The sequence below is a fragment of the Myxine glutinosa genome, chromosome 10 (genome assembly GCF_964187855.1).
Source record: "Myxine glutinosa chromosome 10, kmMyxGlut1.1, whole genome shotgun sequence".
In the NCBI taxonomy this organism is placed as follows: Eukaryota; Metazoa; Chordata; class Myxini; order Myxiniformes; family Myxinidae; genus Myxine; species Myxine glutinosa.
The window spans coordinates 59,148,036-59,219,906 of record NC_136270.1 but is presented as its reverse complement, the minus strand read 5'-3'; the positions used below and the strand labels follow the sequence as shown (position 1 = coordinate 59,219,906).

Genomic DNA, 71,871 nt, shown 5'->3' with positions numbered 1-71,871 from the left:
TGGCTGCTGGGTGGCGTTATTGGCTGTCGTGTGGAGTTGCTGGGTCGCGTTATTGGCTGCTGGGTGGCGTTATTGGCTGCTGGGTGGCGTTATTGGCTGCTGGGTGGCGTTATTGGCTGCCGCATGGAGTTGCTGGTTGCTGGATGGCGTTATTGGCTGCTGGTTGGCGTTATTGGCTGCTGGGTGGCGTTATTGGGTGCTGGGTCGAGTTATTGGCTGCTGGGTAGTGTTATTGGCTGCTGGGTGGCGTTATTGGCTGCCGGGTAGCGTTATTGGCTGCCGGGTAGCGTTATTGGCTGCTGGGTAGCGTTATTGGATGCTGGGTCGCGTTATTGGCTGCCGAGTAGCGTTATTAGCTGCTGGGAAGCGTTATTGGCTGCCGCGTGGAGTTACTGGTTGCCGGGTGGAGTTATTGCCTGCTGGGTAGCGTTATTGGCTGCTGGGTGGCGTTATTGGCTGCTGGGTGGCGTTATTGGCTGCTGGTTGGCGTTATTGGCTGCTGGGTGGCGTTATTGGCTGCTCAGTGGCGTTATTGGCTGCTGGGTGGCGTTATTGGCTGCTGCTTGGCGTTATTGGCTGCTGGGTAGCGTTATTGGCTGCTGGGTGGCGTCATTGGCTGCTGGTTGGCGTTATTGGCTGCTGGGAAACGTTATTGGCTGCTGGGTGGCGTTATTGGCTGCTGGTTGGCGTTCTTGGCTGCTGGGAAACGTTATTGGCTGCTGGGTGGCGTTATTGGCTGCTGGTTAGCGTTATTGGCTGCTGGGTGGCGTTGTTGGCAGCTGGGTAGGGTTATTGGCTGTGGGCTTGCGTTATTGGCTGCTGGGTGGCGTTATTGGCTGCTGGGTGGCGTTATTGGCTGCTGGGAAGCGTTATTGGCTGCTGGGAAGCGTTATTGGCTGCCGCGTGGAGTTACTGGTTGCTGGGTGGCGTTATTGGCTGCTGGGTGGAGTTATTGGGTGCTGGGTGGCGTTATTGCCTGGCGGGTAGCGTTATTGGCTGCTGGGTAGCGTTATTGGCTGCTGGGTGGTTATTATATTAGCTGCTAGGAAGCGTTATTGGCTGCCGCATGGAGTTACTGGTTGCGGGGTGGAGTTATTTTCTGCTGGGTGGCGTTATTGGCTGCTGGGTGGCGTTATTGGCTGCTGGGTTGCGTTATTGGCTGCTGGGTAGCGTTCTTGGCTCCCGGTAGCGTTATTGTTTGCTGGGTAGTGTTATTGCCTGCCGGGTGGAGTTATTGGCTGCTGGGTAACATTATTGGCTTCTGGGTGGCGTTATTGGCTGCTGGGAAATTTATTGGCAGCTGGGTGGCGTTATTGGTTGCTGGATGGTGTTATTGGCTGCTGGTTAGCGTTATTGGCTGATGGGTAGCGTTATTGGCTGCTGGGTGGCGTTATTGGTTGCTGGATGGCGTTATTGGCTGCTGGTTAGCGTTATTGGCTGATGGGTAGCGTTATTGGCTGCTGGGTCGCGTTATTTGATGCTAAGTAGCGTTATTGGCTGCTGGGTAGCGTTACTGGCTGCTGGGAAATTTATTGGCTGCTGGGTAGCGTTATTGGCTGCTAGGTAGCGTTATTGATTTCCGGGTAGCGTTATTCGCTGTCGTGTAGCGTCATTGGCTGTAGGGTGACGTGATTGGCTTCTGGGTGGCGTTACTGGCTGCCGGGTTGTGTTAGTTGCTGCCGGGTAGCGTTATTGGTTGCTGTGTAGTGTTATTGGCTGCCGGGTCGTGATATTGGCTGCCGGGTAGGGTTATTGGCTGCCGGGTGGCGTTATTGGCTGCCATGGGGAGTTATTGGCTGCTGAGTAGCGTTATTGGCAGCTGGGTAGCGTTATTGGCTGTGGGCTTGCGTTATTGGCTGCCATGGGGAGTTATTGGCTGCTTGGTAGCATTATTGGCTGCCGGGTAGAGTTATTGGCTGCCGGGTAGCGTTATTGGCTACCGGGTGGCGTTATTGGCTGCTGGGAAGCGTTAATGGCTGCCGCGTCGAGTTACTGGTTGCCGGGTGGCATTATAGGCTGCTGGGTGGCGTTATTGGCTGCTGGTTGGCGTTATTGGCTTCTGGGTAGCGTCATTGGCTGCTGGTTGGCGTTATTGGCTGCTGGGAAACGTCATTGGCTGCTGGTTGGCGTTATTGGCTGCTGGGAAACGTCATTGGCTGCTGGTTGGCGTTATTGGCTGCTGGGAAACGTCATTGGCTGCTGGTTGGCGTTATTGGCTGCTGGGAAACGTTATTGGCTGCTGGGTGGCGTTATTGGCTGCCATGGGGAGTTATTGGCTGCTTGGTAGCATTAATGGCTGCCGGGTAGAGTTATTGGCTGCCGGGTAGCGTTATTGGCTACCGGGTGGCGTTATTGGCTGCTGGGAAGCGTTAATGGCTGCCGCGTCGAGTTACTGGTTGCCGGGTGGCGTTATTGGCTGCTGGGTGGCGTTATTGGCTGCTGGTTGGCGTTATTGGCTTCTGGGTGGCGTTATTGGCTGCTGCTTGGCGTTATTGGCTGCTGGTTAGCGTTATTGGCTTCTGGGTAGCGTCATTGGCTGCTGGTTGGCGTTATTGGCTGCTGGGAAACGTTATTGGCTGCTGCTTGGCGTTATTGGCTGCTGGTTAGCGTTATTGGCTGCTGGGAAACGTTATTGGCTGCTGGTTGGCGTTATTGGCTGCTGGGAAACGTCATTGGCTGCTGGTTGGCGTTATTGGCTGCTGGGAAACGTTATTGGCTGCTGGGTGGCATTATTGGCTGCTGGGAAACGTTATTGGCTGCTGGTTGGCGTTATTGGCTGCTGGGAAACGTCATTGGCTGCTGGTTGGCGTTATTGGCTTCTGGGTAGCGTCATTGGCTGCTGGTTGGCGTTATTGGCTGCTGGGAAACGTCATTGGCTGCTGGTTGGCATTATTGGCTGCTGGGAAGCGTTATTGGCTGCTGGGAAACGTTATTGGCTGCTGGGTGGCATTATTGGCTGCTGGGAAGCGTTATTGGCTGCTGGTTGGCATTATTGGCTGCTGGGAAACGTCATTGGCTGCTGGGAAACGTCATTGGCTGCTGGTTGGCGTTATTGGCTTCTGGGTAGCGTCATTGGCTGCTGGTTGGCGTTATTGGCTTCTGGGTAGCGTCATTGGCTGCTGGTTGGCGTTATTGGCTGCTGGGAAACGTCATTGGCTGCTGGTTGGCGTTATTGGCTGCTGGGAAACGTCATTGGCTGCTGGTTGGCGTTATTGGCTGCTGGGAAACGTTATTGGCTGCTGGGTGGCGTTATTGGCTGCTGGTTGGCGTTATTGGCTTCTGGGTGGCGTTATTGGCTGCTGCTTGGCGTTATTGGCTGCTGGTTAGCGTTATTGGTTGCTGGGTAGCGTTATTGGCTGCCGGGTAGGGATGTTGGCTGCCGGGTAGCGTTATTGGCTGCCGGGTAGCGTTATTGGCTGTCGGGTGGAGTTATTGGCTGCTGGGTGGAGTTATTGGATGCTGGGTAGCGTTATTGGCTGCCAGGTAGCGTTATTGGCTGCCAGGTAGGGATGTTGGCTGCCGGGTAGCGTTATTGGCTGCCGGGTAGCGTTATTGGCTGTCGGGTGGAGTTATTGGCTGCTGGGTAGCGTTATTGGCTGCCGGTTAGCGTTATTGGCTGCTGGGTAGCGTTATTGGCTGCTGGGTAGCGTTATTGCCTGCCGGGTAGGGATGTTGGCTGCTGGGTAGCGTTGTTGGATGCTGGGTGGCGTTATTGGCTGTCGGGTGGAGTTATTGGCTGCCGGATCGGGATGTTGGTTGCTGGGTAGCGTTATTGGCTGCTGGGTAGCGTTATTGGCTGCCGGGTAGAGTTATAGGCTGCCGGGTAGGGATGTTGGCTGCTGGGTAGCGTTATTGGCTGCTGGGTAGCGTTATTGGCTGTGGGCTTGCGTTATTGGCTGTGGGGTAACGTTATTGGCTGCTGGGTAGCATTATTGGCTGCCGGGTAGCATTATTGACTGCCGGGTGGCGTTATTGGCTGCCATGGGGAGTTATTGGCTGCTGGGTAGCGTTATTGGCAGCTGGGTAGCGTTATTGGCTGTGGGCTTGCGTTATTGGCTGTGGGGTAACTTTATTGGCTGCTGGGAGTGGGTAGCGTTACTGCCTGCTGGGTGGTGTTATTGGATGCTGGGTAGAGCTATTGGCTGACAGGTAGCGTTATTGGTTGCCGCGTAGCGTTATTGGCTGTCGTGTAGCGTTATTGGCTGTAGGGTGAAGTTATTGGCTTCAGGGTGGCGTTACTGTCTGCCGGGTAGAGTTAGTTGCTGTCGGGTAGTGTTATTGGTTGCTGGGTAGCGTTATTGGCTGCCGGGTAGAGTTATTGGCTGCTGGGTCGCGTTATTGGCTGCTGGGAAGCGTTATTGGCTGCCGTGTGGAGTTACTGGTTGCTGGCTGGAGTTATTGGCTGCTGGGAAGCGATATTGGCTGTGTGGCGTTTTTGGCTGCTGGGTAGCGTTATTGGCTGCTGGGTGGCGTTATTGGCTGCCACGTGGAGTTGCTGGTTGCCGGGTGGCGTTATTGGCTGCTGGGTCGAGTTGTTGGCTGCTGGGTAGTGTTATTGACTGCTGGGTAGCTTTATTGGCTGCTGGGTAGCGTTATTGTCTGCTGGGTGGAGTTATTATATTAGCTGCTGGGAAGCGTTATTGGCTGCCGCATGTAGTTACTGGTTGCTGGGTGGTTATTGGCTGCTGGGAAGCGTTATTGGCAGATGGATAGCTTTATTGGCTGTGGGCTTGCGTTATTGGCTGCTATGGGGAGTTATTGGCTGCTGGGTAGCATTATTGGCTGCCGGGTAGCATTATTGGCTGCCGGGTAGAGTTATTGGCTGCCGTGTAGCGTTATTGGCTGCCGGTTGGCGTTATTGGCTGCTGGGAAGTGTTATTGGCTGCCGCATGGAGTTACTGGTTGCCGGGTGGCGTTATTGGCTGCTGGGTGGCGTTGTTGGCTGCCGCGTGGCGTTGTTTGCTGCCGCGTGGAGTTACTGGTTGCCGGGTGGCCTTATTGGCTGCTGGGAAGCGTTATTGGCTGCCGCGTGGAGTTGCTGGGTGGCGTTATTGGCTGCTGGGTGGCGTTATTGGCTGCTGCGTGGAGTTGCTGGTTGCTGCGTGGCGTTATTGGCTGCTGGGTGGCGTTATTGGCTGCTGGGTGGCGTTATTGGCTGCTGGGTCGAGTTATTGGCTGCTGGGTGGCGTTATTGGCTGCCGCGTGGAGTTACTGGTTGCCGGGTGGCGTTATTGGCTGCTGGGAAGCGTTATTGGCTGCCGCGTGGAGTTGCTGGGTGGCGTTATTGGCTGCTGGGCAGCGTTATTGGCTGCCGCGTGGAGTTGCTGGTTGCTGGGTGGCGTTATTGGCTGCTGGTTGGCGTTATTGGCTGCTGGTAAACGTTATTGGCTGCTGGGTGGCGTTAGTGGCTGCTGGTTGGCGTTATTGGCTGCTGGGAAGCGTTATTGGCTGCTGGGTGGCGTTATTGGCTGCTGGTTAGCGTTATTGGCTGCTGGGTGGCGTTATTGGCAGATGGGTTGGGTTATTGGCTGTGGGCTTGCGTTATTGGCTGCTGGGTGGCGTTATTGGCTGCTGGGAAGCGTTATTGGCTGCTGGGAAGCATTATTGGCTGCTGGGAAGCGTTATTGGCTGCTGGGAAGCGTTATTGGCTGCTGGGTAGCGTTATTGGCTGCTGGGTAGAGTTATTGGCTGCCGGGTAGGGATGTTGGCTGCCGGGTAGGGATGTTGGCTGCCGGGTAGCGTTATTGGCTGCCGGGTAGCGTTATTGGCTGTCGGGTGGAGATATTGGCTGCTGTGTAGCGTTATTGGCTGCTGGGTAGCGTTATTGGCTGCCGGGTAGAGTTATTGGCTGCCGGGTAGGGATGTTGGCTGCCGGGTAGCGTGAATGGCTGTCGGGTGGAGTTATTGGCTACTGGGTAGCGTTATTGGCTGCTGGGTAGCGTTATTGGCTGCTGGGTAGCGTTATTGGCTGCCGGGTAGAGTTATTGGCTGCTGGGTAGGGATGTTGGATGCCAGGTAGCGTTATTGGCTGCCGGGTAGCGTTATTGGCTGTCGGGTGGAGTTATTGGCTGCTGGGTAGCGTTATTGGCTGCCGGGTAGCGTTATTGGCTGCCGGGTAGCGTTATTGGCTGCCGAGTAGCGTTATTGGCTTCCGGGTGGCGTTATTGTCTGCCGGGTAGCGTTATTGGCTGTCGGGTGGAGTTATTGGCTGCTGGGTAGCGTTATTGGATGCTGGGTAGCGTTATTGGCTGCCGGGTAGAGTTATTGGCTGCCGGGTAGGGATGTTGGCTGTCGGGTAGCGTTGTTGGCTGCCGGTTGACGTTATTGGCTGTCGGGTGGAGTTATTGGCTGCCGGGTAGTGATGTTGGTTGCTCGGTAGCGTTATTGGCTGCCGTGTGGAGTTACTGGTTGCTGGCTGGAGTTATTGGCTGCTGGGAAGCGTTTTTGGCTGTGTGGCGTTTTTGGCTGCCGGGTAGTGTTATTGGCTGCTGGGTGGCGTTATTGGCTGTGGGGTAACGTTATTGGCTGCTGGGTAGCATTATTGGCTGCCGGATAGCATTATTGACTGTTGGGTAACGTTATTGGCTGCTGGTTCACGTTATTGGCTGCTGGGTGGGGTTATTGGCTGCTGGATAGCGTTATTGGCTGCTGGGTAGCATTATTGGCTGCCGGGTAGCATTATTGGCTGTTGGTTAACGTTATTGGCTGCTGGTCCACGTTATTGGCTGCTGGGTGGGGTTATTGGCTACTTGGTTGCATTACTGGCTGTTGGGTCACGTTATTGGCTGCTGGATAACGTTATTCGCTGCTGGATAACGTCATTGGCTGCTGGGTAGCGTTAATGGTTGCTGGGTAGTATTATTGGCTGCTGGATAGCGTTATTCGCTGCTGGGTAGCATTATTGGCTGCCGGGTAGCGTTATTGGCTGTTGGGTAGCATTATTGGCTGCCGGAGTAGAGTTATTCGCTGCTGGGTAGCGTTATTGCCTGCCAGGTAGAGTTATTGGCTGCCGGTAGCGTTTTTGGCTGCCGTGTAGCGTTATTGGTTGCTTCGTAGCGTTACTGGCTGCCGGGTAGCGTTATTGGCAGCTGGGTAGAGTTATTGGCTGCTGGGTAGCGTTATTGGCTGCTGGGTAGCGTTATTGGCTGCTGGGTAGCGTTATTGGCTGTGGGGTAACGTCATTGGCTGCTGGGAGTGGGTAGCGTTACTGCCTGCTGGGTGGTGTTATTGGATGCTGTGTAGAGTTATTGGCTGACAGGTAGCGTTAATGGTTGTCGGGTAGCGTTATTGGCTGTCGTGTAGCGTTATTGGCTGTAGGGTGACGTTATTGGCTTCTGGGTGGCGTTACTGGCTGCGGGGTAGTGGTAGTTGCTGCCGGGTAGTGTTATTGGTTGCTGGGTAGCGTTATTGGCTGCCGGGTAGAGTTATTGGCTGCTGGGTGGCGTTATTGGCTGCTGGGAAGCGTTAATGGCTACCGTGTGGAGTTACTGGTTGCTGGCTGGAGTTATTGGCTGCTGGGAAGCGTTATTGGCTGTGTGGCGTTTTTGGCTGCCGGGTAGCGTTATTGGCTGCTGGGTGGCGTTATTGGCTGCCGCGTGGAGTTACTGGTTGCTGGGTGGCGTTATTGGCTGCTGGGTGGAGTTATTGGGTGCTGGGTGGCGTTATTGCCTGGCGGGTAGCGTTATTGGCTGCTGGCTAGCGTTATTGGCTGCTGGGTGGTTATTATATTAGCTGCTAGGAAGCGTTATTGGCTGCCGCATGGAGTTACTGGTTGCGGGGTGGAGTTATTTTCTGCTGGGTGGCGTTATTGGCTGCTGGGTGGCGTTATTGGCTGCTGGGTTGCGTTATTGGCTGCTGGGTAGCGTTCTTGGCTCCCGGTAGCGTTATTGTTTGCTGGGTAGTGTTATTGCCTGCCGGGTGGAGTTATTGGCTGCTGGGTAACATTATTGGCTTCTGGGTGGCGTTATTGGCTGCTGGGAAATTTATTGGCAGCTGGGTGGCGTTATTGGTTGCTGGATGGTGTTATTGGCTGCTGGTTAGCGTTATTGGCTGATGGGTAGCGTTATTGGCTGCTGGGTGGCGTTATTGGTTGCTGGATGGCGTTATTGGCTGCTGGTTAGCGTTATTGGCTGATGGGTAGCGTTATTGGCTGCTGGGTCGCGTTATTTGATGCTAAGTAGCGTTATTGGCTGCTGGGTAGCGTTACTGGCTGCTGGGAAATTTATTGGCTGCTGGGTAGCGTTATTGGCTGCTAGGTAGCGTTATTGATTTCCGGGTAGCGTTATTCGCTGTCGTGTAGCGTCATTGGCTGTAGGGTGACGTGATTGGCTTCTGGGTGGCGTTACTGGCTGCCGGGTTGTGTTAGTTGCTGCCGGGTAGCGTTATTGGTTGCTGTGTAGTGTTATTGGCTGCCGGGTCGTGATATTGGCTGCCGGGTAGGGTTATTGGCTGCCGGGTGGCGTTATTGGCTGCCATGGGGAGTTATTGGCTGCTGAGTAGCGTTATTGGCAGCTGGGTAGCGTTATTGGCTGTGGGCTTGCGTTATTGGCTGCCATGGGGAGTTATTGGCTGCTTGGTAGCATTATTGGCTGCCGGGTAGAGTTATTGGCTGCCGGGTAGCGTTATTGGCTACCGGGTGGCGTTATTGGCTGCTGGGAAGCGTTAATGGCTGCCGCGTCGAGTTACTGGTTGCCGGGTGGCATTATAGGCTGCTGGGTGGCGTTATTGGCTGCTGGTTGGCGTTATTGGCTTCTGGGTAGCGTCATTGGCTGCTGGTTGGCGTTATTGGCTGCTGGGAAACGTCATTGGCTGCTGGTTGGCGTTATTGGCTGCTGGGAAACGTCATTGGCTGCTGGTTGGCGTTATTGGCTGCTGGGAAACGTTATTGGCTGCTGGGTGGCGTTATTGGCTGCCATGGGGAGTTATTGGCTGCTTGGTAGCATTAATGGCTGCCGGGTAGAGTTATTGGCTGCCGGGTAGCGTTATTGGCTACCGGGTGGCGTTATTGGCTGCTGGGAAGCGTTAATGGCTGCCGCGTCGAGTTACTGGTTGCCGGGTGGCGTTATTGGCTGCTGGGTGGCGTTATTGGCTGCTGGTTGGCGTTATTGGCTTCTGGGTGGCGTTATTGGCTGCTGCTTGGCGTTATTGGCTGCTGGTTAGCGTTATTGGCTGCTGGGAAACGTTATTGGCTGCTGGTTGGCGTTATTGGCTGCTGGGAAACGTCATTGGCTGCTGGTTGGCGTTATTGGCTGCTGGGAAACGTTATTGGCTGCTGGGTGGCATTATTGGCTGCTGGGAAACGTTATTGGCTGCTGGTTGGCGTTATTGGCTGCTGGGAAACGTCATTGGCTGCTGGTTGGCGTTATTGGCTTCTGGGTAGCGTCATTGGCTGCTGGTTGGCGTTATTGGCTGCTGGGAAACGTCATTGGCTGCTGGTTGGCATTATTGGCTGCTGGGAAGCGTTATTGGCTGCTGGGAAACGTTATTGGCTGCTGGGTGGCATTATTGGCTGCTGGGAAGCGTTATTGGCAGCTGGTTGGCATTATTGGCTGCTGGGAAACGTCATTGGCTGCTGGGAAACGTCATTGGCTGCTGGTTGGCGTTATTGGCTTCTGGGTAGCGTCATTGGCTGCTGGTTGGCGTTATTGGCTTCTGGGTAGCGTCATTGGCTGCTGGTTGGCGTTATTGGCTGCTGGGAAACGTCATTGGCTGCTGGTTGGCGTTATTGGCTGCTGGGAAACGTCATTGGCTGCTGGTTGGCGTTATTGGCTGCTGGGAAACGTTATTGGCTGCTGGGTGGCGTTATTGGCTGCTGGTTGGCGTTATTGGCTTCTGGGTGGCGTTATTGGCTGCTGCTTGGCGTTATTGGCTGCTGGTTAGCGTTATTGGCTTCTGGGTAGCGTCATTGGCTGCTGGTTGGCGTTATTGGCTGCTGGGAAACGTTATTGGCTGCTGGGTGGCATTATTGGCTTCTGGGTAGCGTCATTGGCTGCTGGTTGGCGTTATTGGCTGCTGGGAAACGTCATTGGCTGCTGGTTGGCGTTTTGGCTGCTGGGAAACGTTATTGGCTGCTGGTTGGCGTTATTGGCTGCTGGGAAACGTCATTGGCTGCTGGGTGGCATTATTGGCTGTTGGGAAACGTTATTGGCTGCTGGTTGGCATTATTGGCTGCTGGGAAACGTCATTGGCTGCTGGGTGGCATTATTGGCTGCTGGGAAACGTTATTGGCTGCTGGTTGGCGTTATTGGCTGCTGGGAAACGTTATTGGCTGCTGGTTGGCATTATTGGCTGCTGGGAAACGTCATTGGCTGCTGGTTGGCGTTATTGGCTGCTGGGAAACGTCATTGGCTGCTGGTTGGCGTTATTGGCTTCTGGGTAGCGTCATTGGTTGCTGGTTGGCGTTATTGGCTGCTGGGAAACGTCATTGGCTGCTGGTTGGCGTTATTGGCTGCTGGGAAACGTTATTGGCTGCTGGGTGGCATTATTGGCTGCTGGGAAGCGTTATTGGCTGCTGGGAAACGTTATTGGCTGCTGGTTGGCGTTATTGGCTGCTGGGAAACGTTATTGGCTGCTGGGTGGCATTATTGGCTGCTGGGAAACGTCATTGGCTGCTGGGAAACGTCATTGGCTGCTGGTTGGCGTTATTGGCTGCTGGGAAACGTTATTGGCTGCTGGGTGGCATTATTGGCTGCTGGGAAACGTCATTGGCTGCTGGGAAACGTCATTGGCTGCTGGTTGGCGTTATTGGCTGCTGGGAAACGTTATTGGCTGCTGGCTGGCATTATTGGCTGCTGGGAAACGTCATTGGCTGCTGGGAAACGTCATTGGCTGCTGGTTGGCGTTATTGGCTTCTGGGTAGCGTCATTGGCTGCTGGTTGGCGTTATTGGCTGCTGGGAAACGTCATTGGCTGCTGGTTGGCGTTATTGGCTGCTGGGAAACGTCATTGGCTGCTGGTTGGCGTTATTGGCTGCTGGGAAACGTTATTGGCTGCTGGGTGGCATTATTGGCTGCTGGGAAGCGTTATTGGCTGCTGGGAAACGTTATTGGCTGCTGGGTGGCATTATTGGCTGCTGGGAAACGTCATTGGCTGCTGGGAAACGTCATTGGCTGCTAGTTGGCGTTATTGGCTTCTGGGTAGCGTCATTGGCTGCTGGTTGGCGTTATTGGCTGCTGTGAAACGTCATTGGCTGGTGGTTGGCGTTATTGACTGCTGGGAAACGTCATTGGCTGCTGGTTGGCGTTATTGGCTGCTGGGAAACGTTATTGGCTGCTGGTTAGCGTTATTGGCTGCTGGGTGGCGTTATTGGCTGCTGGTTGGCATTATTGGCTGCTGGGAAACGTCATTGGCTGCTGGTTGGCGTTATTGGCTGCTGGGAAACGTTATTGGCTGCTGGGTAGCGTCATTGGGTGCTGGGTGGCGTTATTGGTTGCTGGTTAGCGTTATTGGCTGCTGGGTAGCGTCATTGGCTGCTGGTTGGCATTATTGGCTGCTGGGAAACGTCATTGGCTGCTGGTTGGCGTTATTGGCTGCTGGGAAACGTCATTTCCTGCTGGTTGGCGTTATTGGCTGCTGGGAAACGTCATTGGCTGCTGGGTGGCCTTATTGGCTGCTGGGTGGCGTTATTGGCAGCTGGGTAGGGTTATTGGCTGTGGGCTTGCGTTATTGGCTGCTGGGTGGCGTTATTGGCTGCTGGGAAGCGTTATTGGCTGCTGGGTGGCCTTATTGGCTGCTGGGTGGCGTTATTGGCAGCTGGGTAGGGTTATTGGCTGTGGGCTTGCGTTATTGGCTGCTGGGTGGCGTTATTGGCTGCTGGGAAGCGTTATTGGCTGCTGGGAACCGTTAGTGGCTGCTGGGAAGCGTTATTGGCTGTGGGATAACGTTATTGGCTGCTGGGTAGCGTTACTGGCTGCTGGGTGGTGTTTCTGGCTGCTGGGTGGTGTTATTGGATGCTGGGTAGCGTTATTGGCTGCCAGGTAGCGTTATTGATTGCCGGGTAGCGTTATTGGCTGTCGTGTAGCGTCATTGGGTGTAGGGTGACGTGATTGGCTTCTGGGTGGCGTTACTGGCTGCCGGGTTGTGTTAGTTGCTGCCAGGTGGCGTTATTGGTTGCTGGGTAGCGTTATTGGCTGCCGGGTAGAGATATTGGCTGCCGGGTAGGGTTATTGGCTGCCGGGTAGAGAAATTGGCTGCCGGGTAGAGATATTGGCTGCCGGGTAGAGTTATTGGCTGCCATGGGGAGTTATTGGCTGCTGGGTAGCGTTATTGGCAGCTGGGTAGCGTTATTGGCTGTGGGCTTGCGTTATTGGCTGCCATGGGGAGTTATTGGCTGCTGGGTAGCATTATTGGCTGCCGGGTAGGGTTATTGGCTGCCAGGTAGCGTTATATTGGCTACCGGGTGGCGTTATTGGCTGCTGGGAAGGGTTAATGGCTGCCGCGTGGAGTTACTGGTTGCCGGGTGGCGTTATTGGCTGCTGGGAAGGGTTAATGGCTGCCGCGTGGAGTTACTGGTTGCCGGGTGGCGTTATTGGCTGCTGGGTGGCGTTATTGGCTGCCACGTGGAGTTACTGGTTGCCGGGTGGCGTTATTGGCTGCTGGGAAGCGTTATTGGCTGCCGCGTGGAGTTGCTGGGTGGCGTTATTGGCTGCTGGGTGGCGTTATTGGCTACTTGGTGGCGTTATTGGCTGCCGTGTAGAGTTGCTGGTTGCTGGGTGGCGTTATTGGCTGCTGCGTCGAGTTATTGGCTGCTGGGTAGTGTTATTGGCTGCTGGGTGGGGTTATTGGCTGCCAAGTAGCGTTATTGGCTGCTGGGTGGCGTTATTGGCTGCTGGGAAGCGTTTTTGGCTGCCGCGTGGAGTTACTGGTTGCCGAGTGGCGTTATTGGCTGCTGGGAAGCGTTATTGGCTGCTGGGTGGCGTTATTGGCTGTCGTGTGGAGTTGCTGGGTCGCGTTATTGGCTGCTGGGTGGCGTTATTGGCTGCTGGGTGGCGTTATTGGCTGCTGGGTGGCGTTATTGGCTGCCGCATGGAGTTGCTGGTTGCTGGATGGCGTTATTGGCTGCTGGTTGGCGTTATTGGCTGCTGGGTGGCGTTATTGGGTGCTGGGTCGAGTTATTGGCTGCTGGGTAGTGTTATTGGCTGCTGGGTGGCGTTATTGGCTGCCGGGTAGCGTTATTGGCTGCCGGGTAGCGTTATTGGCTGCTGGGTAGCGTTATTGGATGCTGGGTCGCGTTATTGGCTGCCGAGTAGCGTTATTAGCTGCTGGGAAGCGTTATTGGCTGCCGCGTGGAGTTACTGGTTGCCGGGTGGAGTTATTGCCTGCTGGGTAGCGTTATTGGCTGCTGGGTGGCGTTATTGGCTGCTGGGTGGCGTTATTGGCTGCTGGTTGGCGTTATTGGCTGCTGGGTGGCGTTATTGGCTGCTCAGTGGCGTTATTGGCTGCTGGGTGGCGTTATTGGCTGCTGCTTGGCGTTATTGGCTGCTGGGTAGCGTTATTGGCTGCTGGGTGGCGTCATTGGCTGCTGGTTGGCGTTATTGGCTGCTGGGAAACGTTATTGGCTGCTGGGTGGCGTTATTGGCTGCTGGTTGGCGTTCTTGGCTGCTGGGAAACGTTATTGGCTGCTGGGTGGCGTTATTGGCTGCTGGTTAGCGTTATTGGCTGCTGGGTGGCGTTGTTGGCAGCTGGGTAGGGTTATTGGCTGTGGGCTTGCGTTATTGGCTGCTGGGTGGCGTTATTGGCTGCTGGGTGGCGTTATTGGCTGCTGGGAAGCGTTATTGGCTGCTGGGAAGCGTTATTGGCTGCCGCGTGGAGTTACTGGTTGCTGGGTGGCGTTATTGGCTGCTGGGTGGAGTTATTGGGTGCTGGGTGGCGTTATTGCCTGGCGGGTAGCGTTATTGGCTGCTGGGTAGCGTTATTGGCTGCTGGGTGGTTATTATATTAGCTGCTAGGAAGCGTTATTGGCTGCCGCATGGAGTTACTGGTTGCGGGGTGGAGTTATTTTCTGCTGGGTGGCGTTATTGGCTGCTGGGTGGCGTTATTGGCTGCTGGGTTGCGTTATTGGCTGCTGGGTAGCGTTCTTGGCTCCCGGTAGCGTTATTGTTTGCTGGGTAGTGTTATTGCCTGCCGGGTGGAGTTATTGGCTGCTGGGTAACATTATTGGCTTCTGGGTGGCGTTATTGGCTGCTGGGAAATTTATTGGCAGCTGGGTGGCGTTATTGGTTGCTGGATGGTGTTATTGGCTGCTGGTTAGCGTTATTGGCTGATGGGTAGCGTTATTGGCTGCTGGGTGGCGTTATTGGTTGCTGGATGGCGTTATTGGCTGCTGGTTAGCGTTATTGGCTGATGGGTAGCGTTATTGGCTGCTGGGTCGCGTTATTTGATGCTAAGTAGCGTTATTGGCTGCTGGGTAGCGTTACTGGCTGCTGGGAAATTTATTGGCTGCTGGGTAGCGTTATTGGCTGCTAGGTAGCGTTATTGATTTCCGGGTAGCGTTATTCGCTGTCGTGTAGCGTCATTGGCTGTAGGGTGACGTGATTGGCTTCTGGGTGGCGTTACTGGCTGCCGGGTTGTGTTAGTTGCTGCCGGGTAGCGTTATTGGTTGCTGTGTAGTGTTATTGGCTGCCGGGTCGTGATATTGGCTGCCGGGTAGGGTTATTGGCTGCCGGGTGGCGTTATTGGCTGCCATGGGGAGTTATTGGCTGCTGAGTAGCGTTATTGGCAGCTGGGTAGCGTTATTGGCTGTGGGTTTGCGTTATTGGCTGCCATGGGGAGTTATTGGCTGCTTGGTAGCATTATTGGCTGCCGGGTAGAGTTATTGGCTGCCGGGTAGCGTTATTGGCTACCGGGTGGCGTTATTGGCTGCTGGGAAGCGTTAATGGCTGCCGCGTCGAGTTACTGGTTGCCGGGTGGCATTATAGGCTGCTGGGTGGCGTTATTGGCTGCTGGTTGGCGTTATTGGCTTCTGGGTAGCGTCATTGGCTGCTGGTTGGCGTTATTGGCTGCTGGGAAACGTCATTGGCTGCTGGTTGGCGTTATTGGCTGCTGGGAAACGTCATTGGCTGCTGGTTGGCGTTATTGGCTGCTGGGAAACGTTATTGGCTGCTGGGTGGCGTTATTGGCTGCCATGGGGAGTTATTGGCTGCTTGGTAGCATTAATGGCTGCCGGGTAGAGTTATTGGCTGCCGGGTAGCGTTATTGGCTACCGGGTGGCGTTATTGGCTGCTGGGAAGCGTTAATGGCTGCCGCGTCGAGTTACTGGTTGCCGGGTGGCGTTATTGGCTGCTGGGTGGCGTTATTGGCTGCTGGTTGGCGTTATTGGCTTCTGGGTGGCGTTATTGGCTGCTGCTTGGCGTTATTGGCTGCTGGTTAGCGTTATTGGCTTCTGGGTAGCGTCATTGGCTGCTGGTTGGCGTTATTGGCTGCTGGGAAACGTTATTGGCTGCTGCTTGGCGTTATTGGCTGCTGGTTAGCGTTATTGGCTGCTGGGAAACGTTATTGGCTGCTGGTTGGCGTTATTGGCTGCTGGGAAACGTCATTGGCTGCTGGTTGGCGTTATTGGCTGCTGGGAAACGTTATTGGCTGCTGGGTGGCATTATTGGCTGCTGGGAAACGTTATTGGCTGCTGGTTGGCGTTATTGGCTGCTGGGAAACGTCATTGGCTGCTGGTTGGCGTTATTGGCTTCTGGGTAGCGTCATTGGCTGCTGGTTGGCGTTATTGGCTGCTGGGAAACGTCATTGGCTGCTGGTTGGCATTATTGGCTGCTGGGAAGCGTTATTGGCTGCTGGGAAACGTTATTGGCTGCTGGGTGGCATTATTGGCTGCTGGGAAGCGTTATTGGCTGCTGGTTGGCATTATTGGCTGCTGGGAAACGTCATTGGCTGCTGGGAAACGTCATTGGCTGCTGGTTGGCGTTATTGGCTTCTGGGTAGCGTCATTGGCTGCTGGTTGGCGTTATTGGCTTCTGGGTAGCGTCATTGGCTGCTGGTTGGCGTTATTGGCTGCTGGGAAACGTCATTGGCTGCTGGTTGGCGTTATTGGCTGCTGGGAAACGTCATTGGCTGCTGGTTGGCGTTATTGGCTGCTGGGAAACGTTATTGGCTGCTGGGTGGCGTTATTGGCTGCTGGTTGGCGTTATTGGCTTCTGGGTGGCGTTATTGGCTGCTGCTTGGCGTTATTGGCTGCTGGTTAGCGTTATTGGCTTCTGGGTAGCGTCATTGGCTGCTGGTTGGCGTTATTGGCTGCTGGGAAACGTTATTGGCTGCTGGGTGGCATTATTGGCTTCTGGGTAGCGTCATTGGCTGCTGGTTGGCGTTATTGGCTGCTGGGAAACGTCATTGGCTGCTGGTTGGCGTTTTGGCTGCTGGGAAACGTTATTGGCTGCTGGTTGGCGTTATTGGCTGCTGGGAAACGTCATTGGCTGCTGGGTGGCATTATTGGCTGTTGGGAAACGTTATTGGCTGCTGGTTGGCATTATTGGCTGCTGGGAAACGTCATTGGCTGCTGGGTGGCATTATTGGCTGCTGGGAAACGTTATTGGCTGCTGGTTGGCGTTATTGGCTGCTGGGAAACGTTATTGGCTGCTGGTTGGCATTATTGGCTGCTGGGAAACGTCATTGGCTGCTGGTTGGCGTTATTGGCTGCTGGGAAACGTTATTGGCTGCTGGGTGGCATTATTGGCTGCTGGGAAACGTTATTGGCTGCTGGTTGGCATTATTGGCTGCTGGGAAACGTCATTGGCTGCTGGTTGGCGTTATTGGCTTCTGGGTAGCGTCATTGGTTGCTGGTTGGCGTTATTGGCTGCTGGGAAACGTCATTGGCTGCTGGTTGGCGTTATTGGCTGCTGGGAAACGTTATTGGCTGCTGGGTGGCATTATTGGCTGCTGGGAAGCGTTATTGGCTGCTGGGAAACGTTATTGGCTGCTGGTTGGCGTTATTGGCTGCTGGGAAACGTTATTGGCTGCTGGGTGGCATTATTGGCTGCTGGGAAACGTCATTGGCTGCTGGGAAACGTCATTGGCTGCTGGTTGGCATTATTGGCTGCTGGGAAACGTTATTGGCTGCTGGGTGGCATTATTGGCTGCTGGGAAACGTCATTGGCTGCTGGGAAACGTCATTGGCTGCTGGTTGGCGTTATTGGCTGCTGGGAAACGTTATTGGCTGCTGGCTGGCATTATTGGCTGCTGGGAAACGTCATTGGCTGCTGGGAAACGTCATTGGCTGCTGGTTGGCGTTATTGGCTTCTGGGTAGCGTCATTGGCTGCTGGTTGGCGTTATTGGCTGCTGGGAAACGTCATTGGCTGCTGGTTGGCGTTATTGGCTGCTGGGAAACGTCATTGGCTGCTGGTTGGCGTTATTGGCTGCTGGGAAACGTTATTGGCTGCTGGGTGGCATTATTGGCTGCTGGGAAGCGTTATTGGCTGCTGGGAAACGTTATTGGCTGCTGGGTGGCATTATTGGCTGCTGGGAAACGTCATTGGCTGCTGGGAAACGTCATTGGCTGCTAGTTGGCGTTATTGGCTTCTGGGTAGCGTCATTGGCTGCTGGTTGGCGTTATTGGCTGCTGTGAAACGTCATTGGCTGGTGGATGGCGTTATTGACTGCTGGGAAACGTCATTGGCTGCTGGTTGGCGTTATTGGCTGCTGGGAAACGTTATTGGCTGCTGGTTAGCGTTATTGGCTGCTGGGTGGCGTTATTGGCTGCTGGTTGGCATTATTGGCTGCTGGGAAACGTCATTGGCTGCTGGTTGGCGTTATTGGCTGCTGGGAAACGTTATTGGCTGCTGGGTAGCGTCATTGGGTGCTGGGTGGCGTTATTGGCTGCTGGTTAGCGTTATTGGCTGCTGGGTAGCGTCATTGGCTGCTGGTTGGCATTATTGGCTGCTGGGAAACGTCATTGGCTGCTGGTTGGCGTTATTGGCTGCTGGGAAACGTCATTGGCTGCTGGTTGGCGTTATTGGCTGCTGGGAAACGTTATTGGCTGCTGGGTGGCCTTATTGGCTGCTGGGTGGCGTTATTGGCAGCTGGGTAGGGTTATTGGCTGTGGGCTTGCGTTATTGGCTGCTGGGTGGCGTTATTGGCTGCTGGGAAGCGTTATTGGCTGCTGGGAACCGTTAGTGGCTGCTGGGAAGCGTTATTGGCTGTGGGATAACGTTATTGGCTGCTGGGTAGCGTTACTGGCTGCTGGGTGGTGTTTCTGGCTGCTGGGTGGTGTTATTGGATGCTGGGTAGCGTTATTGGCTGCCAGGTAGCGTTATTGATTGCCGGGTAGCGTTATTGGCTGTCGTGTAGCGTCATTGGGTGTAGGGTGACGTGATTGGCTTCTGGGTGGCGTTACTGGCTGCCGGGTTGTGTTAGTTGCTGCCAGGTGGCGTTATTGGTTGCTGGGTAGCGTTATTGGCTGCCGGGTAGAGATATTGGCTGCCGGGTAGGGTTATTGGCTGCCGGGTAGAGATATTGGCTGCCGGGTAGAGATATTGGCTGCCGGGTAGAGTTATTGGCTGCCATGGGGAGTTATTGGCTGCTGGGTAGCGTTATTGGCAGCTGGGTAGCGTTATTGGCTGTGGGCTTGCGTTATTGGCTGCCATGGGGAGTTATTGGCTGCTGGGTAGCATTATTGGCTGCCGGGTAGGGTTATTGGCTGCCAGGTAGCGTTATATTGGCTACCGGGTGGCGTTATTGGCTGCTGGGAAGGGTTAATGGCTGCCGCGTGGAGTTACTGGTTGCCGGGTGGCGTTATTGGCTGCTGGGAAGGGTTAATGGCTGCCGCGTGGAGTTACTGGTTGCCGGGTGGCGTTATTGGCTGCTGGGTGGCGTTATTGGCTGCCACGTGGAGTTACTGGTTGCCGGGTGGCGTTATTGGCTGCTGGGAAGCGTTATTGGCTGCCGCGTGGAGTTGCTGGGTGGCGTTATTGGCTGCTGGGTGGCGTTATTGGCTACTTGGTGGTGTTATTGGCTGCCGTGTAGAGTTGCTGGTTGCTGGGTGGCGTTATTGGCTGCTGCGTCGAGTTATTGGCTGCTGGGTAGTGTTATTGGCTGCTGGGTGGGGTTATTGGCTGCCAAGTAGCGTTATTGGCTGCTGGGTGGCGTTATTGGCTGCTGGGAAGCGTTTTTGGCTGCCGCGTGGAGTTACTGGTTGCCGAGTGGCGTTATTGGCTGCTGGGAAGCGTTATTGGCTGCTGGTTGGCGTTATTGGCTGTCGTGTGGAGTTGCTGGGTCACGTTATTGGCTGCTGGGTGGCGTTATTGGCTGCTGGGTGGCGTTATTGGCTGCTGGGTGGCGTTATTGGCTGCCGCATGGAGTTGCTGGTTGCTGGATGGCGTTATTGGCTGCTGGTTGGCGTTATTGGCTGCTGGGTGGCGTTATTGGGTGCTGGGTCGAGTTATTGGCTGCTGGGTAGTGTTATTGGCTGCTGGGTGGCGTTATTGGCTGCCGGGTAGCGTTATTGGCTGCCGGGTAGCGTTATTGGCTGCTGGGTAGCGTTATTGGATGCTGGGTCGCGTTATTGGCTGCCGAGTAGCGTTATTAGCTGCTGGGAAGCGTTATTGGCTGCCGCGTGGAGTTACTGGTTGCCGGGTGGAGTTATTGCCTGCTGGGTAGCGTTATTGGCTGCTGGGTGGCGTTATTGGCTGCTGGGTGGCGTTATTGGCTGCTGGTTGGCGTTATTGGCTGCTGGGTGGCGTTATTGGCTGCTCAGTGGCGTTATTGGCTGCTGGGTGGCGTTATTGGCTGCTGCTTGGCGTTATTGGCTGCTGGTTTGCGTTATTGGCTGCTGGGTAGCGTTATTGGCTGCTGGGTGGCGTCATTGGCTGCTGGTTGGCGTTATTGGCTGCTGGGAAACGTTATTGGCTGCTGGGTGGCGTTATTGGCTGCTGGTTGGCGTTCTTGGCTGCTGGGAAACGTTATTGGCTGCTGGGTGGCGTTATTGGCTGCTGGTTAGCGTTATTGGCTGCTGGGTGGCGTTATTGGCAGCTGGGTAGGGTTATTGGCTGTGGGCTTGCGTTATTGGCTGCTGGGTGGCGTTATTGGCTGCTGGGTGGCGTTATTGGCTGCTGGGAAGCGTTATTGGCTGCTGGGAAGCGTTATTGGCTGCCACGTGGAGTTATTGGCTGCCGGGTAGCGTTATTGGCTGCCGGGTGGCGTTATTGGCTGCTGGGAAGCGTTATTGGCTGCCACGTGGAGTTATTGGCTGCCGGGTAGCGTTATTGGCTGCCGGGTGGCGTTATTGGCTGCTGGGTGGCGTTATTGGCTGCTGGGAAGCGTTATTGGCTGCTGGGTGGAGTTATTGGCTGTAATTCGTTTGCGGAACGTGAGACACATTGACGAATCACCAGGGTGACAGTTTATAGCCGGATCGGGATTTGACCCCAGGTTCGATATGTTGAAGGTGAGTGCGCATACCTGTCGGCCACCCTGCTGACCCAATAAACACATTATTTTGCCCTCTGTGTGGATTCCATACATTGATCAATTCAAAATGTCTCTACTCATGTTGGGAAAACAATTATTTTATATCGCAGCATGTGTCATATAAAAATATAAAAAGACAATTTCATTGAGGCAAATTAAATATGTAATCTATAGTATAAATGTGACACTGCTCCAGGTTGCTTTTTGGCCAGGTGCACGCACAGGCAAAAAATGCAGTTCAGAGATCAAAGTAATAAGTTAGTGACGTGCGTGACCGTGCCCTGGTCACATGACGTCCAGGTAACTCTCGTGCAGCAGGTGGAAGGACAATCGTCCGAAGAATGTCCGCGCCAGGCCGTGCAGTAGCCTTGGGTACCAGTGCACGCCGGTGGAGTTGTCCGCCATGACGGGGCGACCAGGTAGCGCGTGCCAGATGCGCACGGGCGCGAAGAGCAGGTGCGCGAGACCTTGGTCCTCCAACATTGCGTAGCACGAAACGAGCACGTCGTTCACCACGACCGTGCCCTCGGCGGAGAGCGGCGCAAACGCACCAAGGTGTTCGCGCACCGCCACCGAACGGACTCGGCTCGGCCGCATTTGGGCGCTCGCTTCGTCCCAGACGGTCACAAAGTCCCCGGGAAGGACCCGCGCTGCGAACGTGGCCACGAATCCACGTGGGAATCGCGTGGCGTTGGACGACGTGTAGAGGAGGTGCGCGGCCGAGGCGAACAGGTGATGTGGAGGATCCGCGGTCTCGATGTCGTGGAAGAGGAGCGACGCCGTGGGCTGTCGGTCGAGGAAAAGCAGCACCGGGCTGAAGACGGGTCGACCCACAGGATCCATGGCGAGAACCCGCTCTCCGGGCCGCAGGTTCTGCAAGGTGCTCATTTCGCCGCCCTGAAGGCGCACCGTGCTCGCACCTGGAAAACACCCTCCTGTGCGAGCTGCCATGGAATTCTCTGCGGGACGTGAGGGTATCGAGGGCAAGGAAGATAGAGGAGAAATGAGATGCAAAAGGTGGTCGTTGTACTCTCATTGCCATGATGGTGTGTGGCTCATAGCAATTAGTACCGCGTGTTGTGCGGGAAAACGCGTGCCGCCTTAGTACCTCGTGCCATGCGAGCTAACGCGTGCCGCCTTAGTACCGCGTGCCATGCGGGCAAACGCGTGCCACCTTAGTACCGCGTGCCGTGCGGCAAACGCGTGCCGCCTTAGTACCACGTGCCGTGCAGGCAAACGCATGCCGCCTTTGTACCGCGTGACGTGCGGGCAAACGCGTGCCGCCTTAGAACCGCGTGCCCCTTCAGTACCGCCTGTCGTGCGGGCTAACGCGTGACACCTTAGTACCACGTGTCGTGCGGGCAAACACGTGCCACCTTAGTACCGCGTGCCGTGCGGGCAAACGCGTGCCACCTTAGTACCGCGTGCCGGTCGGGCAAACGCATGCTGCCTTAGTACAGTGTGTCGTGCGGGCTAACGCGTGCCGCCTTAGTACCGTGTGCTGCCTAAGTACCGTGTGCTGCCTTAGTACCGCCTGTCATGCGGGCTAAGGCGTAACGCCTGAGTACCATGTGCCGTGCGGGCAAAGGCGTGCTGCCTTAGTACCACGTGTAGTGCGGGCTAACACGTGCCGCCTTAGTACCGCGTGCCGTGCGGGCAAACGCGTGCCACCTTAGTACCGCGTGCCGGTTGGGCAAACGCATGCTGCCTTAGTACAGTGTGTCGTGCGGGCTAACGCGTGCCGCCTTAGTACCGTGTGCTGCCTAAGTACCGTGTGCTGCCTTAGTACCGCCTGTCATGCGGGCTAAGGCGTAACGCCTGAGTACCATGTGCCGTGCGGGCAAAGGCATGCTGCCTTAGTCCCACGTGTAGTGCGGGCTAACACGTGCCGCCTTAGTATTGTGTGCCGTGTGGGCAAACGCATGCCGCCTTAGTACAGCGTGTCATGTGGGCTAACGCGTGCCGCCTTAGTACCGCATGTCGAGTGGGCTAATGCGTGCCGTCTTAGTACCGCGTGCCGTGCGGGCAAACGCATGCCACCTTAATACCACGTGCCGTGCAGGCAAACACGTGCCACCTTAGTACCGCGTGCCGGTCGGGCAAACGCATGCTGCCTTAGTACAGTGTGTCATGCGGGCTAACGCATGCCGCCTTAGTACCGCGTGCCGTGCGGGCAAATGCATGCTGCCTTAGTAGCGCGTGTCGTGAGGGCTAACGCATGCCGCCTTAGTACCGTGTGCTGCCTTAGTACCGCCTGTCATGCGGGCTAAGGCGAAACGCCTGAGTACCATGTGCCGTGCGGGCAAAGGCGTGCTGCCTTAGTACCACGTGTAGTGCGGGCTAACACGTGCCGCCTTAGTATTGTGTGCCGTGCGGGCAAACGCATGCCGCCTTAGTACAGCGTGTCATGTGGGCTAACGCGTGCTGCCTTAGTACCGCATGTCGAGCGGGCTAATGCGTGCCATCTTAGTACCGTGTGCCGTGCGGGCAAACGCATGCCACCTTAATACCACGTGCCGTGCAGGCAAACACCTGCCGCCTTAGTACAGCGTGCCATGCGTGCAAACGTGTGCCACCTTAGTACCACGTGTCATGCAGGCTAACGCGTGCCACGTTAGTACCACGTGTCATGCAGGCTAACGCATGCCACCTTAGTACCGCGTGCGATGTGGGCAAATGCATGCCGCTTTAGTACCACGTGTCGTGCCGGCTAATGCGTGCCACCTTAGTACCGCGTGCCGTGCGGGCAAACGTGTGCCACCTTAGTACCGCGTGTCATGCAGGCTAACGCGTGCCACCTTATTACCGCGTGCCGGTCGGGCAAACGCATGCTGCCTTAGTACAGTGTGTCATGCGGGCTAACGCATGCCGCCTTAGTACCGCGTGCCGTGCGGGCAAATGCATGCTGCCTTAGTAGCGCGTGTCGTGAGGGCTAACGCATGCCGCCTTAGTACCGTGTGCTGCCTTAGTACCGCCTGTCATGCGGGCTAAGGCGAAACGCCTGAGTACCATGTGCCGTGCGGGCAAAGGCGTGCTGCCTTAGTACCACGTGTAGTGCGGGCTAACACGTGCCGCCTTAGTATTGTGTGCCGTGTGGGCAAACGCATGCCGCCTTAGTACAGCGTGTCATGTGGGCTAACGCGTGCTGCCTTAGTACCGCATGTCGAGCGGGCTAATGCGTGCCATCTTAGTACCGCGTGCCGTGCGGGCAAACGCATGCCACCTTAATACCACGTGCCGTGCAGGCAAACACCTGCCGCTTTAGTACAGCGTGCCATGCGTGCAAACGTGTGCCACCTTAGTACCACGTGTCATGCAGACTAATGCGTGCCACGTTAGTACCACGTGTCATGCAGGCTAATGCATGGCACCTTAGTACCGCGTGCGATGTGGGCAAATGCGTGCCGCTTTAGTACCACGTGTCGTGCCGGCTAATGCGTGCCACCTTAGTACAGCGTGCCGTGCGGGCAAACGTGTGCCACCTTAGTACCGCGTGTCATGCAGGCTAACGCGTGCCACCTTAGTACCGCGTGTAATGCGGGCTAACGTGTGACGCCTTAGTACCACTTGCCATGTGGGCAAATGCGTGCCGCATTAATACTGCGTGCTGTGCGGGCAAACGCCTGCCGCCTTCGTATCACGTGTCGTGCGGGCAAACGCGTGCCGCCTTAATACCGTGTGCCGTGGGGGCTAACGCGTGCTGCCTTAGTACAGCATGTCATGCGGGCTAACGTGTGCCGCCTTAGTACCACATGTCATTTGGAATAAGGCGTGCTGCCTCAGTACCGTGTGACGCCTTAGTACCGTCTAAGGCCTTGGTACCACATGTCGTGTGAGCTAACTCTTGCCGCCTTAGTACAACGTGTTATGTGGGCAAACGCGTGCCGCCTTAGTATCACGTGTCGTGCGGGCAAACGTGTGCCGCCTTAATACCTTGTGCCGTGCGGGCTAACGCGTGCTGCCTTTGCACAGCATGTCATGCGGGCTAACGCATGCCACCCTAGTGCCACATGTCGTTTGGAATAAGGCGTGCTGCCTCAGTACCGTGTGACGCCTTAGTACCGTATAAGGCCTTGGTACCGCGTGTCATGTGAGCTAACTCTTACCGCCTTAGTACAACGTGTCGTGCGGGTGAACGCATGCCGCCTTAGTGCAGCGTGTTGTGTGGGCCAACGCATGCCGCCTTCGTACCACATGTTATGCAGGCTAATGCGTGCCGCCTTCGTACCACTTGACATGTGGGCTAACGTGTGCCACCTCAGTACCGCGTGTCATGCAGGCAAACGCGTGCTGCCGAAGTACCACGTGTTATGCGGGCTAACGTGTGACGCCTTAGTACCACGTGCCGTGCGGGCAAACGCGTGCCGCCTTAATACCGTGTGCCATGTGGGCTAACGCGTGCTGCCTTAGTACCACGTGTAGTGCGGGCTAACACGTACCGCCTTAGTATTGCGTGCCGTGCGGGCAAATGCATGCCGCCTTAGTACAGTGTGTCAAGTGGGCTAACGCGTGCTACCTTAGTACCGCATGTCGAGCGAGCTAATGCAGGCTAACGCATTCCACGTTAGTACCACGTGTCATGCAGGCGAACGCATGCCACCTTAGTACCACGTGCGATGTGGGCAAACGCGTGCCGCCTACGTACCACTTGACATGTGGGCTAACGCGTGCCGCCTTAGTACCGCGTGTCGTTTGGAATAAGGCGTTTTGCCTCAGTACCGTGTGATGCCTTAGTACCGTGTAAGGTCTTGGTACCGCGTGTCGTGTGAGCTAACTCTTGCCGCCTTAGTACAACGTGTTATGCGGGCAAACGCGTGCCGCCTTAGTATCATGTGTCGTGCGGGCAAACGCGTGCCGCCTTAATACCGTGTGCCATGCAGGCTAACGCATGCTGCCTTAGTACAGCATGTCATGCGGGCTAACGCGTGCCACCCTAGTGCCACGTGTCGTTTGGAATAAGGCGTGCTGCCTCAGTACCATGTGACACCTTAGTACCGTGTAAGGCCTTGGTACCGCGTGTCATGTGAGCTAACTCTTGCCACCTTAGTTCGTGTTGTGCGGGTGAACGCGTGCCGCCTTAGTACAGTGTGTTGTGTGGGCCAATGCGTGCCACCTTAGTACCGTGTGTCGCATGGGCTAACGCATGCCGCCCTCGTACCGCATGTCATGCGGGCTAACGCGTGCCGCCTATGTACCACTTGACATGTGGGCTAATGTGTGCCACCTCAGCACCGCGTGTCATGCAGGCTAACGCATGCCGCCGAAGTACCATGTGTTATGCAGGCTTTTGCATGACGCCTTCGTACCGCATGTTGTGCGGGCTAACGCGTGCCGCCTTAGTACCCCTTGTTGTTTGGGCTAACGTGTGCCACCTTTGTACCGCATGTTATGCGGGCTAACGCGTGATGCCTTAGTACCATGTGCTATGCGGGCTAATGCGTGACGCCTTAGTACCATGTGCCGTGCAGGCAAACACGTGCCGCCTTAATACCGTGTGCCATGCGGGAAAACGCATGCCGCCTTTGTATCGCGTGTCGTGCGGGCAAACGCGTGCCGCCTTAATACCGTGTGCCATGCGGGCTAATGCGTGCTGCCTTAGTACCACGTGTAGTGCGGGCTAACATGTGTCGCCTTAGTATTGCGTGCCGTGCGGGCAAACACATGCCGCCTTAGTACAGTGTGTCATGTGGGCTAACGCGTGCTACCTTAGTACCGCATGTCGAGCGGGCTAATGCGTGCCGTCTTAGTACCGTGTGCCGTGCGGGCAAACGCATGCCACCTTAATACCACATGCCGTGCGGGCAAACACGTGCCACCTTAGTACAGCGTGCCATGCGGGCAAACGTGTGCCACCTTAGTACCACGTGTCATGCAGGCTAACGCATGCCACGATAGTCCCACGTGTCATGCAGGCTAATGCATGCCACCTTAGTACCGCGTGCGATGTGGGTAAACGCATGCCGCCTTAGTACCACATGTCGTGCCGTCTAATGCGTGCCACCTTCGTACCGCGTGCCGTGCGGGCAAACGTGTGCCACCTTCGTACCGCGTGTCATGCAGGCTAACGCATGCCACCTTAGTACCACGTGTAATGCGGGCTAACGCGTGACGCCTTCGTACCACGTGCCGTGCGGGCAAACGCGCTGCCTGCCATGTGGGCAAATGCATGCCGCCTTAGTATCACGTGTCATGCGGGCAAACGCGTGCCGCCTTAATACCGTGTGCCGTGCGGGCTAACGCGTGCTGCCTTAGTACAGCATGTCATGCGGGCTAACGCGTGCCGCCTTAGTACTGCGTGCCGTTTGGAATAAGGCGTGCTGCCTCAGTACCGTGTGACGCCTTAGTACCGTGTAAGGCCTTGGTACCGCGTGTCGTGTGAGCTAACTCTTGCCGCCTTAGTACAACATGTTATGTGGGCAAACGCGTGCCGCCTTAGTATCATGTGTCGTGCAGGCAAACGTGTGCCGTGCGGGCTAACGCGTGCTGCCTTAGTACAGCATGTCATGCGGGCTACCGCGTGCCACCCTCGTGCCACGTGTCGTTTGGAATAAGGCGTGCTGCCTCAGTACCGTGTGACACCTTAGTACCGTGTAAGGCCTTGGTACCGCGTGTCATGTGAGCTAACTCTTGCCGCCTTAGTACAACGTGTCGTGCGGGTGAACGTGTGCCGCCTTATTACCACATGTCATGCGGGCTAACGCGTGCCGCCTTAGTACCGCTTGTCGTTTGGGCTAACGTGTGCCACCTTTATACCACATGTTATGCGGGCTAACGTGTGATGCCTTAGTACCACGTGCCATGCGGGCAAATGCATGCCACCTTAATACCGCATGCCAGGCGGGCAAACGCATGCCGCCTTAGTATCGCGTGTCATGCGGGCAAACGGGTGTCGCCTTAATACCGTGTGCCGTGCGGGCTAACGCATGCTGCCTTCGTACAGCGTGTCATGCGGTCTAACGCGTGCCGCCTTTGTACTACGTGCCACCCTAGTACCACGTGTCATGTGGAATAAGGCGTGCTGCCTCAGTACCACGTGCCGCCTTAGTACCACGTGCCGTGCAGGCAAACATGTGCCGCCTTAATACCACGTGCCTTGCACACAAACACGTCCCGCCTTAATACCGCGTGCCATGCGGGCAAACACGTTCCGCCTTCGTACCGCCTGTCATGCGGGCAAACGTATGCCACCTTAGTACCACGTGCCACTCTAGTACCACGTGTCGTGTGGACTAACGCGTGCTGCCGCAGTACCATGTGGCGCCTTAGTACCATGTACCGCCTTGGTACTGCGTGTTGTGTGAGCTAACTCTTGCCGCCTGAGTTCAACGTGTCGTGCAGGCGAATGTGTGCTGCCTTAGTACAGCGTGTTGTGTGGGCTAACGCATGCCGCCTCCGTACCGCATGTCATGTGAGCTAACTCTTGCCGCCTTCGTACAACGTGTCGTGCGGGCGAACGTGTGCCGCTTTAGCACCGTGTGCCGTGTGGGCTAACGCATGCCGCCTTCATACCGCATGTCGTGCAGGCAAACGTGTGCCGCCTTTGTACCGTGTGCCATGCGGGCAAACGCATGCCACCTTAGTACCGCGTGCCATGCGGAAAACGCGTGCCGCCTTAGTACTGTGTGCCTTGCGGGCTAACACGTGCCGCCTTATTACCGTGTGCCGTGCGGGCATACGCGTGCCGCCTTAGTACCACGTGCCGTGCAGGCAAACGTGTGCCATCTTTGTACCGCGTGCAGTGCGGGAAAACGCGTGCCGCCTTAGAACCGCGTGCCCCCTCAGTACCGCCTGTCATGCGGGCTAATGCATGACACCTTAGTACCGCGTGCCGTGCGGGCAAACACGTGCCGCCTTAGTACGGCGTGCCGTGCGGGCAAACGCGTGCCACCTTAGTACCGCATGCCGGGTGGGCAAACGCATGCTGCCTTAGTACAGTGTGTCGTGCGGGCTAATGCGTGCCGCCTTAGTACCGCGTGCCGTGCGGGCAAATGCATGCTGCCTTAGTAGCGCGTGTCATGGGGGCTAACACGTGCCACCTTTGTACCGTGTGCTGCCTTAGTACCGTGTGCTGCCTTCGTACCGCCTGTCATGCGGGCTAAGGTGTAATGCCTGAGTACCATGTGCCATGCGGGCAAAGGCGTGCTGCCTTAGTACCACGTGTAGTGCGGGCTAACACGTGCCGCCTTAGTATTGCGTGCCGTGTGGGCAAACGCATGCCGCCTTAGTACAGCCTGTCATGTGGGCTAACTCGTGCCGCCTTAGAACCGCATGTCGAGCGGGCTAATGCGTGCCGTCTTAGTACAGCGTGCCGTGTGGGCAAACACATGCTGCCTTAATACCACGTGCCGTGCGGGCAAACACGTGCCGCCTTAGTACAGCGTGCCATGCGTGCAAACGTGTGCCACCTTAGTACCACGTGTAATGCGGGCTAACACGTGACGCCTTAGTACCGCGTGTCATGCCGTCTAATGCGTGCCACCTTCGTACCGCGTGCCGTGTGGGCAAATGTGTGCCACCTTCGTACCGCGTGTCATGCAGGCTAACGCATGCCACCTTAGTACCACGTGTAATGCGGGCTAACGCGTGACGCCTTAGTACCACGTGCAGTGCGGGCAAACGCGCTGCCTGCCGTGTGGGCAAACGCATGCCGCCTTAGTATCACGTGTCGTGCGGGCAAACGCGTGCCGCCTTAATACCGTGTGCCGTGCGGGCTAACGCGTGCTGCCTTAGTACAGCATGTCATGCGGACTAACGCGTGCCGCCTTAGTACCGCGTGCCGTTTGGAATAAGGCGTGCTGCCTCAGTACCGTGTGACGCCTTAGTACCGTGTAAGGCCTTGGTACCGCGTGTCGTGTGAGCTAACTCTTGCCACCTTAGTAAACGTGTTATGCGGGCAAACGCGTGCCGCCTTAGTATCACGTGTCGTGCGGGCAAACGCGTGCCGCCTTAATACCGTGTGCCGTTTGGAATAAGGCGTGCTGCCTCAGTACCGTGTGACGCCTTAGTACCGTGTAAGGCCTTGGTACCGCGTGTCATGTGAGCTAACTCTTGCCGCCTTAGTACAACGTGTCGTGCGGGCTAACGCATGCCGCCTTTGTACCACTTGTCGTTTGGGCTAACGTGTGCCACCTTTGTACCGCATGTTATGCGGGCTAACGCATGATGCCTTAGTACCACGTGCCATGTGGGCAAACGCATGCCACCTTAATACCGCATGCCATGCGGGCAAACGCATGCCGCCTTAGTATCGCGTGTCGTGCGGGCAAACGGGTGCCGCCTTAATACCGTGTGCCGTGCGGGCTAACGCATGCTGCCTTAGTACAGCGTGTCATGCGGTCTAACGCGTGCCGCCTTTGTACTACGTGCCACGTGTCGTGTGGAATAAGGCGTGCTGCCTCAGTACCACGTGCTGCCTTAGTACCGCGTGCCGTGCAGGCAAACACGTGCCGCCTTCATACCACTTGCCTTGCACACAAACACGTCCCGCCTTAAAACCGCGTGCCATGCGGGCAAACACGTTCCGCCTTCGTACCGCCTGTCATGTGGGCAAACGTGTGCCACCTTAGTACCACGTGCCACTCTAGTACCACGTGTCGTGTGGACTAACGCGTGCTGCCGCAGTACTGTGTGACGCCTTAGTACCATGTACCGCCTTGGTACTGCGTGTTGTGTGAGCTAACTCTTGCCGCCTTAGTACAACGTGTCGTGCGGGCGAATGCGTGCAGCCTTAGTACAGCGTGTTGTGTGGGCTAACGCATGCCGCCTTCGTACCGCATGTCATGTGAGCTAACTCTTGCCGCCTTAGTACAACGTGTCGTGCGGGCGAACGTGTGCCTCCTTAGTACCGCGTGTCGTGTGGGCTAACGCATGCCGCCTTCATACCACATGTCATGCGGCTAACGCGTTCCGCCTTAGTACCACTTGTCGTGTGGGCTAACGTGTGCCGCCTTTGAACCGCGTGTCATGCGGGATAACGCGTGCCGCCTTGGTGACGCGTGTCGTGCGAGCTAACGGGCGCCGCCTTAATACCGCGTGTCACCTTTGTACCACGTGTCACCTTTGTACCACGTGTCACCTTAGTACTGCATGTTGTATGGACTAACGCGTGTCGCCTTAATACCGCGTGTCACCTTTGTACCACGTGTCACCTTTGTACTGCTTGTCGTGTAGACTAACACGTGCCGCCTTAATACCACGTGTCGTGCGAGCTGACGCCTTCCACATTAGTACCACGTGTCGTGCGAGATAACACGCCTTAGTACTGCGTGTCACGTTTGTACCGCGTGTCACCTTTGTACTGCGTGTCACCTTTTACTGCGTGTCACCTTTTACCGCGTGTCACCTTTGTACCACGTGTCACCTTTGTACCACGTGTCACCTTAGTACTGCATGTCGTGTGGACTAACGCGTGCCGCCTTAATACCACGTGTCGTGCGAGCTAACGCTTGCCACATTAGTACCGCGTGTCGTGCGAGCTAACGCGTGCTGCCTTAGTACCGCGTGTCACCTTAGCACCACGTGTCACCTTCGTACCACGTGCCGTGCGGGCTGACGTCGCATGTGTACAATTGAGAGAGAGAGAGAAGCTGAGATTTAGGTCCCGTGGCTCAGGGCTGATTGGCCGAGTTAAGCTTCTCTCAGCGCCGCGATAATGCGCCTGAATCATTACCACTACCAAGCCACTAAAAGGTCCCTTGTAGTGATTGGGCAAGGAGTAGCTACATGAACGCGTCATGCGAATGTTCTATGGAAGTAAAGCAAAGGATTGCAAAGATTAAGCAAAGATAACGGCATTGGATTGTGCGTCATGAGGTCTGCTCGTTATACAGTAGCGCGTCCTCCATGTCTCCCTCCTGCATAACCCCAGGTGTGCAGTGGCATGCGACGGTCCACGGGCAACCTTACCGGCCTTCACCGAGCAGTGAACGTGCGCCTTGGACTCGTAATAGACCCAATCAAATCCGGCCTCCACGGCTAGACGTGCCAGCATTCCATACTTTGCACGGTCTCGGTCCGAGGTCGTCACGTCCACCGCACGACCTTCGTAGTGCAGGGATTCGTCCGAGTGGTTTCCATCCTCGTCCCAACCTTCGGTCACACGTAGCTTGACCCCAGGCCACTGGTTCATGACTGAGATGGCGAGCGCGTTCAGACGGTCTTTGCATCGCTGTTTGCACAAATGCGCATGAACAGCCTGGTCATGTCTATACATACATACATACATACATACACATTGATACACATTGATACACACACACACACACACACACACACACACACACACACACACACACACACACACACACACACACACGGGTTCAAGAGGGTTCAGTTTATCACACTTAAAGTGCGCTCACGTTCTTACAAAAATTATGCAATGGACATTATATCAATATACCGTATATAAAATGTTACATTTATGGTGGGTAGATAAAAGAATACCGTAGGAGAGGTAGAACTGTATAGGAATTAGCATGGACCGTGTGACGTGTAGGAGCATGTTGATGTATTAAGTAGGGAGACTGTAACTTAAGGTTGTTTAATTGTGCATCATGTGAGGGTTGATGCAGTGCTAATTATCTGTAACGTTTAAGGATAATGTTCCCCAGTGGTACCTCGGTAATTTTTCCCTTATGGTTTTTGTGCACGATCCTTTAAATTACAATTACTGCCGACAAAAGCCAAGAACGAGCCGGTCAGACTAAGCCCCAATGGACCTAATAAGGCGGGGCCCCCGACCAGAAGGGGCAGATAATCGGTGGGCGGTTGGGAAGACTGGCAGGCCATGCCCCAAGGGACGCGATTGGCTCTCATGGACAGAGGAAGAAGAGCGCGCTTGCTTCTTACTCGAAGACGCTGGCTATTTTGTATGCTGAGGGAGGGGGCGGGTTTTCATGGCGGCGTGAGGAGGTTTTGGTGGTGGTGCTCTGCCAGGGAGCTGAAGGCCGTGCTGTTCATTCCGAGGACAAAGAGGTGGAGAAAACGAGAGGGCCGTCTTCATGACTTACCTCATCCCCGGGCGCCCATGGTGTCTTCGACGGGCAGCATTCGACGTGGGCATTTTGTCAGTTTCCCCGCGCGAGTGGCTCCGAGGCACCTTGCACTGCCTACCTCACCAAAAAGACCCTTTGGAGACAGCTAAGTGCTGGATAGGGAATATTTTATTTTTTATTACTTTTTCCCCTGTTGTGTTTTGTGAGTCAGTCTGTGGAGGCGTCTCAAAATAGGATTTAGTTTTACTTTAACATTTATTCCGTCCGCATTTATTTTTATTGGATAATTTGTGTACATTTTATTGTCGTGTTTATTTGTGGTGGTTTCGGGAATAAACCCTTGTGTTCGTTCAGTTAACATCTTGCATCCCTTCATTCCCGCGCGCATAAAAAATAATCGTCATCTTCGGAGGTCACCTCGGAGTTAAAGCTGGTTCGACCATCCGTCCCTGGTGGTCTTGATTACCGGGCGACGTCACAATATATATGTATGTATGTATATGTACGAGTATATACAGTGCATTCAGAAAGTATTCAGACCCCTTCACTTTTTTCACATTTTGTTATATTGCAGCCTTATGCTGAAATCATTTAAATTCATTTTTTCCTCATCAATCTACACTCAATACCCCAAAATGACAAAGAGAAAACAGGATTTTAGAAAGTTTTGCAAGTTTATTAAAAAGAAAAAACTGAAATATCACATTGACATAAGTATTCAGAACCTTTGCTATGACACTTGAAATTTAGCTCAGGTGCCTCCCACTTCTCTTGATCATCTTTGAGATGTTTCTACACCTTGATTGGAGTCCACCTGTGGTAAATTCAATTGATTGGACATGATTTGGAAAGGCACACACCTGTCTATATAAGGTCTCACAGCTGACAATGCATATCAGAGCAAAAACCAAGCCATCCCCGGGCGCCCATGGTGTCTTCGACGGGCAGCATTCGACGTGGGCATTTTGTCAGTTTCCCCGCGCGAGTGGCTCCGAGGCACCTTGCACTGCCTACCTCACCAAAATGCAGCCAAAAAACCAAGCCAAAAACCAAAAACCAAAAACCAAGCCATTCCCTTCCCTTTTCTGGTCTTCATCAATGATCTCTCTGACTCTCTCGAAAATCCTCTCTATCTCTTTGCTGATGACTCCACTCTCTGCCGCTCCATTCCTCTTCCCTCAGATCGGCAGTCTGCTGCCTCCTCACTCTCTGAAGACCTGGACAAAATCACAGACTGGTCAAACAAGTGGAACATGTCTTTCAATCCTGACAAATCTCACACTCTTACTATGTCTCTCCGAAAAGATCGACTGGACAACCCTCCCATCTACTTTCTCAACAATCCTCTCCAAGAAGTTCTGTCGCTCAAGATTTTGGGTCTCACTATCTGCCATGATCTTTCTTGGGAAAACCACATTTCCAAGCTGGCCTCCAAAGCCAGTCGCCGACTGGGCATCCTCCGTCGTGCGAAGTCCTTCCTCGGCACACCTGAGCTCCTCACCACATACAAGGCTTTCATCCGCAGCTCAATGGAATACTGTTCTCCCCTATGGGCCGGTGCTCCTGCCTCACACCTAGCTCGGCGTCACGCTGTTGAAACCAAAGCTTTCAGAATTATTGGAATCTCCCGCGATGAAGCTATCTCTGAGGGCCTTTCACTCACTCACCGCAGGCAGGTAGGTGGTCTTTCTGTCTTCTACCGACTCCTCTCCGGCCTTGCACCCCCAGCTCTCTCTGTGCTCTGTCCCCCAAATATTCCTACAGGTCGCACAAGATCTGCCAGCAACCCTCTGATGGTTAAACTGCCGAAATCTCGGCTCTCTGCTCACCTTCACTCTTTCATTCCTCTTTTCTCCCGCCTCTGGAACAAACTCCCTCACTCCCTTCAATCCCACTCCTCCCTCCAGGTCTTTAAAACAGCTGTTCACCACCATCTCTTATCTTCCCCCATCCAAAACCTTGATCTTTTCTACCCCCGCTAATTCACCCCAGATCCACCTTGTTTGAAATTCCAACTTCTTTCCTGGAAGTCCTGGCAGTGTCCATATGTTTTATACCTTTCCCACCGCCCCCTTCCCATGCCCCCCCCCCCCAAAGCCCTCGCCCTCTCTCAGATCTCTCGATGTCTCCATGTCTCTCGGTCCCTGCTCTCAAATGTTGTGTTTGTGTCCTTCCCCCTCTCTCCCCATCTTGTCTACCGCTCCCGATGTTATATGTTTTATGTGTCGGTTTGTCTTTCTGTGTGATTAATGTTCGCTCTTTCACGAGCCTCGATCTTGTATACAAAAAAAAAAAAAAAAAAAAAAAAAAAAAAACGTCGAAGGAACTGTCTGCAGAGCTCAAAGACAGGATTGTGTCGAGGCACAGATCTGGGGAAGCCTACAAAAAAATTCTACTGCATTGAAGGTTCTCAAGAGCACAGTGGCCTCCATAATTCTTAAATGGAAGAAGTTTGGAACAACCAGGACTCTTCCTAGAGCTGGCCGCCCGGCCAAACTGAGCAATCGAGGGAGAAGGGCCTTGGTAAGAGAGGTGACCAAGAACCCAATGGTCACTCTGGCTGAGCTCCAGAGATCCTGTGTGGATGCCTGCACCACATGAAAGCCCGCTTGGATTTTTCAAAAAAACACCTAAAGGACTCTCAGACTGTGAGAAACAAGATTATGTGGGCTTTCATGTGTCTTTCATTGAGGAGAGGCTTCCGTCTGGCCACTCTGCCATAAAGCCCAGATCGGTGGAGTGTTGCAGTGATGGTTGTCCTTCTGGAAGTTTCTCCCATCTCCACACAGGATCTCTGGAGCTCAGCCAGAGTGACCATCGGGTTCTTGGTCACCTCTCTTACCAAGGCCCTTCTCCCCCGATTGCTCAGTTTGACCGGGCGGCCAGCTCTAGGAAGAGTCCTGGTTGTTCCAAACTTCTTCCATTTAAGAATTATGGAGGCCACTGTGCTCTTGGGAACCTTCAATGCAGCAGAGATTATTTTGAAGGCTTCCCCAGATCTGTGCCTCGACACAATCCTGTCTCTGAGCTCTGCAGGCAGTTCCTTCGACCTCATGGCTTGGTTTTTGCTCTGATATGCATTGTCAGCTGTGAGACCTTATATAGACAGGTGTGTGCTTTTCCAAATCATGTCCAATCAATCGAATTTACCACAGGTGGACTCCAATCAAGGTGTAGAAACATCTCAAAGATGATCAAGAGAAATGGGAGGCACCTGAGCTCAATTTCAAGTGTCATAGCAAAGGGTCTGAATACTTATGTCGATGTGATATTTCAGTTTTTTCTTTTTAATAAATTTGCAAACTTTCTAAAATCCTGTTTTCTCTTTGTCATTATGGGGTATCGAGTGTAGATTGATGAGGGAAAAAATGATTTTAAACCATTTCACCATGAGGCTGCAACATAACAAAATGTGAAAAAAGTGAAGGGGTCTGAATACTTTCTGAATGCACTGTACATATGTGTATATATATATATATATATATATATATATATATATATATATATATATATATATATATATATATATATATATATATATATTATATTATATATTCTATATTTGCCAGTTGGCCTAAACAATGTTGTTTTACGGCTGCAGTTGTTCTCACCGTATTGGATTTTCTTTGGCCCAAGTCTTTCACGAACCAGCTGGCCAGGTCTGACGGTGGACTAAGTCGTTAAGGTAAGAATTTGGAATGTAGCCAAGCCTAGGTGATAGCTCGGTGCCTCGTAGTCCGATACAATGTACGTGAATGATGAATAATTTAAACTTTCTAAGAGGATGTGCACCTCTTGTGAACTTGCAGGTAATTTAAACACCTGTCCAAGTAAGACGCTTGTGTTTCGGTGCAATATGTCACGAACCGTCAAACGGACATTTGACATCGTTGATCGCGGTCCAGACTCGTTGGGTCCTTACCTGGATCATGAGACGGTCTGCGCCCGTATTCTCCTCGTCCTTGAACATGATGTCCGGGTTGTAGTTTGGCATCAACTCCTTGAAGCGTTCTGAGCTGCGGCTCATCTTACCCTCATAACGCCCGCTCGCGCCGAGGGTCTTCTCCGCGACGTTGGGCACGAACTGTTTATACACGAGGGGTGTGAGTTTATGAGGGAAGCGCCTCCGGGCACTGTATCCACGACCTGGTCCGCAAGCGAGCGCCCTCGGCCAAGGTATCGCCGCAGGTAGCACGAGGAATGCGCACAGGAACCACGCTGCCGCCATGGCTCGGTCGTGCTCCGAGGACCTCCTTCCACCCTCAGCTGTCCCTGATCGGTCCCACGAGCGGCATAGGTGCGAGGCTTTGGGTACACCTTGACAGGTTGATTTCGAACGGCTCCAGATATAAATGAATCCCAGGTGAGGACGCTCAGGTGGTGGATCACCGGGAGTTGCGGACGCCCGGTGCGCTTGTCGAGTGAGTGGGCGTCGCGAGCGCGCAGAGCGCGCTATTTATTGCCGCCCGGAGGTGAGCGCGCGACGCATTAGGCGACTGTGACGTCACGGACACCGCTCCGTCACAAAGGGCTCTCTCATGGCTCAACGTCCCTGATACTTGTGACTTATTCAGCTCAACGTCCCTGATACTTGTGACTTCTGCATCAATTTATGGGGATTCTCATTGCAAGCACATTTGTACTTTTCACCACTTTCTTTTCTCATCAAATTAAAAGTTTAAATGTCTATTAAAACTGTTAAACTACTATTTTATATAACGCTCTCGCGCACCAACTCAAATGATTACGCAACATAGGTACACGTTATCATTATAAAAAACATACATGTTATTATAAATCATTATTATAAACAACATACACATTATTATAAATCATTATTACAAACAACATACACATTATTATAAATCATTATTACAAACAACATACACATTATTATAAATCATTATTACAAACAACATACACATTATTATAAATCATTATTATAAACAACATACACATTATTATAAATCATTATGATAAACAACATAAACATTATTATAAGTCATTATTATAAACAACATATACATTATTATAAATCATTATTATAAACAACACAAACAACATACACAACATACACTTTATTATCATAAATCATTATTATAAAAAACGTACACATTATTACAAATCATTATTATAAACAACATACACATTATTATAAATCATTATTACAAACAACATACACTTTATTATAAATCATTATTATAAACAACATACACATTATTATAAATCATTATGATAAACAACATAAACATTATTATAAGTCATTATTATAAACAACATATACATTATTATAAATCATTATTATAAACAACACAAACAACATACACAACATACACTTTATTATCATAAATCATTATTATAAAAAACGTACACATTATTACAAATCATTATTATAAACAACATACACATTATTATAAATCGTTATTATAAACAACATACACATTATTATAAATCATTATTATGACAGACATACACATTATTATAAATCATTATTATAAACAACATACACATTACTATAAATCTTTATTATAAACAACATACACATTATTATAAATCATTATTATAAACAACATACACATTATTATAAATCATTATTATAAACAACATACACATTATTATAAATCATTATTATAAACAACATACACATTATTATAAATCTTTATTATAAACAACATACACATTATTATAAATCATTTATTATCAAAAACATACACATTATTATAAATCATTATTATAAACAACATACACATTATTATAAATCATTATTATAAACAACACACACAACATACACAACATACACTTTATTATCATAAATCATTATTATAAACAACATACACATTATTATAAATCTTTATTATAAACAACATACACATTATTATAAATCATTATTATCAAAAACATACACATTATTATAAATCATTATTATAAACAACATACAAATTATTATAAATCATTATTATCAAAAACATACACATTATTATAAATCATTATTTTAAAAAAACATACACATTGTTATAAATCATTATTATGAACAACATACACATTATTATTAATCATTATTATAAAAAACATGCACATTATTATAAATCATTATTATAAACAACATACACATTATTATAAATCATTATTATAAACAACATACACTTTATTATAAATCATTGTTATAAAAAACGTACACATTATTATACATCATTATTTTTACATTGTCTGAAGTTCGTGGAGAATTTCGTATCACAGTACACCTGTTCGTGTAGGACTGTCTTTTGGACAAATTGATGTCTGTGTGCGTTTGTCTCAAGAGGATAATATTAATTATTTTTTTAACGAAATCATCCATCTTCACAAGCGAGGTGCTTCTTTGATGAAGACCTCAGGTGCTTCTTCGATGAAGACCTCAGGTGCTTTTTTTATGAAGACCTCAGATGCTTCTTCGATGAAGACCTCAGGTGCTTTTTCCATGATGACCTCAGGTGCTTCTTGGATGAAGACCTCAGGTGATTTTTTGATGAAGACCTCAAGTGCGTATTCAATGAAGACCTCAGGTGCTTCTTCTTCGATGAAGACCTCATGTGCTTCTTCGATGAAGACCTCAGGTGCTTTTTTGATGAAGACCTCAGGTGCTTCTTTTTCGATGAAGACCTGAGGTACTTCTTCGATGAAGACCTCAGGTGCTTTTTTATGAAGACCACAGGTGCTTCTTCGATGAAGACCTCAGGTGCTTTTTTGATGAAGACCTCAGGTGCGTCTTCAATGAAGACCTCAGGTGCTTCTTCGATGAAGACCTCAGGTGCTTTTTTATGAGGACCTCAGGTGCTTCTTCGATGAAGACCTCAGGTGCTTCTTCGATGAAGACCTCAGGTGCTTCTTCTTCGATGAAGATCTCAGGTGCATATTCAATGAAGACCTCAGGTGCTTCTTCTTTGATGAAGACCTCAGGTGCTTCTTCTTCGTTGAAGACCTCAGGTGCTTCTTCGATGAAGACCTCAGGTGCTTTTTTATGAGGACCTCAGGTGCTTCTTCGATGAAGACCTCAGGTGCTTCTTCGATGAAGACCTCAGGTGCTTCTTCGATGAGGACCTCAGGTGCTTCTTCTTCGATGAAGATCTCAGGTGCTTATTCGATGAAGACCTCAGGTGCTTCTTCTTCGATGAAGACATCAGGTGCTTCTTTGATGAAGACCTCAGGTGCTTCTTTGATGAAGACCTCAGGTGCTTTTTTTTATGAAGACCGCAGGTGCTTCTTCGATGAAGACCTCAGGTGCTTTTTTATGAGGACCTCAGGTGCTTCTTCGATGAAGACCTCAGGTGCTTCTTCTTCCATGAAGATCTCAGGTGCTTATTCGATGAAGACCTCAGGTGCTTCTTCTTCGATGAAGACATCAGGTGCTTCTTCGATGAAGACCTCAGCTCTTTCACGAGCCTCGATTCAGTATACAAAAAAGAAGAAAAAAAAAAAAAGAAGGTGCTTCTTCGATGAAGATCTCAGGTGCTTTTTTGATGAAGACGTCAGGTGTTGAGTACCAATTGAGTCCCTCATGAGTACCAATTGTGCGTTGTGTACTTTTTAACGAGAGGCGTCCATGATCTCGGGAATCAGTAACCTCGGCGAGGTGCGAAGAGCCCATTGCAGCTGTGCTTGCGATGCTTGTCCATCGGGCTCTTGGGTCCCCCCGCAGAGTTGGCAGTTTGTCGAGAGTTTGACGCCTGCCCGACTGGACAGGTGGGGGAAACACAGTGAAGGACCGTCGAAAGGAGAGGGTGAGGGTTGTTGGGGTGCCAGGTGCTGTGGTGCAGTGATAAGGTAAACATGGCGGGTCGAGATTTTACGCATTTCCTATCATAACGAGAGAGTTCACAGAACACCTGACCCCACACAATCTTGAGAAAAAGGACATGGGACTTTGAGAAACAGTTTCCAATCCATTAGTGGTGGGGGGGGGGGGGGGCTATGTACTCAATTTCAAGTTCGTGTGCAGTTCATGTTAATTTTGGGGAACCACTATAAATGTATTCTACTGGGTCCTACAAATCGGAAAAATGATGTCGCCATTTTTTTCTGTTGACCTTTAGTGACCTTGACTCAAGGTCAAAGTTCAAACGTCATTACAGTGACCATACGTCATTCAAAGTATATCGACCTTGGTACCAAAATGTGGCAAATTTCACAAGGAACATTGATTATGACATTTGTTTTGTCATTTGCCCTCTCAGATGTTTGCAATATGCAAATTAATAAGCAAATGACCTAATTAGAGAAAAAATATGCACAATTAACATATAGTCTTCACCATGCAGGTAAATCCCATCACTTCGCATTATTATTGAATGCCAATCATCAGTTACCATGTCAAATGTGTTCTGCTGGATCCTAAACTGGAAAAAAGATGTTGCTTATTGTTTTCTGTTGACATGTTCTTGATATTAACTGACCTTTGACATGTACTTGACTTTACTTACCTTGACCCAAGGTGAAATGTCATTTTAACCATGTGATGCGATCAAGCAAAGTGATTTGGACATCTGCCGGAATCAATTTCGTGTTTTTAGGCAACAAATTAAATGTTAAAAATACCAACAATGGCTAAAAACCCAACCAACATGAGCAAATGAGCATGATGGATGAACAGTATAAAGAAAAGCATTGGGAACTTGAATCCAGAAATCGATATTCCAGACATCCGACTTATTTTGCTTGATCGCATCACATGGTTAAAATGACATTTGACATTTCACCTTGGGTCAAGGTAAGTAAAGTCAAGTACATGTCAAAGGTCAGTTAATAGCAAGAACATGTCAACAGAAAACAATAAGCAACATCTTTTTCCAGTTTAGGATCCAGCAGAACACATTTGACATGGTAACTGATGATTGGCATTCAATAATAATGCGAAGTGATGGGATTTACCTGCATGGTGAAGATTATATGTTAATTATGCATATTTTTTCTCTAATTAGGTCATTTGCTTATTAATTTGCATATTGCAAACATCTGAGAGGGCAAATGACAAAACAAATGTCATAATCAATGATCCTTGTGAAATTTGCCACATTTTGGTACCAAGGTCGATATACTTTGAATGACGTATGGTCACTGTAATGACGTTTGAACTTTGACCTTCAGTCAAGGTCACTAAAGGTCAACAGAAAAAAATGTCGACATCATTTTTCCGATTAGTAGGCCCCAGTAGAATACATTTATAGTGGTTGGCCAAAATTAACATGAACTGCACACGAACCTGAAATTGAGTACATGGGCCCCCCCCCCCCCCCCCCCCCACTACATGTTCCAATTTGCATTCCACAATGTTCAAAATATAACATGCAATTGAAATTAAGTAGTTCCTCGATGCTCGATCATACAAATAGAAAGACAAAGTAAACCAATACTGGACTTTGGAAACGCAGCAATCCTGCCCAGAATGATGGGCACACATGATGGGCACACGATGGGCACACATGCGCGGAAAGCCCTAGAAATAGCGATCTTCAGGGCATGCGACCTGCGATTGTGCATGCGACAGGGATTGTTACCTAAAATGGCTCACAGGTGACGAAGCTTCTAAAATAAGCCGACAATACTTGGAAACGTACCTGGGAGAAAGTTGTGGTGTGAGATGTTGCGTGAGGGTGTGCCTCTGCACAACAAAAGAGTTGAAGGGAGACACCGTATTTGGTGTGGGTGGACCAATGTACAGGTCATACCTGGAGTTGTGAATGCACAAGGTAAATTGAAAATCAACTTTTAAAATGATTATATTTACTATTAATCATGTTTGGAGAGAAGGGAGGACGGTGAGGGCAGGGGCAGAGTGGAGAGTGGGAGCTGTGAGGGGTGTTATAATGACAGTAATTCCCCGGTTTACGGTGCCCCATTTTATATCGTTTCTCAAATATGTCGTCACATTATTAATACCACTTTTCGATATTCGTAGTCTCAAGTCACACTACGTCATTTTAAAAGCCGTACTTTTTATTCTCGAAAGTTTTCAGAACTTACAAGACTAATAAAGACACAAGAATACATCACATGGGAGGTGGTAAATTGAGTGTGCGTACCTCGAAGGCATCCCAAATTGGAGGTGGTAAATTGAGTGTGCATACCTCTAGAGCAGCCCAAATTGGAGGTGGTAAATCGAGTATGCATACCTCTAGAGCAGCCCAAATTGGAGGTGGTAAATTGAGTGTGGGTACCACCAGGGCAATCCAAATGGGATAGGGTAAAGTGAGTGTGCATACCGCTAGGGCAGCCCAAATTGGAGATGGTAAATTGAGTGTGCATACCTCTAGGGCAATCCAAATGGGAGGGGGTAAATTAAGTGTGCATACCTCCAGAGCAGCCCAAATTGGAGGTGGTAAATTGAGTGTGCGTACCTCTGGAGCAGCGAAAATTGAAGGTAGTAAATTGAGTGTGCGTACATCTAGGGCATCCCAAATTGGAGGGGGTAAATTGTGTGTGCGTACCTCTAGGGCAATCCAAATGGGAGGGGGTAAATTAAGTGTGCATACCTCCAGAGCAGCCCAAATTGGAGGTGGTAAATTGATTGTGCATACCTCTAGAGCAGCCAAAATTGAAGATGGTAAATTGAGTGTGCATACCTCCAGGGCATCCCAAATTGAAGTTGGTAAATTGAGTGTGCGTACCTCTACGGCAATCCAAATGGGAGGAGGTAAATTGACTGTGCATACCTCGAGGGCAGCCCAAATTGGAGGGGGTAAATTGAGTGTGCATACCCTTAGGGCATCCCAAATTGGAGGGGGTAAATTGAGTGTGCATACCTCTAGGGCATCCCAAATTGGAGGTGGTAAATTGCGTGTGCACACCTCTGGGGTAGCTCAAATTGGAGGTGGTAAATTGAGTGTGCATACCTCTAGGGCATCCCAAATTGGAGGTGGTAAATTGAGTGTGCATACCTCGAGGGGAATCCAAATTGGAGGCGGTAAATCGAGTGTGCATACCTCTAAGGCAATCCAAATTGGAGGTGGTAAATTGAGTGTGCATACCCCCAGGGCATCCCAAATTGGAGGTTGTAAATTGTGTGCATACAACAACAACAACAACAACAGGCATTTTAAGGCCATTTTCCCTGCAAGAGCGGGGGTTAGCCTTGCGTTCCCCATGACAATCTCCTCAATTTTTCCCTATTTTCTGCATCTCTCCTTGTTAACCCCCTTGCCCGCATTTCTTCTTCGACCATCTTTAGCCTCGGTCTTCAGACCATTTTTAGCCTTCGTCTTTCTCGGTCTTCCCCGTCCTCTATTTCCTTCTACATTCATTTCCATCACTCTTCTCAACCAGTCACTTTCATCCTTTCTCAACACATGACCAAACCATCTCAAACTGTTTCTCTTCACAGCATCAATCACAGGCTCTATTCCCATCATCTTTCGCAATTCATCATTTGTCTTTCTCTCTCTCAACGATACTCCACACATCCACCGAACCATTCGCATTTCCACCCTTTCCAGCCTTCGTTGCTGCTCTACGTTCATTACCCATGTCTCGCTCCCATAAATCATAACACTTCTCACACATGCAGCATACACCTTTCCCTTCAGCTTCAACGACACTCCCCTCATCATCAGCACGCCACTCAGTTCCTGAAACTTCTTCCATGCACATCTCACTCTAGCAACCGTTGCCGAGTCTGATCCACCTTCTCCATTCAGCATGTCTCCGAGGTAGCAAAATGTTTTCACACCTTCCAGCTTCACGCCGTCTCCAAGATCCAACTCAACATTTCCCCCATCCGCAGCTCCCTCTGTGCACACCTTACACTTGAATGTAGCTGCCACACTGGTTAATGACCCTCTCAAACCTATATATTTTTGATGAACCCACTCAGCGCACATTGTACATTGAATGGAATTCACTCCGACACCCTTCCTGCACACAGCACACGGCCACTTCCCAGTTCTTTCCACCAAGTGTGCGTACCTCGAGGGCAATCCAAATGGCAGGGGGTAAATTGAGTGTGCGTACCTCTGGGGCAGCACAAAGGGGTGTTGTTCAGATGTGATTGAGTAAACAAGGGATGGAAGAGAAAGACCTTGTCTGAGGAATATGTGTATAGAGTGAGAAATGGTGCTCATGTGTCTGGGTGTCTCAACAATGGATGGAGTTCCTCAACGCCAAAGAGGGAATCAGAGCTGTCTCCATTGACATATCTCGTGCCTTCGATATGGTCTGGCATCCCACCCTGCTCACCAAACTCTCCTACTATGGTATCAATGGTAACCTCCATGCATGGCTTGTGGACTTCCTCTCCTGTTGTAATCATCTTGTGGCTCCAAATGTAAATCTTTCGTCTACTCTTCCTGTCCAGGCTGGAGTTCCTCAAGGCAGTGTTCTGGGCCGTGCACTTTTTCTGAGAGAGGGAGAGGGAGAGGGACAGGGACAGGGACAGAGACAGAGACAGAGACAAAGACAGAGACAGAGACAGAGACAGAGAAAGAGACCAGAGACAGAGACAGAGAATCACGTCTGGCATTCATGGCAGGTCGCCCAATGACCGGGAGTGCTGTTTGCTCTCTTGGATGTAGCTACTCCGGGAGACCCGTGTTGTTGGCACGGGCAGCGAGACAGAAGATGCGTGCTTGGAATGCGCTCCTGTGTGGCTCGTTCGCTCGCCTTGTGACATCAGCTATTCCTCGAGTTGAAACAACGCCTCAGTTGTGTTTAAAAAGCAAACAGCGACAGAAGCTCTGGTTGACCTGTCACTTCAAAAATTTGTAAAGTTTGCAGCCTTTGCTCTCGTTCACACCCAACCTTCCCCTCCACCCCCTCCATCACATGACACGTGCATTATGTACTCAACAAGCCCCCTCCTCCGCCCCTCGTTCCAAGCACCATCATACGATGCTCACATTATGTACTCCACAAGCGTTTGCCGTCTTGTTCTCTCTCTCCCTTCCTCTGTCCCTCTGTCCCTCTCCCTCTCTCTCTGTCCTCTCTCTCTTTCTCCCTCTCTCTCTCCCTCTCTCTCTCCCTCTCTCTCTCCCTCTGTCCCTCTCTGTCCCTCTCTCTGTCCCTATGTCCCTCTCTCTGTCCCTCTCTCTCTTTCTCCCTCTCTCTCTCTCTCCCTCTCTCCCTCTCCCTCTGTCTCTCTGTCACTCTGTCTCACTTTGTCTCTGTCTCTGTCTCTGTCTCTCTCTCTCTCTCTCTCTCTCTCTCTCTCTCTCTCTCTCTCTCTCTCTCTCTCTGTCTGTCTCTCTGTCTCTCTGTCTCTCTGTCTCTCTGTCTCCCTGTCTCTCTGTCTCCCTGTCTCTCTGTCTCCCTGTCTCCCTCTCCCTGCCTGACAGAGCACAATAACCCACTTGGAGCTCATGAGAGGATTATGCGGCAAGAATAGGCCAAATAAATCTGGTGGTCCTGCCTTTGCACCCACGATATTGTGCGTTCGTCATGTCTATTCACATTTGCACAATGAGTGAGTGAAGAATTCTCTGTCTTGAAAACCAGCAATGAAGATCACGCATCGGCATAGTTTGACTTCTCTACTTGGGGGGGGGGGGGGGGTTAATATTAATAATGGGTCTGACTTCCAAAATTACCGTTTGTTATTGAAGGTACAGTGAACGTGAAATCACAAATACCGTTTATGTTCATTATTTAATCATCCTCGTTTTTTGTTTCAGTCTAATTTTTAGCCCGTCCCCTGCACAGCGTGTGTGTGTGTGTGTGTGTGTGTGTGTGTGTGTGTGTGTGTGTGTGTGTGTGTGTGTGTGTGTGTGTGTGTGTGTGTGTGTGTGTGTGTGTGTGTGTGTCCGTGTCCGTGTCCGTGTCCGTGTCCCGTCCATAACTTTTTTTACCATTTGACTTTTGTCATCAATTTTTCAACAAAGCTTTATTATGAGACTAGAACGGCAATCAGTAGAGCGCATACTCCCGCCGTCGGTTTTGTTGGAATAATACATTTTGTTTAACATCCCCTCTCCCCAAAACAATAAATGAAAAAGAAAGTCAGCCCTAGTCAGAGAATTTATTTTGATATATCTCGGAATTAGAGGAGAAAAACATCATTTAAGAATAAGAATAAAAGCTTTAATGCAGTAAAACAGGAAAAAGTCTTTCCCAAAAAAATTTCCCAAAAAAAATTCCTGGATCCGGAATAATATTCTGAGCTTCACCAAAAACTAATCAATTCTTCCTTATCCCAAGGGCAATCATCCCACCAACTTTCATCCAAATCTGTTCAGAACTTTTCCGGATATCTTGGTCACAAACACACAAACACACGAACATATGAACACACACACACACACACGGACGGACACGATTGAATGCATTTCTCCCTGGCGGGAGTAATAAACCTGAAAACCGCAGAGCCAGAACCAGAATTATTTATTTGGTCTGGGAAGCCCATGCGAGGTTTCTTCTTCTTCAGCCTCTCACAACCCTGGGTGAATATGCGATCTTTTTTTTAAAAAGTTGGAATTTTGCCAAATCTGTTTTATTTGTTTGTTAATATACCTCAGCCATTGACAAATCTGGAACTAAGTCTTTATAAGTTTATCAAATACTGACACCGCGAATGACATTCGCTGAGCTAAATGTTGATATCTCTTCTGAGGTTACAAAAAAACAGTTTTAAAGCATTATACGTATCAAACGATACATTTTATGAAACGGGGAAACCTAATACACACTTTGGTAGTTTTAAAATGACAGAATATGTCTTTATTAGAAAAAAAAAATGAACATTGAAGACGACGCTGCTAAAAAAAAATACACCGCTCTAACGCATAACCACGAGTTTAAACTATATTTACAACAAATATGAAAACTATTTTCATATCACAATGTTAAATAAAGAATATATAGAAGATAATGTTTAAAAAAAATGAACCCTATCTTCCAATGGTAAAAAAATCCTTCAAAACATTCCTGGATCCGGAATAATATCCTGAGCTTCACCAAAAACTAATCAATTCTTCCTTGTCCCAAGGGCAATCATCCCACCAACTTTCATCCAAATCCGTTCAGAACCTTTCCAGATATCTTGTTCACGAACACACACACACACACACACACACACACACACACCTGGCGGGAGTAAATATGAAGAAGGGAAATTTATAATTTTGGTCAAAAGGTCAAAGGTCAGTATCACATAAAAGTGTCAATTTTCATCTTATCGACCTGAGATTTTAAGAATTTACATTTTGGGTCACAGATTTGGTTCACCAATCGAAAGCTAGAAACTGATTATTTGTTTAGATCTAAAGCTGAAAGGTCAAGGCTGCATAAAAGAATCAATTTTCATTTTGTATTTTTTTTTAACTTCATTATTTTGAGTTGGCGGAAGAAGAAGAGGACGACGTCTGAATATAAACGGATCCGGACGGGCTCTGTATTTTCAGATGCTTTCTAGTTTGACATGTTTACCAGCTCCCACCAGTTACTATTAGCATAACAACAAATTCTTGAATAAAAAATTTAATCGAGAACTTTATGAATCATGTCTCCCCGGTGATACACATACATAAACATAGTCTTAATATAAATACTGTTCTTACCTTAACGACAAAAGTAATGTAGGTACAATCGTTTTTCCCTTCGGTTAGAGTAAACGTCCACAATGTCCTCTGGAATCTTTCACAGTTAAATCGCCTTCAATGTGAAGAAGAGTCAGTGAGGACAATCTTTCTTCACCCATGGTTCAGCACAAACAGTTTCTAATCCGTGTCGGGGCAGAAAAGCTTCCTTCCGAAGTGGCTTCATTTGTGAAAATCATTAATTTGTGAAAAATCACAAAGGTCAAAGTTGTTAATCCGATTTGAAAAAGGATGCGGCCAATCACGTCACTCTATGCAAATACCGCGATATCTGCCGTGACTGTGGGAAGAAATCCATGCACTTGGGTTCTGTTTCACTTTGTTACTCACGTTTAAACACGGGATGTTTTTGGCTTCATTGTAAAGTACTGAAAAAATATTCAGGTGGGGGAATTGTCCAGCTGCCCCTCTCCCCAAAAACCGTCGGTGGATCGTGGAATAGGTTTTGGTGCAAGTGCAACTCGTCAGAAACGTGGCACAAATATTTCAGAAACGTGGGACAAATGTCAAACGTGGCACAAATATGTCAGAAACGTGGGATAAATATGTCAGAAACATGGGATTTTCAGAAACATGGGAAACGTGGCACAAATATGTCAGAAACGTGGCACAAATATTTCAGAAACGTGGCACAAATATTTCAGAAACGTGGGACAAATGTCAAACGTGGCACAAATATGTCAGAAACGTGGCACAAATATGTCAGAAACGTGGCACAAATATGTCAGAAACGTGCCACAAATATGTCAGAAACGTGGCACAAATATGTCAGAAACGTGGAACAAATATGTCAGAAACGTGCCACAAATATGTCAGAAACGTGGCACAAATATGTCAGAAACATGGCACAAATATGTCTGAAACCTGGCACAAATATTTCAGAAACATGGGATAAATTTGTCAGAAACGTGGCACAAATATGTCAGAAACGTGGCACAAATATGTCAGAAACGTGGCACAAATATGTCAGAAACGTGGAACAAATATGTCAGAAACGTGCCACAAATATGTCAGAAACGTGGCACAAATATGTCAGAAACATGGCACAAATATGTCAGAAACGTGGCACAAATATGTCAGAAACGTGGCACAAATATGTCAGAAATGTGGCACAAATATGTCAGAAACGTGGCACAAATATGTCAGAAACGTGGAACAAATATGTCAGAAACGTGCCACAAATATGTCAGAAACGTGGCACAAATATTTCAGAAACATGGCACAAATATGTCAGAAACGTGGCACAAATATGTCAGAAACGTGGCACAAATATGTCAGAAACGTGGCACAAATATGTCAGAAACATGGCACAAATATGTCAGAAACGTGGCACAAATATGTCAGAAACGTTGCACAAATATGTCAGAAACGTGGCACAAATATGTCAGAAATGTGGCACAAATATGTCAGAAACGTGGAACAAATATGTCAGAAACGTGCCACAAATATGTCAGAAACGTGGCACAAATATGTCAGAAACATGGCACAAATATGTCAGAAACGTGGCACAAATATGTCAGAAACGTGGCACAAATATGTCAGAAACGTGGCACAAATATGTCAGAAACGTGGCACAAATATGTCAGAAACGTGGCACAAATATGTCAGAAACGTGGCACAAATATGTCAGAAACGTGGCACAAATATGTCAGAAACGTGGCACAAATATGTCAGAAACGTGGAACAAATATGTCAGAAACGTGGCACAAATATGTCAGAAACGTGGCATTAAAATAATTTGTTGGATCGATAGACCCGCCATGTGCATTTTAAATATTTATGGTGGAGTTGAGGCTCGTGGAAGAGGTAATTGTTACTACTAGGGCATGCCCGTACTATATATATATCTAAAATTATATCCCCCCCCCTCTATTTACATGAAATGGTTTGGTCCATTCGCAAAGCCAAAGCGAACGGCTTGCGAGTACGGTGACAATCCCCCCCCCCCCCCTCTATTTACATGAAATGGTTTGGTCCATTCGCAAAGCCAAAGCGAACGGCAGTTAAGAATCGCAGTTACGATGAATCGCAAAGTAGTTTTAATTAGTTTTAAAACATAGTTTAACGGCAACATAGTTTGCCAACGTGAAATAAATGAATACGCTCTCAAATGTGCCGTCCGAGGCAGAGTCTGTTCGCCACGTTCGGCACACGTGATAGCTCGCTGCTCTCTGATTGGTTGAATCGTTTTTTGGACATAGCTCGGTAACTACTTCTCCGATTAATATGAAACCTTGAAAAGGCACATCCTCAGGTCCCCAGCAATATACCTGGCAAGTTTAAAGTATATCGGACCCGTGGTTGTCGAGAAACAGCGGTCACAGACATACAGACATACAGAGATTACTGGAATTATAGATAGACTAGGGCATGCCCGTACGTGGGTGCCCGTTCCTTGCCAAAAAAAAAAAAAAACGCTACCCGTACGCTCTACCCCGCCCGTACGCCCGTAAACAAAAAAAACAACGCTCTTCGCTTCCGCCCTTCGCTCTGACTGAATTGGGAGAAATAATGCGCATAAGAAATCGAGAAATTATTATTTTCTCCGGAAGAAATCGAATTACGAACCGTAATGGCGCAGGCTCTCGGGCTCGCAACAACGCGTTGTGTGATTGGCTGCCGGAAGTGCAGTCTTCACTGTCAGGAAGGTCGCAAATCGCAGTTACGATGAATCGCAAATTAGTTTTAATTAGTTTTAAAACATAGTTTAACGGCAACATAGTTTTCCAACGTGAAATAAATGAATACGCTCTCAAATGTGCCGTCCGAGGCAGAGTCTGTTCGCCACGTTCGGCACACGTGATAGCTCGCTGCTCTCTGATTGGTTGAATCGTTTTTTGGACATAGCTCGGTAACTACTTCTCCGATTAATATGAAACCTTGAAAAGGCACATCCTCGGGTCCCCAGCAATATACCTGGCAAGTTTCAAGTATATCGGACCGGTAGTTGTCGAGAAACAGCGGTCACAGACAAACATACATACATACATACATACATACATACATACATACAAACATACAAACATACAAACATACAAACATACACACAGAGATTACTGGAATTATAGATAGATGAACCCCCGTTGGACTTAGTCCGAAACATAGGCTTATGGATTGGGTCTCGTCCCTCTGTGTGTGTGTGCATGCGTCCGCAACTATATCTCAGACATGTATGGGCCGATTTTATTCATACTTAGCACAAAGACAATGCATGAGGGTGCACATAAGCACATCATTTTGTTTTGCGATGTGATCAAAGGTGGCCGCCATTTTAGTTGTAAAAAAAATCTGATGTTGAACACATCCTCAACGTTATTTTCGGGCATGTAATTACTGACCATGTTCGATCTTGGCACTCAGATAAGGAATGATAAGTTACATATGCATGGAAGTTTATTTTCGAGATCAGATCCAAGATGGCCGACCGGCGGCCATTTTAGTTGTAGAAAACAGATGTTGAACATATCCTCAGACATCTGTCATCCTGCCTCTGACATAAATTCTACCTGGGAATTCTTCCAAAGCAAACTGCTCTCTCTCATGCACATATTTATCCCATCTCGTCTTCAGTTGTCTTACCCTCCCTCCCGTCCATGGTACACGGAATCTTGTGGTGAGACAGTTGCCCTGAAACAACTTGCCTTTACCTCTTGGAAGGCAAATCCAACTGAAGGCAATCTCAGTTCCTTCCACCAAGCTCGGAACAAGTGTATGTCTACCCTCAGGAGTGCCAGGAAGCACGATCTCTCCACACTCAAGAATGAACTCTCAAACCTGTCTCCCTCCTAAAAATCCTGGTGGCGTCTGGTCAAATCCGTTTCTGGTGTTTGTTCCTCCTCCATCCCCTCCCTTACCTCAAATGGCTACACAGTTGACACCGCACGTGACAAAGCCGAATGCCTCAACTCTGTGTTTGCCTCAAAATCTTGTGCCCCAAACCGATCTCTCTCTGTTCCCACCTTACCCAGTCGAACCCAACTGCTCCTGGACTCTGTGTCCTCTCCTGACAAGGTGGAGAAGTTTTTGTCAAACCTCGACTCTGATTCTGCAACTGGACCAGACGGCGTCAGCCCACGGGTCCTAAAATCCTGCTCTGCCGCTCTATCTCACCCTCTCTCTGTACTTTTCACCCTCTCTTTTGCTCAAGGTCATCTGCCAGCATCTTGGAAATCAGCAAACATTTCTGCTTTACACAAAAAATGTGCAAAAACAGATCCTTGCAACTACAGACCAATCAGCCTGCTCCCAATTATCAGCAAAGTCATGGAATCCATGATTGCTTCGGATATCAAATCCTTCCTCTTCTCCAATGGCTTGATCTATGATCATCAATTTGGATTCAGACCAGGTCATTCTACTCTGGACATGTTGCTTCTGCTGTCTCAACAATGGATGGACATCCTCAATGCCAAACAGGATATCAGAGCTGTCTCCCTTGACATATCACGTGCCTTTGATACGGTCTGGCACCACGCTCTGCTCACAAAACTCTCCTCCTGTGGTATCCATGGAAATCTTCACGCATGGCTTGCGGACGTCCTCTCTGGTCGAAGTCAACGTGTGGTCCTGAATGGATTTCTCTCATCTCCCCTTCCTGTTCTGGCTTGAGTTCCCCAAGGTAGTGTTCTGTGTCCTGTTCTCTTTCTGGTCTTCATCAATGATCTTTCCGACTCTGGAAAATCCTTTCTATCTCTTTGCTGATGACTCCACACTCTGCCGCTCCATTCCTCGACCCTCAGATCGGCAGTTTGCAGCCTCCACACTCTATGCAGACCTGGACAAAAATCACAGACTGGTCAAACAAGTGGAACATGTCTTTCAATCCTGACAAATCTCACACTCTTACTATGTCTCTCCGAAAAGACCGACTAGAAAACCCTGCCATCTACTTTCTCAACAATCCTCTCCAAGAAGTTTTGTCACTCAATCTTTTGGGTCTCACTATCTGCCATGATCTTTCTTGGGAAAACCACATTTCCAAGCTGGCTTCCAAAGCCAGTCGCCGACTGGGCATCCTCCGTCGTGCGAAGTCCTTCCTTGGCACACCTGAGCTCCTCACCACATACAAGGCTTTCATCCGCAGCTCAATGGAATACTACTCCCCCCTCTGGGCCGGTGCTCCTGCTTCACACCTAGCTAGGCTTCACGCTGTTGAAACCAAAGCTTTCAGAATCATTGGAATCTCTCGTGATGAAGCTAACTCCAAGGGCCTTTCACTCACTCACCGGATGCAGTTTGGTGGTCTTTCTGTCTTCTACCGACTCCTCTCCGGCCTTGCTCCCCCAGCTCTCTCTGTGCTCTGTCCCCCAAATATTCCTACAGGTCGCACAAGATCTGCCAGCAACCCTCTTATGGTTAAACTGCCAAAATCTAGGCTCTCTGCTCACCTTCACTCTTTCATTCCCCTTTTCTTCCGCCTCTGGAACAAACTCCCCCACTCCCTTCAATCCCACTCCTCCCTCCAGGTCTTTAAAACAGCTGTTCACCACCATCTCTTATCTTCCCCCATTCAAAACCTTGATCTTTTCTACCCCCGCTAATTCACCCCAGATCCACTTTTTTGAAATTCCAACTTCTTTCCTGGAAGTCCTTGCAGTGTCCATGTGTTTTATACCTCTTCCACCTCCCCCCACGCCCTCTCCCTCCCACAGTTCTCGCGATGTGCCTGCTCTCAAATGTGTTTGTGTCCTTCCCCCTCTCTCCCCATCTTGTCTACCGCTCCCCTTATTTTGTGTTTTCTGTGTCTGTTTGACTTTTTGTGTGATTAATGTTAGCTCTTTCACGAGCCTCGATCTTGTATACAAAAAAACATATGGTGTCAAAAAACCCATCTCAGTGGAGCATTGGCCATCAGCGCTGGGCTGTTCCATTTGACCCAATGGCTTCGTAAGTGTAGCGCCTCTTGTTTGAGTGTGGGTACATTTACCACCGCTTGTTTGATTGTGTGTACATTTACCATGGCCTGTTTGATTGTATGTACGTTTAGGCTACCATCACTTGTTTGAGTGTGTGTACGTTTACCATCGCTTGTTTGAGTGTGTGAACATTTACCATAGCTTGTTTGAGTGTATGTTCGTTTACCATAGTTTGTTTGAGTGCATGTAGATTTACCATGGCTTGTTTGAGTGCATGTAGATTTACCATAGCTTGTTTGAGTGTATGTTCGTTTACCATAGCTTGTTTGAGTGCATGTAGATTTACCATGGCCTGTTTGAGTGCGTGTAGATTTACCATGGGTTGTTTGAGTGTGTGTACGTTTACCATAGGTTGTTTGAGTGCGTGTAGATTTACCATGGCCTGTTTGAGTGCATGTAGATTTACCATCACTTGTTTGAGTGTGTGCATGTTTACCATCGCTTGTTTGAGTGTGTGTACATTTACCATAGCTTGTTTGAGTGCGCTTAGATTTACCATGGGTTGTTTGAGTGTGTGTACGTTTACCATAGGTTGTTTGAGTGTGTGTAGATTTACCATGGGTTGTTTGAGTGTGTGTACATTTACCATCACTTGTTTGAGTGTGTGTAGATTTACCATAGCTTGTTTGAGTGTGTGTATGTTTACCATAGCTTGTTTGAGTGTGTGTAGATTTACCATGGCTTGTTTGAGTGCGTGCAGATTTACCATGGCTTGTTTGAGTGCGTGTAGATTTACCATGGGTTGTTTGAGTGTGTGTACGTTTACCATAGCTTGTTTGAGTGCGTGTAGATTTACCATGGCTTGTTTGAGTGCGTGTAGATTTACCATGGGTTGTTTGAGTGTGTGTACATTTACCATAGCTTGCTTGAGTGCGTGTAGATTTACCATGGCTTGTTTGAGTGCGTGTAGATTTACCATAGCTTGTTTGAGTGCATGTAGATTTACCATGGCTTTTTGAGTGCGTGTAGATTTACCATAGCTTGTTTGAGTGCATGTAGATTTACCATGGCTGTTTGAGTGCATGTAGATTTACCATACCTTGTTTGAGTGCATGTAGATTTACCATAGCTTGTTTGAGTGCATGTAGATTTACCATGGCTTTTTGAGTGTGTGTTCATTTACCATCACAGGACTTAAACCAGCAAATAAAGGACTTATAAATGGGAGAAATCCTCCCTCTTGTATTGATATTTCTTTAACATAGGTTTTGTTATTTTAATTTTAAGTGATCCAGCCTCATTTAGTGTTTTTACCTGCTCTCTTGTGCGTAAAACATCAATTCTTACTGCTCCTTTTCTTTGAATTGTATTAACATTAATAATACAAGGCTTTTGATTTTGAATACAAGATGTTAATTTATTAAGATTGATTTGATTAACATATACCACAGTTGGTTCTTTCCTACTCATTTATTTATGAGAAAAAACCTATGTGATATTAATCATAACACCATTATCTGTATTAATCTGTAATTCTGTTTCTTCCAAAAGCAATCAATAAGCATCAACTTCTTCACTCTCCCCTCTTTCAATGTATAGAGAAGTATCCACTCTATTAGACTTTATAGTTTCCTTTTGAGAACTCAGGTCAATTGCGTAGATCGTATAAAGTTTTTGAAACGCAGTCATATCCAAAATGGGTTCTTGATTACCGTTGCTTTCACACACCTTTTGGTAAGACTTGTAGGCTTCCGCATAATCATCTTTTTCCAAATCAATTTCCAATCTATCCCGCGGATAAAATGTGCCATTAAGAGAAACCCGAAGTTGTTTCACCTTGGCATTATCACTCAGCGCATTATTCTTATCAGTACCTTCAGCTCCATCCGGAAAAAAAAAAAAGAAGAGCCATAGGTATCGTGGCTTTCCTTCCAGAATACCCAAATTCCACGTGAAGGTAGTGTGTTCCAGTTTAACGTGTTGACATCTTCTTTTAAAGTATGATACATTTAGCGGTTCTCATGCCTTCGTCGATGATGGTGCCGGAGGCATTATGTTTTCGGGTTGTCCGTCCATCTGTCCGTCCATCCATCTGTCCGTCCATCCATCTGTGAGAGGTTTTTGTTAGTAAAACTTGGTGCAGGTATGTATAATGAGTTAGAGATGAACTGATTACATTTTGGGGGCAAGAGGTCAAAGGTCAGAGGTCATGTCAGGTAAAAATGTGATAAGTTGAGAATGGCTGAAGATATCCAAGTCAAACTTGGTACAAGTATGTATAACGATGCAGAAATGAACTGATTAGATTATGCGGTCACGAGGTCAAAGGTCAGAGGTTACCTTAAGTAAAAATTCTGTTATTGTTTTAACTTGTGAATAGTTGAATGGATTTAAATCAAACTTGGTAAAAGTATGTATAATTTGTATCCTTAAATATACCCTTAAGGGTTTGGGTATGCGGGTGTCTCTGATACCTCAGGGAGATGGATGCCCCTGTCTTTCATAACCCCAGGCCACCTGAGGGCAAGGTGTAGTACCTGTCAGCCCCCCTTACCAGGGTAACGGTCCGCAGCCATCTGGTTTAAATGGCAAATGGCCCTGCACGTGTGGTGGATGAGAGTCCAGTTTACTCAAACAGCACAGGCGGAAGAGGGTGAATGCCTCCTACCACAGAAGGACGGAGAGGAGTGGCGACCTCCCTTACCCATTCTATCACTAAACGAATATAGTGTAAATTTCATCATTTCAGATGTAACAGAGATATAATCAACCGCTTCAACCTCTTGTGTTCCAATATACAAACGGACACTATCAAACATTTTCCAGAAGAAATCATTTACGAGTGTAGCATTAGTATTATTCGCAGCCTTAGTGGATTTAAATTTACACAACAAGAAACTATCAGCTAGATTCAAGTAAGTTTGTTGATTATTTATTTCAAAACTTTTCCAGTCTGTTCCTGTTAAAGCATTTACCTGAAAATAGTCTTCCTTTTTAGTAGTAGACCATGGGCCAAGCCCCTGTTTTGTTTGCTTTCGTGACCCACCTCACATATCTACCTGCATTTATAATATGTTCTGTAAAAAATATTACAGAATTCATATCTGAAACTCGTCAAGCACCAAAATTGCACATATTTTCAAAATGTGAAAAAAACACCCAAAATGTTGACGATCTTTTCAATAAATATTGTCCAATCACAGCAGGTGTAACATAGGCCATGAGCGGCCGTGAGCGCTAATCAGCCAATCGCGTGCTTCCTTTCAGACTGTACATACAGTATTGGAGCAGCTGTCATGGTGACTTACATGTCATCAAATGCAACTATGTTTTGCATCAAATGCAAAAGAAATCACTCAGTTTGATATTAAAATTAGAATGGCCATCTTCTGTTAAAAAAAAAAAAGATTGTATCATTTCCTTACTTTATATGAGTGTGTGTGTGTGTGTGTGTGTGTGTGTGTGTGTGTATGTGTAGAACCTCGATCACCAACACTCCTGTACAGTTTTCCCATCTCTACATAGACTACATACTGTCGCGTAACCGTGATTAACACCACCGTTACGGATGACCGATTGCGAGACTTTACACTCCCGAGGCGAAAACTCAATGGCGGACTCACGTTCAACACCCACGCGCGAAATGGCGGGACGCAGCGAAGGCTCCGCAGCCTTATCTATTAAAATGAAACACCCAGGAAACTGCGTTCAAATATGTACAGAAAATAATATAAGGATTTATTATTAAAAGTAAAGCCAGTGAAAAAGCACGCGCCGGTAATACTAATAACTAAATCGGGACGTCCCCACACGACTGATATCAGACACAAACGAGGGAGATTAATACGAAAATAACAAGTCACGTCGTGTACAGTGTACGCGGATTCGGGCTTATCTGTCTTTGTCGTCCTTTGTGGCTGCCGTCCAACACCGCTCCTTTCGGCCCGATCGCACACCTCGCTCCAAGTTCCACGGCCCTCTGCCTCCGCCTCCAAGCGCCACCAGGCCTCGTCGGTCCAACGCAGGGCTGCACGAAGCAACCAAAAACCAAGTGCCAACTGCCAACTGCTGAGTGCCGAGTGCCGAGTGCCAACTGCTGAGTGCCGAGTGCCAACTGCCAACTGCAACGAGCTGTGGTCACGAACTGTAGAAAATGGCACGAACCGTCAACTGCCACGAGCTCTCACTTCTCTCAACTGGCACTCCGGTACCGAACTGGGACGACTCGAGATCAGATCGCAACTCAACTCAACTCAACTGGCGAAAATGGCGTCCGACCGTCGCATATATCTCTCCCCGATGACGTCACATTCGCGCACTCCTCAGCCAATCATATCGTCCCAACTCGCCGGTCACGCCCTCTACGGCATGCGACTCCTAACATCTCCCCCGTTACGCGACCCTGCGGTCCTGGCATAACACGTGCCGGCCCGGTTTGTAGGCCTTTGGAGGTGTACACGGTGGCGGCCAGCCGTGGCGGTGTTTTTGGCCTGGTTTCCTGTCAATTTAATACGAAGTCCTTGTCAGGGAAAGGGGATTATTTAATGTTGCGCTAAGGACCTAACTAATGTTTATGTGGTTTGCAGTGCCATAAAGGACAAAGGTTTGATTACTAGGTGATACTCACAGGGGCGTTACCTTTAACCCCTCACTATTTAACACTCGAATCTCCAGGTAGATCCACACTCATACATCTTACCCCGACAACCGCCTAAACATCAAGAACTTATTACATGTAGAGTCCCTGTCACGACAGCCGAGTACCTACCTATTCAGATCTACCTAGCTCTAGATGTTGCATTACCAAATTCATAACACAGCCCCCCCCCTGGAACCGTAGCTCCTGCAAGGTTCACCGCAGGGCTACCATTCCAGCCTTAACACTTACTGTCACACACTTAATTAACCTACGAAATAAATCAGGAAGGGCTGTGGGAAGTGAGTCGGACTACCTACCTACACTTCCTTAACATGCTGAACCCCTTAACCATCATGCAAGTATGTACATCTTCTTCCTTGTTCCTGTGGAGGGGGGAACAAACAACACACCAAAACTCCTACCTTATCCACAAACTTAACCATCTTACCAAAAACTCAAAACTCTAACCGTTGTACATACCCCGGTCTACAGACCGCGTCCCCCGGTGGATGCCACAAGACTCAACCTTACCTGCGGGGCCATCCCCAATGCATCCCCCCTAAATTTCCACGGGCCCTGTCCAGATGTTACAGGTGAGTGACACGGCTCGGTGGATTTCGCCCACATTCATGCAACACAGACCCCTTAACCACTCATTCTCATTCCATAGGTCATCAAGGCATTTCAAAAATCAACAAAGCACTTATTCCCAATACACCCCCTGCAGGACCATGGCATTGATGTCATTCACGTGTGTGTGCATTCCTCAACTAGGCAGCGGGGAGGTACCGCACAAAAGATGGTGGGGGCGCATCAGGCTGTGGTGCCCGCAGTCCCAAAAACAAGTCAACCGACTTACAAGTTCATTGCCCCCCCCCCCCCTTTACCTCTTGGCCCCATGACAGCCCAACAGCCCCTTTCCGCCGTTACCTCGCCGGTGAGGGTCTCCACACACACCAGGCTCCTTTGCCTCCTGCTTTCGCGCAGCAACACGGGTCACCGGGGGACTTCCTCACCCCGCGGCGCCCAACCAGACCCTCCACCGACGAGCTCCAATTTCCAGTTACCACCGGCTGCCAGGGGTAATTGCCGCAGAGGGGGGCCCGCAGGCATCGCTCCTCAGAGCTTGCTCTGTACCTGCGGACACACACACCTTCCCCACCCACAAGACCCCAAAACACACTTCCTCCCCCACTGCCATTCAATTCTCCACACAACTCAGCACAATTCAATAGATGGTGTAAAAGGTGTTACAAGGCTTGCCATGGCCTGCTACATGTGAAATTCCCCCAGTTCACATTTAAACCATCACACATTTCCAAAAGCACATTTCCAAAAGCACAAGTATCACCCCTCATTATTTCCAATAATCATCACTCACTCTCCAGGTTCCACTCTCACGACCACATCAAAACACCTAACCACAATACAAAAACATACGCCACCCACAAGACACTGTGGCTCCCATTCCATCCCCTCACCGGCCATGTCATCATTCTCACTCGCCTCCCAACTCCAATTTACATGTCCCCAATTTCCAAAGCAAATCCTGAAGCCTGGGACAGTACTCCTCAAAGCACTCACCTTAAGTGCAGGTAGTTGCAGGTTGGTCAGGTTCAAGGGTGTCATCCACCACACCTAATTTCCCCCTCACCCTTCCAATCCACTCCGGAGCCTCCCGACCCATGTAGGAGCTCAATCTATCCCCGTGAACTATCTGTGGAAGGGTATGTGGGCCCATCTGAATTTTGAACACCACATCAGTTACTTGCCGAAGCACCACCCCAGGGCCCTTCCAAGGTGAAGTGAGTTTTGGGCACACCCCCTTCCTTCTCCGGGGCCAGTAGAGCCAAACAAGGTCTCCGGGAAGGAAACGAGGTGTGTGAGCCCGAGCGTCATACCGCGTTTTCATCTGCGAAGAAGCCACCCCAATTTGCTTCCTCGCAAACTCATGAGCCTTTTCCATGCTCGCTTTCAAATTGGTTGCGTAGCTCTCCACAGTTGGCTCACCCGGTTCCCCTGGTGACGGTCCCATCAACAAATCTGTGGGGACTCGCATCTCCCTACCGAACATCAACAAGGCGGGGGTGCACCGAGTGGTCGCATGCTGGGCGGTCCGGTATGCCATCAATATAAAGGGAAGGTGCTCGTCCCAATCCTGTTGGTTTTCAGATGTAAAGAGGGCCAATTGTGTCAACAGCGTCCGGTTGAACCTCTCTACCATCCCATCCGATTGAGGCCTCAGGGGAGTCGTCCGGGTCTTATGAATTTGGAGGAGCTCGCACACCGACCGCAGGAGGGCAGATTCAAAGTTCCGGCCCTGGTCAGTGTGTAGCTCCCTTGGGACGCCAAATCGGGAGAAGAATCCCTCAACTAGAACTTGAGCTACCAGCCGGGCTTCCTGGTTGGGCAATGGGTAGGCCTCTGGCCACTTGGTGAAGTAATCCATTGCCACCATAATGTACCGATTCCCTCGGCGGGTGGCTGGCAGGGGCCCCACCACATCTACTGCCACCCGCTCGAGCGGTGCCCCGACATTGTACACCTGGAGCGGGGCCTTGCGCGCACGTGGGGGTCCCTTCTTACCGCGGCAGAGGTCGCAGGATCTCACCCAATTTTGAATGTCTCTGCCCGAATTCACCCAGTAGAACCTCTGTCGTAATTTGGACAAAGTCTTGGCCACGCCCAAATGTCCCATTGTCCTAGTCCCATGCACGTGCCCCATAACCACTTCCTTCAATTTGTTAGGTACAATTATCAACCAGGAAGCTACATCACCCATTGGTGTCACCCACTTTCTGAACAAATAGCCCTCTTTCAACCCCAACATCTGCCACTGTGCCCAATAGGCCTTTACCTGGGCTCCGTGTGGAGCAATCTCCTCCCAAGAGGGTCTTTTGTCCTCCTCTAGCCACTGAAAAAGGGGCCCCAAAACGGGATCCTCCCTTTGACTCTCTTGCCAATTCACATCGCCCAATTCCTGTGGGGGTTGTGGCAAAGTTCGCCTGGTCACTCTCGCTGCATATAGGCATGCATCAATTTGGCCCTGCCCAATTGGATCCTTGGCTTCTTGTCTATCACAAAATTTACACTGTGCATCCCAACAGGGGCGCCGAGAGAGAGCGTCTGCATTGGCATGTGCTTTGCCAGGCCGATGTTGCACAGTGAAATTATACTGCTGCAGCCTCTCAAGCCACCTTGCAATTTGCCCCTCCGGCTCTTTGAACCGAAGGAGCCATTGCAAGGAGGCATGATCCACTCGGATCACAAACTCCCTCCCATAAAGGTAAGGGTGAAAGTGTCCAACTGCAGACAGCAAGGCCAATAGTTCTTTGCGGGTAACGCAATAATTTCGTTCGGGCCTCGAAAGTGCCCGACTGTAATACGCAATAGCCCTCTCGACTCCCTGTTGCATTTGTGACAACACAGCTCCCAATCCCTCCTGGCTCGCATCTGTGTCCAGGATGTAATTGCCATCATCTGTCGGGTATGCCAAAACTGGGGCCTCCACCAGACGTTGTTTTAAGTGACTGAATGCCTCGATGCAGCTCTCTGACCATACAAATTTGGCTCCTTTCTCTGTCAATTTGTGCAAAGGTCTTGCAATTTCCGCGAAATTTGCCACAAATCTTCTGTAGTACGAGCAGAGGCCCAAAAATCCTCGGACCTCCCTTACATTTTTAGGGGCGGGCCACTCTTTTACAGATTTTACCTTTCCTGGGTCAGTGGCCACGCCGCTCTCACTGATCACGTGACCCAGGTAAGTCACTTCCCTCCTGAAAATTTCACACTTGCTCGGATTTAATTTCAACCCGGCACCCCTTAATCTCCCAAATACGTCTGACAAATTTTCGACAGCCTGTTCAAATGTGGGAGCGTGGACCAATACATCATCCAAATAGACGAGGCAAGTCTGCCACGGTAAGCCAATTAAAACACGTTCCATCAGACGCTCAAACGTGGCAGGGGCATTGCACAATCCAAAGGGCATGACGACAAACTGCCAGAGACCCTTTCCTGTGGTGAACGCCGTTTTCTCCCTCGCCTCTTTATCCATTTCCACCTGCCAATAACCGCTCTTTAAATCCAACGTGGAGAACCACGTTGAGCCTGAAACGGCATCGAGGGTGTCATCGATCCTTGGCAGGGGATACGAGTCCTTGAGTGTCACATGATTGAGCTGGCGGTAATCCACACAGAACCGAGTGGTCCCATCTTTCTTCTTTACCAGCACAATGGGTGACACCCAAGGACTCACCGAGGGCTCGATAAATCCGGCTCTTTCCATTTTGCTCACCTGTTCCTCTGCCTCCTCTTTCTTAGCGAAAGGGAGCCGCCTCGGCGGTTGGCGAACAGGCCGAGCCTCGCCAGTACTAATTTTGTGCCTGACGAGACTCGTGCGTCCAACATCCTCGGGGGAGAGAGAAAAAACACCCAAGTTCTTACCAACCAAATTGTGCAACGTCTCTACCTGCTCCGATGTTAGGCCCTCTTCAGAGCGTGTCATCATGTCCCGCACTCCCTCTGACCAATCACATTTCCCCAAATTTTGCCCTCCTTCCGGCTGTACTGGCAAGCATGTGGATCCACCTCCTCCGGTGACCTCTACTACACTACTGCATTTGGCTACGATGGCTCCGCCCCTTATAGTGCGGGGGCTGTCGGACAAGTTGAGCAGCCTGACTGCCAGCATAGGCCCACGGGTGTCTATGAGGGTGCGACCCACCATTAATTCCTCCGTCCCCTGCGAGGACCACGACTCCACTAGCCCCAGCTGGCCAATGGGTTGAGCACCTGCTGCTAACTCCGCCATCACGACTCTCTCGGACCTGGGAGGCACGGTCACAGTGCGCGGCACCTCCAGCCACGTCCCCTGCACCTCCTCGTCATCCCCCAGTCCCATTAACTGCAGCCTCTCGGTGCCCAACCACATATGACCACGCCCAAGGTCTAATTGGCAGTCATGTTCCACCAGGAAACTCAGTCCCAACAGACACTGATCGCACACCCCCGCCACCCACACAACCACGCTGACCTCCAGGCCACCCAACTCCATCCTCACCACTCCGCGTCCCAATATTGGTGCCGTTGCCCCCGTAGCCAGTTGAAGGCTGTGTCCTTCTACCCTATCAATTTTGTCCCAGCCTCCAACACTCTGGTCTAGCACACCCGGATTGATAATGGTGTCACTGGCTCCAGTGTCCACCACAGCCTCACAAAATTCTCCCTCAATTTTGCATCTAACCCTTAGATTACCCGTGCCAATTTGTCCGCAATTCACTACTTCCACCAAAGGAGGGCGCTTCTCCACACACTTGCCAGCCGAGCATGGCCCCGTATGCTCGGCTCGTTCTAGTTTCCCGCACACTCTACCGCTATTGGCCCAGGCGGAGGTGGTGGTCCTCTGTCTGGCACCTGTGGACCTCCTCTGTCTGGCACCTGCTGACCTACTGGGGGCCCCCTCCTTTCTGGACTGCGAAGCCTGTCAGGAGGTGGGGGCCCATATGGTTGCCGACAATTCCTCTGACTGTGCCCTCTTCTCCCACATCTAAAACAAGTCCCCAAGAACGGACCCCTCTGGTAGCCAGGCGGAGCCCCCCTTTCTCCCGGCCCAGCCCGATAAAAATCAGGCCGTCCCGATGACCAACCTGGACCACCCTGTCGTGACTCGCTCCCTGCAAATTGTCCCCCCATCAAATTTGTCAGCTGGCGGCTGATCCCCCTTAACATTCGCCCGATGTCATCCTCTGGCTTTTCCCGATCCCGCACCTCGGTCTGCCGTACCGTCACAGGTGCCCTCTCCGATGCGCGGTTCGACCTTCTCAAAAAGGTCAGTCTCGCCGCGCATTCCGCTGCCCGGTGCACCGTGGGTGGGTCCTGTAACTCCACCAACGTCCGGACCTCAGGATCAGGGAGAGCCGCCATAAATTTTTCTATCGCCAGCTTGTCCCACGCCTGTGCTGGTAGGTCCCTGTATGCTATCCTCACAGACTGGTATATATCCTGGGCCAGCTCCTGCAACGTCTCATTAGGCTTTTGCCTGCGATGCAGCAGCTGTGCCCTGACCAGGTCGCACCTTGCGCCTGTCCCGTACCTGTTATTCAAGGCCTCACAAATGGCCTTGCTGGTCAATATTCCCTCTGGGACTACGTTCAACACGTCGGCGGCTGACCCACGCAGTGTCGCCACCAGATTCCCCATGCGCTCCCGCTCTCCCCAACCATTGAGCTGAGACACGCACTCAAATTGTGTCAGGAAAGCCTCGAGGCTCCCTGATCCGTCAAAATGTACGAGGGGGATTGTTTTTCCAGAGACTCTATTCCCCGATTCCTCTCTGTCCAAATCCAGTCCGGGGCCAAAACACCCCCCCAACTGGGTATTCCGTTTCGGAGCCTCTGGTGTCCAAATGTGGCTCGTGGTGAGGGTCTCCTGGGTCCCCTTAATCTGGTCCTGAAAATGTTTAACCGACCTACTCACCTCTTCCTTCAGGCTCTCTTGAACCCGACCAACCTCCTTCTTGATGGTATTGTCCCAGATCTCCAGTCGCTCCTGCATAAAATCACTCACCCTTTCATTATCCATTAGTGGCCCCCACAGGCCTTTCTCAATTAACCCTTGCTCCTGCTCTTTTATGCGGGTTTCCAACCCCCTCACCTCCTCGGCCAATTTGCCCCCCTGTCGGTTGAGCAGTCCCCATTCCTCACTCTGCTGTAGCATTCTGGCATCCACCCGGCCCCGATAGCCTTCCAGGTCCCCATTTGCTTTATCAATTCGAGCATTTGTGGCACCAATCTGACCCTCCAACTTTTCCCCCATTTGGACAGCCTGCGTCACGCCCTCCTCTATTTTTGACATTAATTCTTCCCGTTTCAATTCAATTTCCACCCCTATGGCTTTTTCCATCTCCCCCATTTGAGTTTCTACTTTACCCTCAAATTTCCCCAGTCTGTCCGTAATTTGGTTTTGCACTCTCCCTTCTATGCCATCAATTCGTTCCCCCAGCTGCTGTGCCATTTCCCCAATTTTTCCTTCCAATTGTTCATTCCTTTGTTTTATTTCATTCCTCCATTCCTTCCCCTGTGACTCCATTTTATTTTCCATCCCTTCAATTTTATTTTCCAACCCACTTTTCATTTCTCCCATTTGTTCCTCCAATCGATCACTCATTCCCTTCATTCCTTCCCTACATTCCTTCCCCTGAGACTCCATTTTATTTTCCATCCCACTTTTCATTTCTTCCATTTTTCGAAGCAATTGACCCAACATCTGGTCGGTTGTCGGGGCCGTTCCTACTACTCCCGACTCCCCGGTGGGGGAGGGGGATAAGTTGGTGCTCGGGACGAGGGAGGTTCCAAGGCTCACCTCTGCATCTAATTCCCCTATTTCCGGCTCACTCCCGACGCTGACGGAGGCCTCGCTGCGTAATTCCATCTCGTCGACCTCCGACATCCGCTTTTCGGAAGGTCGTTCCCCGCGCGCGTATTTATTTTAATAATTCCTGAAACACAATTTAAATTTGACGAAGACGCGATATCGCGCTCCGTATGCCCAATTGATTATTAAATTTCTCCGCCTCGCCTATCCAAATTTTGCGTTCGAACGTCGGACGCAATGTACGCCCGACCGTGTCGATGTCTCGCCGCGGACAAAAAATTTGTCCGACGGATTCGAATCCTACACTCCTGACACCACTTGTCGCGTAACCGTGATTAACACCACCGTTACGGATGACCGATTGCGAGACTTTACACTCCCGAGGCGAAAACTCAATGGCGGACTCACGTTCAACACCCACGCGCGAAATGGCGGGACGCAGCGAAGGCTCCGCAGCCTTATCTATTAAAATGAAACACCCAGGAAACTGCGTTCAAATATGTACAGAAAATAATATAAGGATTTATTATTAAAAGTAAAGCCAGTGAAAAAGCACGCGCCGGTAATACTAATAACTAAATCGGGACGTCCCCACACGACTGATATCAGACACAAACGAGGGAGATTAATACGAAAATAACAAGTCACGTCGTGTACAGTGTACGCGGATTCGGGCTTATCTGTCTTTGTCGTCCTTTGTGGCTGCCGTCCAACACCGCTCCTTTCGGCCCGATCGCACACCTCGCTCCAAGTTCCACGGCCCTCTGCCTCCGCCTCCAAGCGCCACCAGGCCTCGTCGGTCCAACGCAGGGCTGCACGAAGCAACCAAAAACCAAGTGCCAACTGCCAACTGCTGAGTGCCGAGTGCCGAGTGCCAACTGCTGAGTGCCGAGTGCCAACTGCCAACTGCAACGAGCTGTGGTCACGAACTGTAGAAAATGGCACGAACCGTCAACTGCCACGAGCTCTCACTTCTCTCAACTGGCACTCCGGTACCGAACTGGGACGACTCGAGATCAGATCGCAACTCAACTCAACTCAACTGGCGAAAATGGCGTCCGACCGTCGCATATATCTCTCCCCGATGACGTCACATTCGCGCACTCCTCAGCCAATCATATCGTCCCAACTCGCCGGTCACGCCCTCTACGGCATGCGACTCCTAACATCTCCCCCGTTACGCGACCCTGCGGTCCTGGCATAACACGTGCCGGCCCGGTTTGTAGGCCTTTGGAGGTGTACACGGTGGCGGCCAGCCGTGGCGGTGTTTTTGGCCTGGTTTCCTGTCAATTTAATACGAAGTCCTTGTCAGGGAAAGGGGATTATTTAATGTTGCGCTAAGGACCTAACTAATGTTTATGTGGTTTGCAGTGCCATAAAGGACAAAGGTTTGATTACTAGGTGATACTCACAGGGGCGTTACCTTTAACCCCTCACTATTTAACACTCGAATCTCCAGGTAGATCCACACTCATACATCTTACCCCGACAACCGCCTAAACATCAAGAACTTATTACATGTAGAGTCCCTGTCACGACAGCCGAGTACCTACCTATTCAGATCTACCTAGCTCTAGATGTTGCATTACCAAATTCATAACAATACTTTATCTATCTATAATTCCAGTAATCTCTGTGTGTCTGTGTGTATGCGACCGCTGTTTCTCGACAACTACCGGTCCGATATACTTGAAACTTGCCAGGTATATTGCTGGGGACCTGAGGATGTGCCTTTTCAAGGTTTCATATTAATCGGACAAGTAGTTACCGAGCTATGTCCAAAAAACGATTCAACCAATCAGAGAGCAGCGAGCTATCACGTGTGCCGAACATGGCGAACAGACTCTGCCTCGGATGGCACATTTGAGAGCGTATTCATTTATTTCACGTTGGCAAACTATGTTGCCGCTATGTTGGCGTTAAACTATGTTTTAAAACTAATTAAAACTAATTTGCGATTCTTTCGCTTTCCTGCGCGTTTGTGCACGCTATGGCGATTTCTTTACCAAACTCCGCAAGCCGTTCGCTTTGGACCAAACCATTTCATGTAAATAGAGGGGGGGGATTGTCACCGTACTCGCAAGCCGTTCGCTTTGGACCAAACCATTTCATGTAAATAGAGGGGGGGGGATTGTCACCGTACTCGCAAGCCGTTCGCTTTGGACCAAACCATTTCATGTAAATAGAGGGGGGGGATATAATTTTAGATATATATATAGTACGGGCATGCCCTAGTATTTAGAATTCGCATTCAGTTATATACAACTATATAATAATGGACACAAGATGGCGTTATAGTTTTTGCTAATCAGCATAACTAATTAATGTGCAACTTTTTGCACTGACGAGTTATGAATTCTTTAAGTGATTTTTAAACTAAATATATGCAAAATTTCAGCTATATACCAGAGGTTGGTCACGAAAGTGAAAAAACTAGACACATTTTGCTTGTTTGGCCCACAGTCTATAGACTTTGAGATGATAGTGGTATCATCCAAATCATAGATAGGCCTTCTGTCAAAAAAATCATAGATAGGCCTTCTTGTTGTTTCATTTACTCCTTAAATTCCTTTTTACGACATAATGTAAATCAATTATCTTTCCAAAATTATTTACATAGTGGTATCATACAAATCATAGATAGGCCTTCTATCAATTAATTCCATACTTGTATTTATTTAGTATAAAAAAAAGATGTTAAAACTTTTGAAACCCTGACCCAAGTATTTGAATTATTTTTTGCCGTTCTTGTGGAGATAGCTGAGTTTTGTCTTTCTTAATTTCTTTGATTGTACTTTATGAGACTCCTTTTGAGCATCTTTTACACTCTTTATAGCACCCGCTACATTTCTCATGGCAGAAGCGGTTGAACCAATTACGTCTTTATGTTTAAGAACAGTTGAACCAATACCCATTAGAGTATCAATTATCCGATCTCCTTTATTTCTAAATTGATGTCCAACTTAGGAAACACGTGTCTCTTCGGTTTATAGTATCCTCTACCAAGAAACATACCTTCACCCTTATAGTATGGCGAAAGGAACATCCCATCCCCTGTAATTATTTTATGTTTTCCCAACTCGTGTTTTCTCACAATCATCGTATTTATTTGTTGTAAAACGTCACGGACGTGAATTCTGATGGATATAATTTCTTCATTAAAGGAGATCATACGATTATCTTGATCGGTTATCCTAAAATTTACTCTGTATATGCTTTTTCCTGACACAGGTAAATAGACAAGATTTTTTGGTTCCATATTGAATTTATAACCAATCGGTGTTGAGTATGCGTTGAATGAAAATATTGTATTTGTTTTTGTTCCATCATTATAAGCACCATCAATCAAATCACAATGAATTAATACCGAATTTATACCGGAGGATATTTGAGTAACATTATCACTGTAAAACATCCCGTTAGTCTCGATCTTTTTTGAGGAGAAACATAATAGCTCTCTGAATGAATTTTCAATCGTGAAATCAACTTTATAATTATTTTTAAGCCTAATAGTTGATTTTGAAGTGTGTTTTTGAACATCTATAACAATATTATTCGATTCATCACTTTGATTTTTCATAAGACGGGCAATTTCAGAAGATATTTAGGAAATCTCATATGCTCCGGGTGGAACTGTTATAGTTTTATATCCGCTTCCTGGATTATAACTAAACTTGTTGTTTTTCTCTGTGATATTAAACAGGGTATTATAAGTTTCCATTGACGATAACGACGCCTCGTATTCTTTTGTGGGGTCAAGTTGTAGTGGGTAAGGGAATGAAGCCCTGTGATCATTCATCGTGAAATTAAAACGAAGGATTGTGTTTCTCATTTATTGGTAACAAAACTTATTTAATATGGAATATCTTTATATTGACATTTATTCATTATTTTCAGATTCATCAATTGGTCTAAAATGGCTGATGCTTCATTAAAACAATTGTTGTTTCCAGCCTTCTTACTACCTAACAGTAATAATAGTCTATTAACTAATTGTGATGGGTCATTTGGAAGAAAAATAACACCTGAACCAAGCCTATTTAAAGCCTTAATAATATGTTTCTCCTTTTCATTTTCCTTTTCTCCCAGAAACAGAAACTCCATAATCAAGTGAGTTAAAAAATGAATATACACTCTACAATATTCATTTTGTGTATTCAACAGTTCATTGAAATAAATTGAACTATAATATCCATCTTTTGTTAGAAGAAACATTAAGCTAGACGTTAGGTGTCAGGCAGAACTTAAGAACATCAATTTATCATTAAATATCAATACCTTTTCTTTAACAATATAGAACTGTGCTGGTTCTTCTCTTGGAATGAGACCTGCTATGGTTTTTGAATCCGCTGAATATTCATTGTTTTGAAGAGCTTCGACAACATAATCAGGAGGTTGATTTACCTTTTCCAGTTGGAATAATTCTTCATCATCATATTCTAATTCTCCTATATCCTCTAATTCTTGCTCCGTCATTTAAATAAAATCTTTTAACATTTGAAGTTTTTTAGGAGTATATTATATCGTGGGAATTCCAGAAATATCCATCATTTTTTGTTGAGGAGTTTTTAAAAGCGGTGTAAAAAGTTTCTCTTGTTTTCGTTCAAACGCTTCTTCACCTATTCGTTTCTGTCTGCATTTCTTCTTCATGTCTTTCTGTTGTTTTTACAATTGTTGAAACAATTTACAAAAACTTACAACTTACTATTTTACTAATATTTAAATAACTAAAAATGTAATAATTAATAACCAAAAATTTACTAAAAATTAACAATTTAAAAAACATCTATTTACTTACAAAACAAAAAACTTACAAAAAATATCAATAAATAAATAATTTTACAATTTACAATCCTGATACTCCTTAAACCTTCATGCTCTTTCTTGCACATTAATTTTCTGTATTTATTTATTGAAAAATATCATTTAATATTTCATCTTGTTTCACAACAATATATTTATATCTTCCAGTCATATGTTTCATTTACTCCTTAAATTCCTTTTTACTACATAATGTAGAACAGTTATCTTTCCAAAAATTATTTACAGCTATTGAATTTAACTTGAATAAAATAAAAGTATTGGCATTGTTTCTTATTGATTGACGAGGGAGTTGAAAGTATGATTGACTAAGATAAATACAATTACAAGAAGAATGTCTCCCTCTTGTATCCATAACCGTTTGGTTTCTCTCATTTACACAATCATCAAAGATGACGAGGTTCTTTTTTGATTTATCTAAATCTTGTGGTGAAGGCATATCATCCGTATTATCACTGAGAATACAAGTTATGGGTTTTGGTTTTGGTTTTGATTTCTGTGTATCACAAAATAGTTGTATTATATCTTCAATGTTGCAATCGTTTAGTTTATTTTGAAGTTTAAATAAACCGATAATATCTTCTTTTTGAAGACCCGCATTAAAACCTTGTGATAGTAGTTGATAATCGGGTTGAAAACTTGATTTATTCCACACTTGACAAAATTATTAAATTAACTCGTGAAAATAAACTTCTGAAAATTATTAAATTATCATAATCTAAAAACTTGGGCGTAAGGAGCATCTTTAAAAGCAAACAGGTTTTCCCACATCCTCTTGAACCAACTATTAGACATCTTAATGAATTTGGAAGATTTTTATCGTTGTTAAATTTATCTTATTTTACCAAATGGGTAAAAAATTATTCATTTATATATTTGGAAAACAAGTCATCTAACTTTTTGCAGGCTTTTTTTTAGAAACTCTATGTTTTATCTTGAGTTCAGGTTTAATTTCAAGGTAATTCATTATTTTATTTATATATTATCTTGTGTTGATATTTCCCTGAAAATGACAATCATGAATAGCAAATAACATCAATCTTTGAAACATTACCCTAATTTTTTATCAATCTCTTCCATTTTAAGGAAAGGAGCATTCTCAACATCATACTTGACATTCATTTCTCCTATTAACCTGTAAAGTAATTAATTTTTGGTGTAATTTTGACATAGTTATGGAGCTTTATATATATTCTATATAAAGTGAATGAATGATGATTGAATGAATGATG

The 71,871-nt window shown here is 49.2% G+C and overlaps 1 protein-coding gene across 1 annotated transcript; it reads right to left on the bottom strand.

The window, feature by feature from the left end:
- Positions 1-20,487: 20,487 nt before the first annotated feature.
- LOC137433549 (indian hedgehog protein-like) lies at positions 20,488-36,821 on the bottom strand. The gene is made up of 3 exons (XM_068125879.2): positions 36,319-36,821; positions 31,309-31,570; positions 20,488-21,362 (listed from the first exon to the last, which is right to left on the bottom strand). Exons 1-3 carry the CDS (start codon positions 36,622-36,624, stop codon positions 20,689-20,691), a joined length of 1,242 nt encoding a protein of 413 aa, XP_067981980.2. The 5' UTR covers positions 36,625-36,821; the 3' UTR covers positions 20,488-20,688.
- Positions 36,822-71,871: the final 35,050 nt, after the last annotated feature.

Coding starts and splice junctions, on each gene's coding strand:
- LOC137433549 (XM_068125879.2), bottom strand. CDS start 36,624: ATGGCGGCAGCGTGGTTCCTGTGCGCATTCCTCGTGCTACCTGCGGCG. Junction 31,571..36,318: donor CAGACCGTCTCATGATCCAG/GTAAGGACCCAA, acceptor TTGTGCAAACAG/CGATGCAAAGACCGTCTGAA. Junction 21,363..31,308: donor TCACTGCTCGGTGAAGGCCG/GTAAGGTTGCCC, acceptor CACGTCCCGCAG/AGAATTCCATGGCAGCTCGC.